Raw genomic sequence first — 51,948 nt, forward strand, 5'->3', positions numbered from 1 at the left:
GCACAACCGGATGATCCTGACCCCACCCCCATCCCCCACGAAACGGAAACAACAATAAAAACCATAGAATGACGTCACAACCAAACATATTCGTGTTTGTGGCAACCTAACACCGTTACGTTAACAGGTAAATTTTTTTTAATTATGGAGACAAAAGACATGTTCATTTCTTCGGACGCAAAGGTTATATCATCCAGAAATGTGTCTGTTTGCGTCTGGTTGACAACGTTTCATAATCATTGTGTGATTGATTAAAAATTGATTTACCGTTTATTTATAAACTGTCTACCGCCCCCTGCGAGAACAAAAAGAAGGATGCTCTCTCACCCCGTGTCTGTCAATACTGAAGAAGATACAAGAAGGAAGAGTGAGGCTTTATTCCTTTCCTGCTTATTGTAAGACACGAACTCGAGAGTGAATTGTCAGGTACGTATAGACTCATCATTAAATCTTGATTAATAGTATTTTTCTATATTTATTAGGTATATTTACCTCAATTTTTGTTTTTTATTTATTTGTTTAACATATTAAGTGTATTTTCTTTCATTTCTGTTTACTAATATTTTCCACTAAGTATTAGGTATATTAATTCCTATTTTCGATAAAGTTCCCTCTGTTCATGAAGTACCGTCGTTCCTGTAACGTCTTTGTATCAATTTATACGGTATACTTACATTAATTCCTGTGCACTCACTATTTTTCGATATTTTTTATCAGATGTACTAGTCTCACATTAATTCCTGTTCAATATATATTGTTCTCTATTTATTAGGTATAATTTCATTAGTTCCTGTTTAGTATTTAGTTTCCTATACAAAAGATGATGAACTGAGACATACATTAACGATCTGAAGTTCAATCAATGGTGAGTTAGTTGAAAGTACTGCCGTTGGGGAGAAATCGAAAGGAAGACCTGGAGTTACTTCATGAAAGGATACCGTGTTTTCCATACATTTAACCAAATTACAAATATATTAGTTTCGTGCCAAATAGTTTCTATAAACTATGACAAAGTTGTGTCTTGAAATAAAAAACCCATAAACATTACATTAAATTAATCCAGTCACAAAAACCCGTTGGGTTCCCGAGTAAGAATATTGTTGCCCAGCAACCTACATATATACTTGTGGGTGGAAGCTATTTGATGTATTGGGTGGTCAGGCACCAACGCCTTGGTTGATTTCAAATCATCGTATCCCAACCTCGAGGATTGTCTGGTCGAGTATTGCCCACACGGGTACAATGTCTGAAGACCATTTCTGGTTGTCCCACGTCGTGATGTTGCTGAAATATTGCTAAAAGCGGCGTAAAACCCAACTCAATCACTCACTCACTGAGGTTCACGTGCATCTTAAAACAAAGTCCCATTCAAAATGCGGAAGACAGTGAAATATATTGTCACCAAATATGCATAGATACTGGAGGGTGTTTGCTTAACGAGCCATGCGGGGATGTGGTGATTTGATCATACGCATTTAAAATTTCATCTCAAGTAAAATGTGTACATCGTAGTGTCTTTTCGATAGGCGAAAATTTGCATTTCTGCGAAAGACTATCATCTGTCTTTTCAACTATCAGTTGAGACTTCAGTTGAACTTTTGCTAAAAACTATAGGAGTGTGAATTTTAGCTGAATACTGCTTGAGAGTGGCGATTAGCTGAAAACTATTAGAGGTTGAACCTTAGCTGAAAACCATTGGAAGGTGAACTTCAGATGAACACTATACGAGTGTGGACTTTAGATGAACACTATACGAGGGTGAACTTTAGATGAATACTATACGAGGGTGAACTTTAGATGAACACTAAACGAGGGTGAACTTTAGATGAACACTAAACGAGGGTGAACTTTAGATGAACACTATACGAGGGTGAACTTCAGATGAAAATTGTTGAAGGGCGGACCTTAGCTGAAGAATATCAGAAGGTGAACCTTAAGTATAAACTGTTTGAGGGTGAACTTTAGATGAACATTTTACGAGTGTGAACTTTAGATGAACACTATACGAGTGTGAACCTTAGATGAACACTATACGAGGGTGAACTTAAGATGAACACTATACGAGGGTGAACTTTAGATGAACACTAAACGAGGGTGAACTTAAGATGAACACTATACGAGGGTGAACTTTAGATGAATACTATACGAGGGTGAACTTTAGATGAAAATTGTTGAAGGGCGGACCTTAGCTGAAGAATATCAGAAGGTGAACCTTAAGTATAAACTGTTTGAGGGTGAACTTTAGATGAACACTATACGAGGGTGAACTTTAGATGAACACTATACGAGGGTGAACTTTAGATGAACACTATACGAGGGTGAACTTTAGATGAACACTATACGAGGGTGAACTTTAGATGAACACTAAACGAGGGTGAACTTTAGATGAACACTATACGAGGGTGAACTTTAGATGAACACTATACGAGGGCGAACCTCAGATAAACACTATGAACTTTAGATGAACACTATACGAGGGCGAACTTCAGATGAAACTTTGAAGGGCGGACTTTAGATGACACTATACGAAGGTGGGTATAAACACTGTTTGAGGGTGAACTTTAGATGAACACTATACGAGGGTGAACTTTAGATGAACACTATACGAGGGTGAACCTTTAGATGAACACTATACGAGGGTGAAATTTAGATGAACAGTATACGAGGGTGAACTTAAGATGAACACTATACGAGGGTGAACTTTAGATGAACACTATACGAGGGTGAACTTTAGATGAACACTATACGAGGGTAAACTTAGGATGAATACTATACGAGGGTGAACATCAGATGAAAATTGTTGATGGGCGGACCTTAGCTGAAGAATATCAGAAGGTGAACCTTAAGTATAAACTGTTTGAGGGTGAACTTTAGATGAACACTATACGAGGGTGAACTTTAGATGAACACCACACGAGGGTGAACTTTAGATGAACACTAAACGAGGTTGAACTTAAGATGAACACTATACGAGGGTGAACCTCAGATAAACACTATACGAGGGTGAACTTCAGATGAAAATTGTTGAAGGGCGGACCTTAGCTGAAGAATATCAGAAGGTGAACCTTAAGTATAAACTGTTTGAGGGTGAACTTTAGCTGAAAACTATACGAGTACGAACTTTAACTAAACATTTGGGCTACCATTGAAGGGCTACAATTTAATTATCAGGTTATTGGAGGATTCCATAATGAACGCGTTTGACCAATCGTCAAGTAACAAATCTTCTGACTGTATTTAAAGCTGGAATATCGCTGATTCCGATGCTTTACAAAACACAAACGTCTACTTCCATCCCACCGAGAGCACCCTGTTAAATATAACTCATATATAAGTACCTTTTGAAATACATATAAAGTAATCTAAATTTATCAGTTCTTTTAAAAGAAAAACGAATATGAGATCAATCGTGATAAATTCAGTTTATCAGGGCATAGATAACAAACTAAATATCGATGCTGGTGTCTAAGTATAACTCAAACTAATCGATAATTCATTATGTGTTCCTTGGTTTTGTAAAGTCAGCAGGTAAATGAAATGGGTCAATAATTTGAAGAATAATCGATGCAATGAGCCCGTTTTGGGGGGATGATCTTGAAGATGAATATCATACCTTATAAATTTGGTCCGGGTTAGAATGAACCTTTAGTAACCCATGCTTGTCATAAGAGGCGACTAACAGGATCGGGTGGTCAGGCTCGCTGGCTTGGTTGACATATGTCATCGGTTCCCATTGCGCAGGTCGATGCTCATGCTGTTGATCACTGGATTGTCTGGTTCAGACTCGATTATTTACAGACCGCTGCCATATAGCTGCCATATTGCTGAGTGCGGCGTAAAACTAAACTCACTCACTCACTCACTAATTAATTTGCCCATTATACACCCGCCTAAGAGGTAGATATATACACTCTTTATCATAAGTATCCATCTAAACAAAAAATCATTCAATTTCTGTACAGCCATGATATTACCATTTTAAAAAATCTAGCAATTTATGTAACTAAAATGTTTAGTGTCCGTAATGTAAGTCATGCGCTTGTATAACCAACCACAATGTTTGATTTATTTATGTATTTATCTTATCTTCATGTAAAATACTTTAATTTCATTGGTCAATGCCGCTTTAATAAGTTTCAGTGTCACCCCCCTCCCGGGAGGGTGACAACTGGAAAAAAATATTACGTGCTGACACAGTAACCGCCAAACTCTCCGCCGAGAAGCTGCGCAAGACGGCATAATATGACGCAGGTAGTGCACGGAGTTCGAAAACCGTTCGATTAGCTGTTTTTGAGTTCACCATGTACACATTTATTTTACCGACTTTCACTGCTTTATTTAAACTATTATATACATTGCATCGTGTAATGTAACATCATGATGTAAGTTGTTCAAGCGAGCCCGAGGGATGAATACAGGTTCAGAAGACATTAACTGAGGTTGTTTGAAGAGGATCCCAGGTATATCACGAGATGTCAGCTTAATGTGAGATTAAATTACATTTGTGACGTCATTCCATTGTCTGCTCGCTTCATTACTTTTCAGGAATGGAGCGATGTGTACAAGTTTCAAATTAAAGCCTTCATTTTGTCATTTTGACATTTCATTTTGATAACAGAAATATTCCCAATACTTTGAATGTAATTTAAGTAAGGTAATATCCTCGTAACTCTCCATTCCTTAAAAATAATGTGCCTCGGCTCCATTATTTTTAAGGAATGGAGAGTTACTCGGACATTACCCTCTACGGAATGTTCAATGATGATATAGAGATTTTATGTGCGCTTCCCACCTTGATAAGCCTTTATTTTGGATGGATGGACAATCTGAACTGATGCAGATCTTTTATACTGTGCTAAAACAGAAATGCTAAATTGTTTTGTTTTTTAGATGTATACTTTATGTATAACATAAACAGTAAGCAGATCGGAAGAAATTGTTGGAAGTCATTGGCATTCATAGAACACTTGCGTTAAAGTCGCTCGTTACACCGAAGACTAGGGTTTGAACATCCGCATTAGTACATTATGTGAAATACATTCCTGGTTCCCCTGCTGTGATATTGCTGGAATATTGCTACAAACGGCGTAATGTTATACTCTCTCACTCACTCATCATGGCATGTGTGGAGATAAACATGTCTAAGAGTCCAGAACTGCCTGGCCCAGGGAATGTCCACCCACTCTCCCTGCAGTGTACCTGTGAAGGTCCGGGTTAGAATATTGATCTTCAGTAACTCATGCTTGTAGTAAGAGGCGGCTAACGGGATCGGGTGGTCAGGCTCGCTGACTTGGTTGACACATGTCATCGGTTCCCAATTGCGCAGATCGATGATCATGCTGTTGATCACTGGATTGTCTTGATTATTTACGGACCGCCGCCATATAGCTTGAATATTGCTGAGTGCGGCGTAAAACTAAACTCACTCGATCACTCTCCCTGCAGTGTCTGTGTCGACTGTTGGACTGACTGACTGAGTATGGTTTTACGCCGTTTTTAGCAATATTCCAACAATTTCACGGCGGGGGACACCAGAAATGGGCTTCGCAAATTGTACCCATGTGAGGAATCGAACCCGGGCCTTCGGCGTGAGGAGCGAACGCTTTGACCACTAGGCTACCCCACCGCCCCCGACTGTTGGAGGCTCTGTGGTTGCTGCTGTTGCTGTAACTGTAGTAAAGGTAAAAGGGAACAAACATCAGATCATGTATGCCCAAAATACTCAAGTCTCAAAGGATCCGGAAGGGCCTGAACTTTATTGCCGACATATGGTACAGGATCATATTGATCATAATTTGTTTATCTGAGATTGTTGATTATGATCCATGTAAGATTTCTCATTCTGGTCTCATGGTTCGCGGGTGTATTTTTGTCACTATCTATACTTTTTTAAAAAGTACGGGAACTTCGTTTTTAATTCACGATTGAAAAACATTGGAGATATATCGGAGTCAGTTAATGTTAATAATGAATGTCGTGAGAGTACATCACCACTTACACTTCCTTATGACCGTAGTTGTGTGTACAGTAATCGCTCTTGAAAGATGATTGGTGTATGACGTGAAATGTCCATGTGTATGATTTTTATTTTAAAACAAAAAAGCAACAAAACAACAAAAACACTAACAACTGTGTGATGCCAGATGATTGTCAAAATTAATGGTCTACAGTGTTTTATCGACCTTCTTGAAAACCGTCAAAATCAAGAATGACACACCATGCCCGTGTATTTGGCTACTGCGTTGTGCGTGTGCATCCAATGCGTTGTGTGTAGGGGTGACGATCAAGGAAAATGGCGGTACGTTCATAACATATCTGTCTTTGTTTACGCTTATACTTCCTATCCAACTGAAAGTTCAGGTTTCCCATTTTTTGTAAGAGTGTATATGGTTGTAGTAATGCTATGATTATCTCTTTCAACGTCAAGCAATATTCTTCAGATACAACAAGAGGAAGACCCCAGCTGGCCGACGCACCTGATATTTCCCCGCAACGTGCAATTCAAGGATGCCTACATTAAAGGAGATATCGATCTTCGTTCTGGCTGCGTTCATTGGTAAGCTTCAGATAAAGCGAGGTAATCGGATGCCCTGAGTATCAGGTATGATTGTTACATGGGTGTTTGGCAAGACTCCTCGATTACACTCTGTATTAAAATCTGTATTTTGTTTGAAAAACACATTGGACAATGTTCCACAAAGCGATCGTATCACTTCGACTGCCGCAATTCTATGTTAAAGATTGGGTAGTCACGATCACCCCAGCGCTACCATACCAAGCGGATGTTCATAAACATAGCAGTATGTAAGAGGTAACGAAATGTCTAGAATAACAGCACCATATTCTTACCCATCCTCCACTACAAGTACATCACTGCCACTATGGTCACACGGGCTTGTAACGCCAAAAATTAGCATCAGCAGATTTCGGTTTCAAATGTAAAATCCCTCAATTCGTTTTCAAAAGAGACATTATAATTGCTTGTTTATTTACTGTTTGTGCTCAGGGATTTGTTTTCGCTTTAAGTTAGTGATGGGCGAGGTTGAGTTGGTGATGTCACATTACATATTGCGAATCAATGTTTATAATCATTAACTGTTGAAAGATAAACTATTTAAATATGTCTTGTATTAGTTGCTTTTTGTGATAAATTCATAAGACCGCAAACATAAATGCATTTGTCAGAAAAAAAGGTTAATCTCCACACACGTCCATGATATATTTGTAGCCAAGACTTGGTCTTGGGTGAAAAGTCGTTCTGAGCAAAGTAGCGAAATCTAAATGGGGCCAGGTATATTGCATGATCTTTGGCTTTCATTGGTTGAAGAAATGAAATATATTGACTGGATATTGAAATTAGGTGCATAAGGAAGGTGAAGTTTGTCCACTTGCTGCCTTTCTCCTAACCTGGCATGGTGGTTTGAAGGTCATGACTGGAAGGTGTTGAATTGGTGCAATACAAGCCAGCTACATCTGTTTTCATATAAAAGGAATAAATTACAATATGTTTAAGTATCGAACGGTTATTTGCATTTTGTGGGAGTATTATTTTATATAGCATGTATTTTATTTTATAATCACACGCACACACACACACACACGCGCGCACGCACACACACACACTAATATATATATATATATACATATACACACACAAAAGATTTCAGTTCTTAAAATGTAAAACATTGACCTGTTGTTTTTTTTGTCTTGAGTTGGCGACATAGAAACTAACAAGCTATTGACTCCTTGATATGTTTAAGGGACAATATCACACATTTTAGACAATATTTTGGCCAACATTATATATATTGGGGCATTGGCACTCATTTTAACTTCCTCTTGATGCAACAAATGACTTATTATCCCTTACGACTTGCTTGAAATCGATAATTGAAACTTCGAGGCAAACAGCTTCCAAACGGAGAACATTTGTCATATATGGAATGGAAAAAAGTGCTCCGTACACAGAAAACTGTCGCACGCGTTGTTGCCGGTGTTTGCCGAACTAGTTTCAATCACGAGTTGTGCGTAGCGTAGGATATCAGTAAAGTGCGCTCCGAGGGAGATAGCTCTATAGGGTTCGCTTGAAATAATGTTCGACTGGTAGAAGGCACGAGAGTCGATTTGATGCAACGTTGCATAATTCATTCGAACCTTTTAATTTAATATTGTAATCTAAATACGTAGTGTTTTTTTGTTTTTGTTTTTTTGTGTTTAATTGAGAGAAATGCATCATTTATTTTTAGAGAAGTGTGGTATGATATAGTTAGTGCCTTTAAAGTTGAAAAGTTGATTGGAAGTTCACAAGATGTTTCAGATCTTGCATCAACGACCCCGACAGCTGCCGTAAATTATACTCTTTACGGCATAATGAAAACCTGGAACGAGGCCCGTGCTGTTTGTGAGTCCCATGGGCAACAGATGCTGAAGCTGGATACGGAGGCCAAGCTTCTCAACTTCGTGGTGTGGAAAAACATCTGGATTGGCAATGGATTGATGTACGTAAAACAATTACTGAAACAAATCATGAATCTATATAGAATCGCACGTGTGAGTGAGTGAGTTAAGTTTTACGCCGCACTCAGCAATATTCCAGCTGTATGGCGGCGGTCTGTAAATAATCGAGTCTGGATCAGACAATCCAGTGATCAACATCATGAGCATCGATCTGCGCAATGGAAACCGATGACATGTGTCAACCGAGCCACCCGATCCCGTTAGTCGCCTCTTATGACAAGCGTGGGTTACTGAAGGTTCATCCTAACCCGGACCTTCACGGGTAGAATCGCACGGAGAACTACCAGTTGATGTTATCAAATTATGTTTTGTGCATGCTAGCTCACTTTCAACCCTTTGATTTAAAATCCACATAAGGAGATTCTCTTCTCCGTTAGGTTTGTGTGTTGATGTAGGGGTAAAAAGTGAGAAAGAAAATTCGCAAAAGGTTTTCACAAAAATACTCGTTCTCTAGAGAGGCTGAGTAAACATTACCAAAGCAGCTTTCGCTGAAACAAATGTGTGTGTGAACATCAAGGAAACCTTCCAAAGAGCCACCTTACCACTAAACAAATGCAACTCCTCTTCTTCAACCAAATTACGACAGGTTTGGGCATAAATAGGGGAGAACTAGCCCAGCCTGATCCTTTTAAATAAGATTGATATTGTCATGACACGTTGACATACAAATGGAAATCAAGAAAGCGTTATGTTTTTAGAGTGAAAATTACGATCAATGACATGGATATTACAGAACCGTCGATATGTGGACTGGATTACACCAACATGTACTCGCAGACCCTAATGTGTTCAACTTGGAGTGGCATGACTGTGAGCCACTTGGAGCCTGGGTGCCTTGGTATCCGTTTGAACCGAACAGGCCAAACAGTGAGAAGTGCGTACGGATACCTTATGATTCGAACCAGTACCGCACAACAGCATGTCATCTTAACCGTCACGTGGTTTGTCAAGAACCCGCAGGTATTGAAATACGTGAGCAGGTTCCAGGTCTAATGGTAATTTTGAAGCTCCTCACAACTCAATGCAGCCCTAACGGTAAAGTGGCTTTGTCAAGAGCTAGCAGGTATGGGGATGCGCAACTCCACGCAGCCCTAACGGTAAAGTGGTTTTGTCCAGAGCTCGCAGGTATCTGGATGCGCAACTCCATGCAGCGCTAACGGTAAAGTGGTTTGTCAAGAGCTTGCAGGTATGGGGATGCGCAACTCCATGCAGTGCTAACGGTTAAGTGGTATGTCAGGTAGGGGGTTGAGATCCAGGCCAAATGATACTTGTAAATCTCTGCACAACTACATGTATTGACAACCATCATGTGGGTTGCCAAGAGCCAGCAGGTATCGGTGATAACACAATGGCTTATACTGGAGCAAAGGCAGCACTTATATAAAACCGGAATAAAGTAACTGTGCTTTACATTACAGCATGTTTAACATAAACCGTTAAAATTACGTAATACATTTTCATTTTTGGAGGACAGAATCGAAACAAAGGCAGTAGAAGGATATTTTAACAGATAATTATTTTGGGATATATTGTTTTCTTAAACCAGCATAATGTGGGCATACAAAAGCGAAGTGAATTTCGTCTTCTATAGCCGAGTTACATAATGGACATACCCTTAAACTTCTCTCTATTGAAAATCGTCTGCCTATATTTACTGATAAGTCTAAAAAGCCCAATCGAAAATTGAAAAAATATCTCTGGATGTCAATACATATATGTTGATATATGATGCGTATATGAAACGGGATCCTGGGTCTGAAGGAAATCCTCCTCTCGATGCCATATTGTATGACTCACCCGATATCGCCAACTAAATAATGATGTGTGTCTTGGATGTGTTTTATGTGTTCACCAGATGAATGTACCTTTGAAAGATTTGATGATCAGGACGTTGTTCTCCTTACCTCTGCCGCCTCCATTAATGTGTGTATTGATGACTGCCAGCGCGCATGTCTCACACATACCGGAAGTGGACAGTGCGTTGCCATAGTCTACGACAGCGACATCACATCGGGCGACCCCTGCAGGATCTACACTAGGCAGCAGGTGTACATAAACGAAAAACCGGAAATGACGTCATCGTCTGGCAGAACAGTTCTCGTGAAGCGGTGTGTTCAAGGTACATATACACGAGAAGGTCCAGATCTGCCAAAAGACTTCCGTCATTTCGCGGGAATACAACAACGTTTAGCAAGAAACAAACGCTCAAATAATTATGACATTTCACTGACACTCCGAACCATATGTAATCCAATTTTGATATTATTTCAGAATGATCAAAATATGTCCCAACTTCTAAACCAATTAATTATTTTAGCGTGGAGTATGCAATCATGAGCCTTACCGAGATTTGCTATTAAGGAAAAAACCCACCTTTTGTTTTATGTCATGATAAAATTTATTTCAGGTGATTACATGTCCACTGCTGTATCGGTTCCAACAAACACAGAAATTGACCCAATAACCGCGTGCCCTGTCACAACTGAGACGTCATCAACATCTACTATGACGTCAGAACCGATCTCCGGATCATCTACATGTCCAGGTGCAACTGTGGATATTCAACTATCTATTTTAACCAACACTCAATCAAAGACCATATATTCAGCATATGCAAGTATCAGTGAGGGTGATCCTGTGTACCCAAGTGTATTTACATCCGCAAATATCTTTCCTGAGACGAACTCATTGACGTCCCGTTCAGTGAATTCTCCTGAGACATCCGTCATAGAGACTGAAGGTTCTTCCAAATCACATTCTACATCCACAAGTCGCATGTACTCAGTCGCTGTTTCAATGATTTCCAGTTCTGTGAAGACATCCGTCATTGAGACCGAATCTATCGAATCACATCTGACATCCACAGTGACATCAAATAAGCTTACTCCTATCAGCCTGTATCCATCCACCTCGTCTGGGGGTTTCAGAGACAGTACATCACACAATTTGTATTTGAGTATCGATCATCTGACGTTAATCGCTGACGGCACAACGACCAAAACAGCTTCTGTGTCGGAAGTTGTACACTCGGAAACTTTAACGATGACCATGTATGTATCGTCTCAAATCACCACGTTGCCTGATGTTGTTGGTACGGCATCATCTGAGGACACAAGACCTACATCAACTATTGTCAGCGATCCTCTGGAGCCGGAGTCAAGCACACAGGTTTCCAACCTTGATCTGGATCCATCTAGCGTGGCACCAAGTACTGGTAAGAATCTTAACAATTGCCAGTTGATGTTAATAAAGAAGATGTGCGTAATAAAATGGAAATCGACTTGAAGTTTGCTTTTTAAAACAGGAATTATTGAAAATAGGGCAAAAAATATCATATTTGAGTTTTGTCAATATATTAATCACTACTAGTAAACTTAAAGCTGATACAAATATCCTCTTAGAAAATATACATTGATTGCGCTTCTTCTGTTGGCGAAAAGGATAACACATAAGGCAACAGTTAAATACTTTGAAAATAGATGTGTTTGTTTCTGAAGATATCAATTTACCCAGGTCCACCTTCCCCGAAAGAGCGCCACCGTGTTTGCGTATGCATGCACCCTCTGACGTCGATGACAGTCGACGTCGGTGGCAATATCTTGGACCGAAAGAAAATATCCTCCTACAGAAGGTCCAAGACTTCGGCCAGAGATGATCGTGTTTCGGCCAGAACTATCGGCGCTTCAGGACTTGCCATCATCCTAATCGTCACAGTGCCCATCGTTTGTGTAGATGTGGACATGATGATACGAGCGACGGGGCGATGCAGAAAACGTCAAGCGCTTTGAATGTTTAGTTGTATGTGTTGTAGAAGCGGAATAAGCTTTGAGTGTATTCCATACTACTTAGCACACAGTCAAAACACCGTTGTATCGAAGTTGAGGTAACTGCATCGAGTCATCCGAAGTTCGGCTGAACCACCAGGTGAGCTTGGCATACGTTAACTGATTCACACTGAGAAGCACAAATGCAAACGAGAAAATGAAACTAATGCCTATTGATTTAATGGAAAAATGACTTAAGCGACCACCGTAACCACCTCAGAGATCAAAGTAACGAAGTAATGCGCAGGTACCAAGTATTTACTTTGAGACAAGCGGCATTTCAAAGGTCGACACAAAGGTGCATATATTTATCGGGTATATTTTGGAAAGGGAAATCCGATTTCGTATAACTACAACAAGAATACTGCCACATAAGTGACAGATTTAAAAAGTTGATGATGGGAATATACAGCATTGCTTCTAATACACATTGCCTCTACGAGGTACTCTTTTAAATGAAATTTATAAACTATGTTTTGTTTGGTTAGCTCAGTCTTCAAAAGCTTTTACGACTCAGTGTATAATCTTCTTTCTGTTTTCTGCTTCGTTAATTTGATTACAAAGATCCGGGTTAGAATTTTCTTCAGTAACCCATTTTGTCATAATAGACGAATAACAGGATTGGGTGGTCAGGCTCGCTGACTTGGTTGCCAAATGTGATCGTATTACAATTGCGCAGATCGTTGCTCATGCTGTTGATCACTGGATGGTCTGTTCCACATTGGATTATTTACAGACCGCCGCCACATAGCTGGAATATTGCTGAGTGAGGCGTAAAACTAAACTCACTCACTCACTATAATCACGTCTTTACCGGACAATCCAGTGAGCGTTGATGAACATAAGCCTGATACAATGATATGAATTCAGCCAGGCTTTCAAGTATATTAGTCGTCTCTGTAAGACAAACGTGGTTTCATCGGGATCAATATTCTCATCCTTGATCATGCTGTTGATCACTCGATTGTCTGTTCCACACTCGATTATTTACAGACCGCTGGAATATAGCTGAATGTGGCGTTAACGAACAACCCAACCAACCAACTAATATGATTATAAACGAATGTTATCGCAATTCGCAATTTTGAAGAGCTTGATGGTTATTCATTCTTAAGTGGCACTTCTGGCCAACAGCTAGGTGACGAGGTATGCCCATTTGTTAAATAACCACACTTTTTGCTAAACGTCCACTACAGTGACGCCACTGACACAATGTTCAAAACAAAACCCCTCACCATTTCAAAGATATTTAATGAGATATTTTCATGTTCAGCTGTGTATTAAAACGCTGCTTGCCAGTATGGGTAAACAAAACGACAATCGAATATTATAATATCTTTTGTTTGTGTTCAGCAACTTGTGAATTTTGTCCCAATGTAGAAAATATATGTATATATGTTCACATCTATGCCAGCTGTATGTATTGTTTGTAATTCTGTTTGATTAAAAACAAGTGTTTCTTCTTAACCGTATACTTATCTCATAGAACAACAGACTATATCTGTCTTGCATGTGTCACACGTAACCAATGATTTCAAAGATAATCTTATTTAAACACTTGTAAAATATATATTATAAGATGTCATATATGCCATTAGTAACCCTAATTTCTTGATGTTATGTGTTTAACTGTAAATATGCAACTAATTCCTGAAATAGATAATTGTTCGGAATGAAAATATTTATCTTTTATCATGAAACGGGAGATCTCGAGAGCCTTTTGTGTCAACATTGAAGGCTAGCATCGCGCTTTTGTTTTATTTCTGGAAAGAGAATGCTTTGTGCCCATTATCTTAAACCTGTTTTACATGTGGACACCAAAGGCTTGAGCTGCCGGAATACTGTTTCACATAAAGGGAAAGTTTCACTAGGTTTTCATTCCTAGTTTAAGTGCTTAATTATCAAGAGGGAATTGGCTAATGAATGTGGAAAAGATTTTGTTTTATTTACAAAGGTACCGTTTGAAAGGTGCCAGATTTTCGATATATATGACGCTCAAGTCTTTGCCAAATATAACCAAACATAAACTGCTGTACTTAAAGGCCCACTGAGGATTCAGATTTAGAACAGATCCTCATAAACCGATGTTAGTCGTACGAAGCGACTGAGTTCATCGGATTATCAGACTCGGTGTTTTAGTCTGTACTATCAGTCACTGGACTGACTTGTCCAGAATAAATATTTACCGACAGTTGTCAAACAGGTGGGATATTCTTGAATATTTTTGTGACAACGTGTACTCAATAAGGTTTATTTGACAAGTTAAACGAAACACAAACAAATGGATCATGTCACAAGGGTTGCCTCTGTTGCTTTGGATAACAACAAATGTTTTCAATCCAACATGTATTTCAATATTTATCTGAGCTGTAGTAAAAAAGCAGTGTGAATGGCGCCCAATACATTGATTTAAGTTATGAACGTTATCCGATCAAAGGCCAGCATCATATGCAATGACTCTAAGCAAATATCAGGTTTCAGTAAACTATTCTTACAGTTCGGTAAATTGGAAAATCAATTGTTGTTGATAGACAAATATGGGAGCTCTTCAACTGTAAATAATCGAGTCTGGATCAGACAATCCAGTGATTGCCATCATGACCATCGACCTACGCAATGAGTATATGATGACATACATCAGCCAGGTCATTGATATCGGCCACCTTATCGCTTTAGTCGCCGCTTACGCTAAGCGGGAGTTGCTGAAGATCAGATTTAACCAGGGTTCATCACATCACTAACATAATATCGTCATTCTATTAAACTCGCCTTAAAGACAATTATCACAGAAGGAAAATTAGCAGGCTTTGAGAATTCGTTGACACTGAATAGCAGATGTCCGCCTTGTGAAACAATGCATGTTTATTGTTCAAGCCGTTCTGCATATAATCGCGTCGACCCCTGAAAGTCCGGGGTAGAATGATCCTTCAGTAACCCATGCTTGTCGTTAGAGGCGACTAACAGGATCGTGTGGTCAGGCTCGCTGAATTGGTTGCAACATGTTCTCGGTTCCCAATTGCGCAGATCGGTGCTCATGCTGTTGATCACTGGATTGTCTGGTCCAGACTCGATTATTTACAGACCGCCGCCACATAGCTGGAATATTGCTGAGTGAGGCGTAAAACTTAACTCACTCACTCACTATAATCACGTCTTTACCGGACAATCCAGTGAGCGTTGATGAACATTAGCCTGATACAATGATGTGAATTCAGCCAGGCTTTCGAGTATATTAGTCGTCTCTGTAAGACAAACATGGTTTCATCGGGATCAATACTCTCATTCTTGATCCCTGCATATGAATGATGTCCAATCTGTTAATAATAATATCACTAAAACACATGAATGTTAAAATGTCTTGCTGGATCCAAAATGTTAATAAAGCAAGATTCCCTCGAGATAACACATCTCAGTTCCACACACACACACACACAATTACTACCCGTCAGAATCGAACATGCAATCGATCAACCAATATATACTGTCAACCTATTGCTGTATGAACAACATGTGAGATACTGTCTCATCCCGGCTCGGTCAATGCTGAGTGTAGCACTGAAACCCCAGTCCTTCCGTTTACTGCTATCACAGTGGATCAACAATTCTTGGGTTCACTGTCAGGTAGGTGTATTGTCTTCAAAAAACATGTTTACTACAGTCGAACCTCGCTTATCCGGACGCTATCTTTTCTCATATTTTGTCAGGACATACAGATTTTCGTACATCTGAATCTCGACAGATATTGCTTTCTTTTCTTAATATATTGTCAACAATTCTTTTCCTTTGTGAAAGATGACTACTTTTCGTTAAAGTAATAAACTTAGACATACACAATCTGAAGTTCGATGAATAAATCTAAATTTTTTGCCATCCATGAAAATTATTCAAGAATCAATCCGTTTTCTAACATAGCACACACTCTGATCTGGATGGCTTTTATGACGTCCGACGGCAGATGCGTCATTATTTCTCCTTCAGTGTGGAAACATAAAATTTCAATGTACTTTACATGTACAATATGATGTACAATAAATGTTACAATAAGATGATGCTAATCGATAAAAATGGACACACAAATTGGGTTTCTTCTGTTAGAAATTTGTTTTTGTTTTTGTATGGAACGAACAGTATGTTGATTCTGAGAGTAAGTTTATTTTAGAACTAACACGAAGATTAAAAGATATCTATTTGCAAGAATGGTTTGAAAAGTTATCACTTTCCAGTAAATGTTTGTATTATAAGTTGTTTAAATGTACTTTTGACGCCGAAATTTATCTTTCATGTCTAAACGTAAAAAAAGTATAGGATAGCGTTAAGCAGATTGAGATGTTCTTCACATAATTTATTTATCGAAAGTGGAAGATTCAAGAATGTCAAAAAAGAAAATAGAACTTGCAAACTATGTGATCTTAACCAAATTGAAGATGAATATCATTTTCTTTTAATTTGCCCTGTTTATAATTCCCTGAGAAAGTTGCATATTAAGAAATATTATTGTGCCCGTCCAAACCTTTATAAATTTCCAGCATTGTTAAATAACAAAAAAACATATCACACTTCAAAACTTGTCCATGTTTGTAAACTATGCTCTGTTGTTTAGGACAGAATATATCTCAGAACTCAATGTAACCTACAGTTGACTATTTTCTCTTCTTCATGTATATTACATGTGCGTGTAAATATTGATTTATAAATGTGTTGTACTACAGGCCCGTAGCCTTTCAGTACCAGAAATATATGATTAGAATGTACGTGTGCATAGGTCGCGATAAGGGATGTTGCAACCGTTTGTCTGCTTTTATTACGTTCAAAAGGCAGGTAAGTCATTGTTTCTCCTTCAGTTTGAGAACATAAAGTTTCAATGTACGTTACTTGTGCAATAGGTCTCGATAACCGTTTGTTTGATGTTGTATGTCTTGTATCATTCATTGTCTTGTAAGAGAAGAAGTGTTGTAACGTTTTCTAGCAAACAAAATTATATAATAAGCATTTCCGCTGGTTGTAATAACAACTATAGTTTTCGTCCGCAGTCAGTAGAATAAGAACGTGTTTAATAATAATAACATAATTTAGTGTCCAAGCTTATGAACGTTCCGATACGATAGAATTGGGAAATTCTTGAAACCTGTGATACATTCCACATGCTTCCAAACATAGTTTCCTAAAATTACCAGTTTTTGTCCATTTGGTGGAACATCCTCAACTCCCTGTGCAAGCCATGCATATCCAAGACCCAGTTGAAACAGTGGATTTTTTATACTGAGTCAAAAAAGAAACTTCACAAAATGTAATTTGAAAAATAATGAATAATTTTTCTCTGATGATACATCTATGTATCCGAAATGGGATCCCTATCTTTCGACTCTAGAAAAACGATAGCAAAACCCACTCAAACCCATCCATTCGTCGTGCAAATGACGTTGGTGCCAAATCAGGTTTTGCACGTGCAGTCGATCACGTGATCTTCGCATGGAAGTTTTCTTCATATGCACGTGTTTGCATTGGCCTCAAGAATTGATAAAACACTTTTAAACCACAGTTCTAACGGTACTTGAAATGCCACGATTGTCAAATGTGCAACGTGAACGTGCCGTTGGCATGTTGCAAGCGGGAAGATCAGTTATTGACGTCGCAAGAGCAATGGGATGCAGCCGTCGTACTGTGTATGACTTGCGAGGTCGTCTACAACAAACTGGCACCACTTCTGATCGCCCAAGGTCGGGTCGTCCACGTGTGACGTCACGAGCAGAAGACCGTCAAATCGTCCTACGTCACCTACGTGACAGATTTCTGCCGGCTACACGAACCAGGGCTGAGATGTTTAGAGATCGACTGTCCTCACAGACCATTCGAAATCGGTTGCGGGCTGCCAATCGACATTCTCGACGTCCATATCTGTGGGCCCAACGTCACCTCCGATGGACCCAGTGAGACTGGAATCGAGTCGTCTTTAGCGATGAATCCAGGTTTACCCTCAGATTCGCGGACGGCAGGCATAGAGTCTAGAGAGGACGTCGTGAACGGTATGACCAATGTTGTGTACAGGAAGTCGACAGATTCGGGGGCGGAAGTTGCATGGTGTGGGGGTGCTTTCTGTGGGAACAACCGTTCCCGACTTCTGGTCATCCGTGGAAACCTCACAGCTGCTGCTTACCGCGACCAGGTGCTCACCCCTGAACTCGTTCCTTTCATGGCGGTTCATGGCCCAGGTCTACAGTTCCAGCATGATAATGCTCGGCCGCATACCGCGATGTTGACACGAAATTTCCTTCAAAACGCTGGAATCAACGTCATGGACTGGTCATCGAGGTCCCCTGACCTTAATCCAATAGAGCACCTTTGGGATGCACTTTGGAGAAGGCTTCGTGGTCTTAGGAACCAACCTCAGAATATGCAGGAACTTGGCGCTGCCTTGCAAGAGCAATGGCGCAGAATCCCCAACCACGTGTTCACAAGCATCAGGCAGTCGATGAGGAGACGGTGTTTGGCAGTGGTGAATGCGCGGGGCGGCCATACACGATATTGAACTGAGAAATTTCGCATTTTTATTCTTGTGACTTGACATTCTGTATACCCATGTTTTTGAACGGTGGTGTAGCCTAATGGAACTGATTATGGCACTGTCAGTGTATCGAGTACATCACACAGATCTCAGAAATGAAATAATAACAATTTAACCATCTTACCATCTCTTGTTCTTTTATAGTGCCCTGAAGAAAGAATGTGAAGTTTCTTTTTTGACTCAGTATATTAACACATCCCAGTTGTGTTTATTTCTAGCTTCACTCGCATTTTCATCAAAATATAATAACATCTTTGATGTTTAGCGGCGGTATTTAATAAATACCAAAACTTTTGTCTGTTGACAGAATCGAACAGAATCAAACATATCACTTGGTGTTGGCAAGTCACACTGATTAAACATGATGTAATCATCGAACGATAGATCGTTGATGGAGTTATTCAGGTTTTCAGCAAACAGGTCCCTAAAATAGCATCATTCAAATCAAGTAGCTGCTTATCGTCATGATTGCGCATGCCTGTCTTACAAGCTCATTTGTATGCATTTTCACTTGTTACATAAGCTACTAGAGACTCCTCATCTTTGCCTTTTCGATTTTTAAAAGAAAAAACAGCGCTGCTGCTTTAAAGATTGACATTTATTGTTTAACCAATTATGGGCATTGCAATTATGTAACAACCCGCTTCATACAATCAGCTGATATCAAATAGTACGTTTATTTAATTTGGTTTACATTAGTGTTTTTCTCAGCAGTTTATACGAAACTTTTTACGTTCTTATAGTAAAATGTTTAGTGATAAATACGCCCGGATTAACGATAGTTGACACAAGTATTAGAGTCAAGAGACATTTATTACAAAAGGCATATAAAACCCACCCTGCTAGCACATGCTCCTGTTATCGATACTTTGATCAATATCGATCTTGCAAGATATCTTGTATTGCTTGCTCGTGTTGTGATTGGAGCAGTTCTCATAGCCCTTGGCGTTATTCATTACATCAATGTACCAGTTTATGACAGATAGTCAGATGCATTTCTGTAATTGTAAGCCGTAGTCCCATAATACAAAATGCAGGCACATTGGTAACATCATATTGTACATGCTTAAGTATTAGTGCTGTGAATATAATGAATAAAACATTGTAATATCAGATTTGCTTTCTTACTTTCTTTATATGACAGAGGAGACGGCCAAGACAAATTCATGTGTATTTGTTGTTGCAAGAAATTAGGCTAATAAAGTTATCAAAACCTGTGGTTAACAGTGTTTTGTACAAGTGTACATGGACGGAGGCATTCTTGTCTAATATCTTCACATATTTACAGAACATGAAATTTATCCTCGACCAAATGTAACCCATTATTATAACAATAAGAACAAATCCTGTCAGCATAACTGATGTTTTTATGCCTACACAACTCCCGCTAAACGGAAATTACTACACCTAAATTGAGAAATAACATGATTGTAATAATATGGAATATCTGCACTTAAGTGTCTTTCTACATTCAGCAATGACTTAAATTTACAATAAACATAACATTTTGATGAATTAGATACTATGGAATGCCAATCTTGACATAAACTAACAAACAACCTTTGTTTGAAAGTGATCATTAATAAATTTACATTACCTACGTCTTGGGATAACCATACAATACCAAAACCAAACTGATACAAAATTTGTTTAACAGATGTAACCCAATTATTTCTACCAGCTTCATCCAATAACATAAGCATTTGATAACAGTGATACGGCAACCTATGAGTATTTAACTGAAGCAATCTACACCAATATTTAGCACATCTAGACATATACTGATATTGCAATGGAACTCTGCCACATTCACCTAGCGCCATAACATTGCTTGTATGTTTACTAACTTTCAAAAAACCTTTTACAGAAGTATATTTGCAAACTTTTGATCTGTTTACAATACGAAGTACCTCAAATCTCTGTCACATAAGAAAGGATAGGACAAATAGCTGCATCAAAAATTTTAAATATATCTAGACACGAAATTTCTCCAAATTTATTTTGATAATTATACAATGCCATACAAGCTTTCTGTGCTTGAGCAGAAAGACAACACTGAGCCTAATCCCATGTGAGAGAGATGGTGTAAACACACCACCTAAGTATCTTTATACATTTACTACCTCTATTTTCTCGCCCTTAAACAAACACTCGATATAGTGGCAAAGAGGACAACCTTTACGAAAAAACCATATTTTTTAATTTAAATTAATACTCATGCCTCAAGCACATTTATCTTTCTCTAACTGCACTGCTGTGTCAGATAAAAATGACACATCATCTGCAAACAAGAGGGCTGCAACACTGGGGAATTCGTTTTGAAATAAAGAGACCATTACCACAATTACTATCAAACATTTGGGATAACTGATTTATGAAGATTACGAAAGGCAGCGGACTTAAGATACAACCCTGACGGTGTCCGATATTACATTTAAAACACCTGGATATATAGACCCTGATCTGTCCTAACACAAGCAGATAAATTGGAATACATAGAGACAATTAAATTAAGAAATTTCCCTTTAAATGTTAATTAATGTTAATTTAATGTTAATTAGTCTTTTAAATAATACTGCATGGTCAACACTATCAAAGGCTTTTTAAAGTCTACAAATATACAATACACTCTACCACCCTTTTTTAAAACATCGCTTGTGAAGAAAATAGTCTGGCCGAAAACCAGCCTGGGTTTTGAATAGGAGAGAGTATATATCACTCCAAGTTTGAAGTTTTTACTTTAGAATAGCACAGAGCACTTACAGAGATTCTTCTATAATTATCAGCATGTATGAACATGCGCTTCAGACCCGCAATAGTACCCCTCAACCTTTACAGTTACGTGAGCACCGTTAAGATTACTGTCAATGGATTAGACGTGACAACCCGTTAAATAGATAATGGATGGGGTCTTTTATCTTTTCGGATGCGATAATTAAATTTGACAACAGTCTGATACTATTGAACAATAAACGCGGCAAAACCATATTCTCAACCTTAAGAAATATCTGCTGTTGGTCGTTACGGCTTCAAGCACAGATCAATTTTGGTCGTCATGCTATTGACGTTATTAAAGTACAAAATGATAAATATCAAACTTCTACTTCAATCCGATCGAGAGCACCCTTTCAGATATTTCATTACCACGTCATGAAAAACGTCCAAATATCTATCAAAGTTTTTTAATCAATTCATTTTCATGAAAAAACAAATGGGAGATCGATTGTGATTGCAAAATCAACGCATGTACAACGAACGAACATGTTACGACCGGTGGATGTTTTTATTGAGTAGAAGCGACCAAACCCCTTCCACATTCACGTTGTATAATTGCAATGAAATTACATGTTTCTTTAAAACAAACTTATCGATATTTCATTATTCAGAACGTCAATGAAATGGGTCGATACTTTGAAGGATCAGTATGAACAGTACGCCATATAGAAGGGGATTTTGAAGATCTGGGGTAGACTTGGTCTTCAGCAACCCATGCTTGTCGTAAGATGCAACTGACGGGATCGGATGGTCAGGCTCACTGACGTGGTTGACACATGTCATCGTATCCTAATTGCATAGATCGATGCTCATGTTGTCAATCACTGGATTGTTTGTTTCAGATTCAATTTTTTCATATAAATGGAAAATTGTTGACTCTTTTACATTCAGAAACTTTCAAAAAATGTTACATAATCATTGTGTATTTTGTACCCGATGTTATCACTGCTCTCAGATTTGATATTCTCAGCTGAAGAATATTCGTCACAAGTAGTTTTGAACGAGTTATCAATACATCACTGTGAATAACACTAGGGTGGGTATTGCAGAGAATTTTCACATTGCCATATATTGCGATGCGAAAGCATGTATTGCAATATGTATTGCAATATAATGCATGAAGTATTTTTAAACAAAAAAATACTTATAATCGAGGTAAAGCTTGATTTATAGAGCAAATACACAGCAAAATCCCTATGCTTCATTAAGCTTTAATAATAAATTTTATTCATGATTAAAAATAAAAATGTGAATAATATTTGGCACAAATGAAAAAAGAAAATATCCGAAGATTTCCGAGTGTTACGAAGTTTTCCGAATGCAAGTCAAAATACCGGTTTTCGATCAGCGTATCGCAATACTTAACGTTTTCATGTCTGAACCGGTAAATACCGGTAAACCGGTTATATTGCGCAGCCCTAAATAACACTCTGACAGAATTCAGTGTCGTGTTAAAATGGTCATCTTAAACTCAAAAATACACATGTTCGAAGGTATACTTGTTAGTGTAATTGTAAACAGAACAGGGGACGAACCAGTTATTAATCACGAACTTCTCCGCTCCAGCATTTGTACACGTTTAGTGGATTGTTGGTATTTTGAAGACTCATAAATATTAAAAGTGCAAAATAAGACCTGGGGCTACACATTTTGAAGATGAGCTATAAATTGGGTAACCCACCTTCTGCCAACAAGATAAATTCCATAAATGACGACTTGAGCGAAATGTTTAGAAACTGGTAAGGAAATTATGACAAGAGGTTACATATGAACGAGAACTTAACTTCGTTCATTTTAACCATGTACGCAGTTACGCAGTGCACAATCTATTCGGTTAACAAAGACTGGAGCTGCTAAAAGATCAAACAGTTTATTGAACTAGCGTGAATATATGAAGAGCATGCTTACACCTCGAAAAGTGGCAACGGTTAACACCAAAGGCTGGAAATGCTGGATAATTGCTTGACATAAAGGTTAAGTTGACAATTGGAAAGATAAAGTCATCTTTTTTTTCACTTTTTGTTCCAATGATTCTAAAAAAATATCTAAGAAATATGCATAAATGAAACAGATGAGGTGGTCTTATTGGTCTCCTTTGTTCGGATTTGTATGCGTGAAGAAACGGCATGAAGGAGTACGCAGCTGGTGGCCATAGGGATGCATAATGTCATTTCCAAAGTCTTACACAGAAACCTCTAATTAAAGGTTGATATTTAACTGCTTCTATGGTTAAAGAGGAATATCTATGTACAAAATGAATAGAACACGTGGATTGTGTACTGGCGGGAAACACGTGATACAAATATTTCTTAAGCGGATGCCTACTGTGTTGTTCATGTCCGCTGTAAATTCAGCGGTAACTGTGCCACATTCTGCAGCCGATGCCCATACACCACGACATTCTTACACGTCTGTTGAATGCCAAGCAGACATCTGCGTTAAGACCGTGAAATGTTCTAGATTTTCCCCAAACAGGCTCACTATATATCCCGATCATGATCTTGTTGTCCCTCGTATACCGTCGTAAATGCCACCTAGACATATTCCAGAACCAATGGACCACATAGAGAATACTACGCGAAGTCTCATTACATACGAATGATACGATACGAGTGTCCTTCCCATTTTATCTGACCGAACGAAAGCGAGGTCAGAAACCATGGGAAGGTCACGAGTTTCGTAATGAGACCGAGCGTGGTATTTTATTTATTACACACTTGCATACATTAAATTGACAAAATAGCGTATTTTTGTTATTTTTATGGTTTAAACCCGAAACCGGTTTCATAAAGAGGTTGCGGCAGAATTTTGTTCTGTAGTACACTTTTAGCATGACGTCACACTGTATTGACGTCACTACGCCATTCTCGTCTGCCCCCATGGTAACCGACGTCACGATGCATGTCAGTTGTCATCGCCTCGTACAGCCTCTTACATTAAACTACTCCCTAGCACCCCGTTCCTTGGTTTGCAGTTGCTTCACTCGCCTAACATCACTGGTGGAAACTTTATGTTTTTCGACGTTTATGGTTTTTCGACGGATATAACGTCGCAGTTAGATTAACAATTAAACAGCGATTCGGCAACGATCGCAATATTTCCATTCCCACAATGAATACAAGTTGTAGAATGAATGAATTCACGTGTTTGTTATGAATGGACAAGTAGTTCCGTCACAACGGGACCTAATTTAGAGTTCATCGATTATCCAATCTAATCGTTAGAATCTCAGGTCAAGTCGTCACGACACAGGTCAACGCGATACGACGCTCGTGTGACGTACGAGATTAGTATGCAACTACCCATACGTTTACCACGTGGATAATAAAAAATCTTACAACACTTTTAAGATCAATTTGAAAGTCTTGGATACAATGAATGTCGCAGTTGATCATCTCCGTGCGTCATTCGCTGTGGGCTATGAACAGTTCCCATGGAGTGCCTTCCCATGTAACACTAGTTATCCACCAAACTTTGTCAGCAACCATGTCATCTGCTGCAGTCGATACCAATACACATAGAATTTCTCACAAACACCCTATCTGACGTTCTACCTTCATTCAGCTGTTTCAAAGGCCAGCTGCTCTCAATTCACATCAGTGTGTGCTCACAAACTACAACTTAAGCTGTTCCGGTATACTGGTGAACCAATTCAGCTGTTTTCACATCCACATTCATCAGCAAATTCACACATCCATAAGCTTTCATTGTTTGAAAGTGATAGCAAACAGGCCAGAAACGTTGCAAAGAAGGTAGAGAGGTATTTCGGCCCAAATCCTGTTTATTTGATTCAAATAACGTCACAAGACACGACATACTTTCAAACAGATTTATCGTCATTCATGGGGTAGTTATGTTTGCAATATCAATTTCTGTGCACCTTCAACAAAGGTGTCAAACATGATCCAAAGAATTGGCACCGAAGGCTCAAGCACTAGTTTGCATCATCTAATGGCAGATGATCATTTCATAGAATATAATTCAGAATCTTTAGCGGAACATTCGTCTTCCTGAATTTAAGAAAGATCAGTCTTAAAGACGACGATTTATTTATTTGTCTCTGAAATGGTGGTCCTTGGCCACCCCAATGACACGATAGCTAGAGCTGATAATATTCACTTCAGCCCTTGATGCATTTGCCTGAATACTGTTTTTGCAATACTTTAAGAAATAACTGACAAAAGGTGTCAAATTTCCCCTTTTTTTGTATGGTGCCAGTCAATTACCTGCAAGGATAATTCAGACCCATCCAGTTATAGGCCTGGCTCATTAACTGGCTATATTTGCACATAGGACGAGCCGTCCCCAATCGATTGGTGTGGTGTTTGGAAGCTTGTTATCTGACTGTCTGATGCCTTTTCCGCAGAAATAGACGTGGTATGGACCATATGCTTCATTGTACACGTTTATATAAACTTATTTTGTTAAGAAACATCATCCTAGAACTAACAAAATTTCTGGATTTTAACTTCTTTATTGCTGTGAAGTTGTCATTCCATAAATCATTTGATTCCCACCGTTGATCCAAAGGTGAAGACGACGTTTTAAGTGCCATTGCCAATGGATAAACACTACTGGAATCCTAGATAGTAGCACCACTTTCTTTGCTGTGGCTGAAGCTATTTTATGAGCCTTGGACTTTATTCAGAACAGTATGACTTTTTCAAATCACATTTATGCTTTCAAGCCCATAACAGCGTTACCTTAAATCATCCATATATACTTGACATAAACCATCATCTTTTGTTGTTTATGAAACCTTATCGACACAGTTAGTAATACGAAAGCAGACGTTGCTGCTGTTTCTAAAATTCAAATTTCATAATGTGTTTCAAGGTAGGTTTTAACAAATTTTGTTAACTTAATTTTCTCTATTCTCTTAATATTCTTAAATCATTAGTGGTTATCTTTACTGTGAATGAAGCACCAGTTACGTTTTATATCTAGCTTCGGCTTTTTGTCTTTAAATGGACTGGTATAAAAATAAGCTAATCAGTCAGATTGTTTTCAACATGTGAAATCAGCGTACAACGCTTTCACAGAATGAATGTTTAAAATACAACTTAACCTGGAGGAAATTTGTTAAAATAGTGAGAATTTCTTGACATTGTTGAAGACATATGTTGCAGCTTTAGGTTGACAGGAGACTGTTTTTTATCATTTGGAGAATTGGGAAGCTTTCATAGTTCGCTGCTCTACTAATATCACTGACTTATCTATATAGTTAAAATAGCCAGAAGACGACATTAAATTAAACCCACTCACAACATTTTTAGTTTTGGGAGAGTAAGATTATCTTTATTTTAACTGATAACCGATTTATCCACCAGGTACAGCAAACGTCAGACGTCAACTAGCCGACACATCTTATATTTTATTCAAGTATGCCAACATTAAAGGCGATAACGATCTTCTCCCTGGCAGCGTTCATTGGTAAGTTTGAGACTAACCGTTGAAATTGGGTGTCGTAAGTATCATGTCTAATTGATGCATGGTGTTTGGCCAGGATCATCCACGATTACCAGCTGTGTTAAATCTGAATTCTATTTGATGAACACCTTTGAACCTGTTCCACAAAGCGATGCTAACGTATTGGGATCACCCTAGCGATATAACGGACCAGGACCCATTCGACACAATACCTCCGTTTTGGAAATACGTATTTTTAAATGACTCGCAAAGTAGGAACGATGGCCTCTGGTGGAACCTGCAATGTCCGCCGTGAATTGGGACTTCCCAGTTCCCAGTGAAACCTTGAAAAACATAAATTCATTGGCCGACAGTGACAATCCTGCCGCCTATATCAAACTGTGATGATAGAAGTAAGATGGCATATCCTTCCGGATTTGTTAAAACGAAAGTCCGATTGAGACTGAAAGAGCACCTGATGTTTCAGATTTTGCAACAACGACACCAACACTGTCAATAAAGTATACGCTTTACGGCACAACGAAAACCTGGAACGAGGCCCGTGCAGTTTGTGTCGAATGGTCAGCAGATGCTGAAGTTGGATACTGAGGCCCGGTTTGATAACTTCATGGCGTGGAAAAAACACCTGGGAGGCCAATGGACAACTGTACGTAATATATATATATATCTATTTTAAACATATACTGAAGCCCGGTTGATGAGTAATCAGGGACTCTTTCCAAAAGGGATCTTAGCATTAAGACAAATACAAATATATGTCCTATTCATGAACACTTATGACGAGAGTCGTAACACTAAAGTTGCTTTGTGGGACCGTTCCGAAAATTGTCGGATGCTTAAATCAATATTTCTTATTATAAATGCCTTTGTGAAGTTTTAAGTATATTACGATCAATAACATGGCCATGCAGGACCGAAGATATATGGACTGGATTACACCAACATGTCATCACAGACCCTACTGTGTTCAACTTGGAGTGGCATGACTGTGAGCCACTTGGAGCCTGGATGTCTTGGTCTAGGACCGAACCAAACAAACCAGAAACAGAAAAGTGCATACGACTTCATTTTACTTCTAACAAGTTCCGCACAACTGAATGCAGTACCAACCGTCATGTGGTTTGTCAAGAGTCTACAGGTAGGAAGCATCGTTAATTGGTGTCGAGTTCGAGGTAATTGTATTTTTCATTCTTGGACAATATAACGTGTTGTGTGGTATAAATCAAAGTGTGAACATGTAGAATAGTGTTATTTTGTCACAGAGACTATCCGTTTTCTGATTTTAGAATTCTTCATGTTGGTAGATAAATTCTTACAGCTTACGTTCTTACCACATACAAAATTCAGAAAACGAAGCGGTACTAGATTTACTGAAAGGTGTTTCTTATTCCAAGTGGGAAGATCAGCACAAGAAATAAAGATGGGTTTGGCAGCGCCAATAAACATCTAATGGTACGGGCACATTATCACATGTAGAGAATTCAAATCATCTTCACTGATGAATGTTCCAAAAGGCTGTTGTAGTGCAGGTCGTAACTCTGTGCTGATATTCGATTGGTATATGATCTCTTTGAACCGGGATCGTGGAACAAATCCATATCATGTTGACTCACAATGATCCGGGTAAGAATTGGTCTTAAGCAACCCACGTTTGTCGTAAAGGGGTCGGGTGTTCAGCCAAGCTGACTTGGTTGACACGTCATCATTTCCCAATCGCTAAGATCAATGTTCATACAGTTGATCACTGGATTGTCCAATCCAGACACGATTAAATGCAGACCGCCGCCATGTAGCTAGAATATTGGTGAGTGCGACGTTACACAACAAATATAGCTTGTCATAGTCTAAACAATTAATGTCTTTTTATTCACCAGATGAATGTACCTTTGAAAGATTTGATGGTCAGGACGTTGTTATTCTTACGTCTGCCTCCTCCATTAATGTGAGCATTGATGACTGCAAACGCGCATGTCTCACACATACCGGAAGTGCACAGTGTGTTTCTATAGTCTACGACAGCGAAACCACATCCGGCGACCCCTGCAGGATCTACACCAGGCTAAAGGTGTACATAAAGGACAATCCGGAAATGACGTCATCGTCTGGAAGAACAGTTCTCGTGAAGCGGTGTGTTCAAGGTACATATGCATGAGAAAGTTCAGATTTGCTTTATGATGCCGGAATAGGATTGATTTTGGTTGAAGCAACTTGACGCGACTTGTGTTAGCCATAAGGGACCACTTCATTGATCGGGTGGCCAGACTAGATGACTTGGTTGATGTCATGTCATCGTCCCAAAACAGTGTGATCGTTGCTCATGATATCAGTCACTGGATTGTCTGGTTCAAATTGTCACATACAGACGTCCGTCCTATAGAGTAAATACAATATGTTAAACAATAAACAAACGCTCAAATAATTATGATTTTTCACTGACACTCCGAACCTTATGTAATCCACATCTTGATATTATTTCAGAATTATTGAAATACTGGACATTTTAAGCGATTAATTATTTTAGTGTCGAACTTTACCGAGTTGTGCTATTAAGAAAAAAAACCTGTTACTTTTTGTTTTATGTGTCATAATAAAATAACTTTCAGGTGATTACATGTCGACTGCCGTATCGGTTCCAACAAACACAGACAACGACCCAATAACAGCGTGTCTTGTGACCACGTCATTGACATCTATTAAGATCTCATCATCACCTACATATCCAGGCACAACTATGGATATTCAACTGTCTGTTTTAACCGACACTCAATCACAGATGATACATTCTTCATATGTAAGTTTCAGTAACGGTGGTTCTGTGTACGAAAGTGCATTTACATCCGCAAATATCTTTCCTGAGACGAACTCAATGACGTCCAGTTCAGTGAATTCTCCTGAGACATCCGTCATAGAGACCGAACCTTCTTCCGAATCACATTCTACATCCACAAGTCGCATGTACTCAGTGGCTATTTCAATGATTTCCAGTTCTGTGAAGGCATCCGTCATTGAGACCGAATCTATCGAATCACATCTGACATCCACAATGACATCAAATAAGCTTACTCCTATCAGCCTGTATTCATCAACCTCGTCCGGTGGCTTCAGAGACAGTACATCACACAATTTGTATTGGAGTAATGCTTATTTGACGTCCTTCTCCGACAGCACAACGATCAAAACAGCTTCTGCGTCAAACGTTGCACCCTCGGAAACTTTAACGATGACCATGTCTGAATCGTCACAAATCACCACGTTGCCTGATGTTATTGACACGGCATCATCTGAGGACACAAGACCTACATCAACTATTGTCAGCGATCCTCTGGAAACGGAGTCAAGCACACAGGTTTCCAACCTGGATCTGGATCCATCAAGCGTAGTGTCAAGTACTGGTAAGAATCCATTATTTTAACAATAGCCAGTTGATGTTTATTTTCAGGACGTTGTCTAACAATCCAAATCGACCATGCAAGTTTAAGCAGAAATTATTGATAAGAGTGACACAACACAAGTGAAACTCCAACTCAATTATCATATGTCAGTTTTGTCATTATATAAAAAACTATTCTGTCAAACAATAAACACTGATTGTGCATCTTCTGATAATCTTCCTATGATCGAACACCCCTTCTCAGCAATTGACACGACAGGAAACAATGTTAACCAGAGCAGGCTAAGACGGGAGAGGAACTTCATCAGGGTTCTATTTTGTTCCAATCCAAAGTCCTGACATCAAATAATGCATATATAACTCCACTTCAGTTCGAATAAGTCCAGTGAAAACAGATTTAAAAATATTGACTTCCACTGACATCATTTGTTCCTGTGGGCGAAGGACTCGTGAAGATCGGCTTTAGAAATGATTTTCAGCAACCAATGTTTATCATCGGAGGCGTAAAATGGGATCGGGTGGTAAGGGATTATAGGGCAAATTGCGTAGATCGATGTCAGTCACTGGTTTATCTGGTCCAGACTTGATTATTTACAGAAAGCCGCCATATAGTTGGAATATTGCTGAGTGCGGCGTTAAACATCCAAACAACCAAGAACCCGTGGGCGAAGGGGGATCAAACATATTGCCACAGTTAAATAATCAGAAAATAGATGTGTTTATGTCTGCCGATTTCAGTTTCCCCAGGTTCACGCACGCCAAGCGAGCACCACTGTGTTTGCGGATGCATGCACCCTCTGATGTCGATGGTATTCGACGTCAATGGCTATCTGTTGGACCGAAAAAATCTCTCCTCCTACAGAAGGTCCAAGACATCGGCCAATGATGATCGTGTTTCGGCCAGAGCTATCGGCGGTTCAGGACTTGCCATCATCCTACTCGTCACTGCGCTCATCGTGTGTGTTGATGTGGACAGGATGATACGAGCGACGGGACATTGTAGAAAACGTCAAGCTCTTTCAATGTTTAGTTCCATATGTTGTAAAAGAGGAGATAAGCTATAATCGTATTCCATACTACTTAGAATCCAGCCAACCACCGCTGTTTCGAAGTTAACGAGAAGTTCACGAGAGATAAGCTTTGAGTGTATTCCATACTATGTATTGAACAGCAAAATTATGTCTAATCAATTATTCTATAGAAAATACTATCAATTTAACAGCTGAAAGTTGCTGTTGACATTGAACTGCAATAAGCACAAATTGATCACAGTCCGTCAAATGTAGATACCCCTGAACGCGAAAAATGGCAGTCTCTTTAGTAGCGCATATAGCCACCTTGTGCTTGCGCACAGGCCCTGCAACGTCGCCTCATTGACTTCACTAGAGTAAGAAAGAATGCCTGAGGCAAGTGGTTCCCGATCCACTCAAACACCAATCCCTGTTCCAACTGTGCAAGTGTGAGTGGCTGTCTACCTGCAGCAATCCTACGTCCAATTTTGTCCAAGAATGTTCAATGGGAGCCATATTCGGGGAACGAGACGGCTATGGAAGAACGTTAATGTTGTTCTGAGCCAGATAATCCATTGACGCCCTTGCTGTGTGAAGGCTGTAAACGTCGCTGGCGTTGTTGACGTGTCAAACTTGGCCCCACATATGGCTGCCGGTGTAAGATTGAAAACATACCCGCGTTGAAAAGGTACCCGGCGGGTACTTTTTCAACATTGAATTATTACCCGGACTCACTTTTCAACGCCGGGGTCTTTTTTCAACATTGAATAATTACCCGGCTGCTATTGAAAAATAACCCGGGTCACGTATTGAAAAGATACCCTCGTTGAATAATGACCCTGCTGTTTCTAACGCTGTGAACGTACGTAGCCAATTGAAACATCGTGGATTAGCTTTTTACCCATGTACATATTTATGTATATTTCTAGCAATACAACTTAATTATAGATTCGTGTTTGTGTTTTAATTTGGTCTCTCGCAATTCCGTGTGGAATGGCTTGCGTACACATATTTATGGTTTTATCAAAATGTTTTGTTCAAAATGCTGTACATACGGTGAGACCGAAATAAATCTTTTGTTGGACGACTGGTCCTGTCTTTGATAGACGCCGCAGATCCAGACGGAAACATCCAAATCTTTGATATCGTGCCGATGCACGTCCGTATAAAAATGTTACACATCTCAAAAGAATATAACACTGATAAAGTCATTGCATTTCAACACTTTTAATCAACGTGGAAGAACAGGAAATCAAGGATATCTAAGATTTCAAAAGCAGTAGGAACTACCCAAAGTGGGCGTCTAAAAATCAAACTTTCAAACTTTCGCCGAAAATGTGAAAAATTCAATCTGGATAACGACAACCTGTTTATTAAATCCAAATCCGGACCGCTAAGAGTCCCTCACAAGGCAGATGTGCCAGTGTCAGTGTCCCGATTTCTCGAAACAAACTTAAGTTTTAACTCAAATTTCAAACTGAGTTTGACAATTTGAAACAGCTGATTTTTTTTAACTCAACTGCATTTTTAAAATAAAAAAACCCAAACAACTTAAGTTATCTATCCACCAAACTCAAATTCTCTACTACGTTTGAGTTTTATATCGATTTCAGTTCATTCTGGGAAATACATTTTCTCAAATTTGAGTAAAAACTCTAACTTAAGTCAAAACTCAGACTTAAGCTTGTTTCGAGAAATTGGGCCTGAAGAGCGTCCATCAGGAAATGGGGGCACACCTTGGTGTAAATAAAACGTAAGTATACCCGCTTTTTTTAAATGCAATATCTACTGATATTCTAATGTAGCTGCGGTTTTATTTTATTTGACCTTTCACGCGTTGAAGTATATATATGAATCCGCTATTACCTGTCCACTAAGGCGTATATAGAACATCAAACTTGATAGCAACGTTAGTTTTCGTACAACATAAATTTCCTTTGAGTTATACCGAGAACAAAAAGTTAAACGACACTAGCACTACCAAGAAGGTGAAAAACCGTGATTGATGAACGTGGATTTTATGCGTCATTGACAGAACTATGGCTACATTCCTTCTCTCCTGTGAGATTGTTCTGTAGTGATCCGATATCCTATAGGTGACTGACGGTGATAGCGTTTTTGGTGTTGTCATGGGTATAAAAACATACACATCTCAATATTCAGTGTTATCCTAATGAAACTGCAATAATTTTATTTTATTGCTTTTGTGTGCCGTAAATAATCATCTCTAAGCAATTATGTTGTTTTCTTTCACAAAGCTCTCTTCACTTTGTTCCTTCACCACAACCAGACATCTCATCCCACAACATTACACCCCACCCCTATAACCATATATCCCCCCACCCCAAGAAGACACATAACGCCTGGACATCCACACCACTACAAGCATAGACCCCCCTACCCTACATCGCACGTCCGCATATCAACACACACACAACCATACCCCCCTCCCCAACAATCATACATCCTCATCCCCACAACCACTTGTCCCCACCCCAATAACCAGACATCCCACCCCTGCACATTGGAGCAAGCCCATTAATGGACATGTAAACCAACACAAGAAGTTTAAATACAACGCTGTCTCTTACAGGGAGCCAGTGTAAAACCTTCAGGACTGGTGTTATGTGCACATACATATGTGTGCGTGTTACGAGTCTGGCAGCTGTGTTTTGAACGCGCTGTAACGTGTCCATGCACTGCTGTTGTGTTCCATAGAGTACACTGTTGCAGTAGTCTAGGCGTGATGTCTCAAATGCATGGATTGGGCATTTTACTGATGGTGTGTCCATGTACCTGCTTATCTGTCTGATGTTCCTTAGGTGGAAATTTGCAGATTTGCAGATGTTACTAACGTGATTTTCCGTGTTTAATGTTGAGTCAAAGATGACACCTAGATTTCGAGCATGGCTTTCTGGTTGAACAAACGTGTCTCCAATTTGAACTCCAGGGTCCTTGAACTTTAATTTTATCTGTTTGGAGCTGATGATGAGAATCTCCGTTTTGTCATCGTTCAGTTTCCGAAAATTACCCTTCATCCAACATTTGATCTCAGCTATGCAATATGTTATTGTCTGCAGGGTATTCTGTACAGAAGATGCAGTTTGTGGCTTGAATCCGATATATAACTGAGTGTCATCAGCATAGAGATGATAACTGAGATTGTGGGCTCGGGCAATATCACCAACGGGTATGGTATATACAGTGAACAGCATTGGGCCCAGGACTGAGCCTTGTGGCACTTCATACCTTAATTCTCTGCTCTCAGACCTTACCCCATCGATGATAACTGATTGCTTGCGCCCTGTGAGAACAAACACACATTCCCACACCTACAACAATACATCCCGCCGCACATTCCCATTCCCGCAACCATACCCCGGCCAAAACCACCATACAAACCCACCACTATTATCACACATCCCCACCCCAGCAACCTACATCCCCACACTCATAAGAAAACATCCCACGTTCTCACATTCCCATCCCAACAACCAAACATCACCACCCCCAAAACAACAAATCCAACCCCCCAAAACCTACATCCCCACAACCATATATCCCAATTCTGCACATTCCCATCCCCACAACCAAAGATATCCACCCTAAGGACCACAAATCCCAAATCCCCCCAACCACGTGTGGTTGATATATGTTTGTGGAGGTCGGAGTGTATGTTGGGGGGCGGGGGCGGGGAGTAGTTATCTGAATGTTGTCACATTAAGTGTCTGAATAGGTTTGCAAAACAACATGACAAAGGTATACCAATATTATTCAGAAATGTGTATGATTGCAATAAACATGGAGAATCAAATTCTCTGTACACAAAAATACACACAGATATACTGCTCGATACAAGGAATTTGACAAAACTAAACTGAATATATAAAAATACACAGTATGATCTGTATGTTAATAGATTACCCTAAACATGCATACCTTGCCATAAAGGTACATATATTTGTAGATGAACTTTTTAGACAGATACATTCCACTATTTGTTATTTTTACTTATGGCACCTGTCCTGAGCACTGCAGTTTTTATGGCTTGAAGCCAGTATGTGAGTATACATTTGCCATATATTGATCATTTTGAGCATGATAACCATGGTGATATTAGAATAGATCTGATACATGTCAATAATCACATAATTTGATATCAACAATTATTCAGCCAGATAGCAGGTAACACGTTTGATTAAATGCAGCAATGGACTCTTTTTGCTTTACTTTTTTATATTTTATAGCAGTGCATACATACCTATATTTCAACACACAATCAGTGATTTTGCTTGGAGAATGTTCTCTGAAATTGTTCACTATTGTGATTTGTTTTAAAAATTAAAATTTATATGGTGTGTCTCGAAATTGTGTCTTTTTATGATATTTGGATATTGTGTTACCACCTAAACTTATTTGGACTAAAGCACAAACTACTCATGGTACACAGAGTAAAGAGGCAAATATGACATTGTACATGTATTAAAAGAAAGTTGGAAATAAACAATGCCAAGTTATATTTAAGATAGTTGATGCTATGATTGTCTCTATAGTGTGTTATGGTGCAGAAGTGTAGGGCACCCCATATTGTAAAATTATTGAAGATGTACAGCATAAAATGTGTAAAACAACAAACAATGCTATGGTTTGGGAGACTGTGTCAGAGCCCCTCTCAGACTTGAGTACACCAAGGGTTAAATATTTAGTATTGGTGCAAGCTACTGTATTTGGATGAACACTTACTCCCTCGCAAATTCTATCTAATGGACGACACTGGCTGTACAATATGGGCTACTCATATAAAACATATTCTGTTTAGACTTGGATTTGAATATGTCTAGTTAAAACAAGATGTGAGAAATGTGAAGATATTTTTTCACCTTTTCAAACCATGATTATTTCACAACCTACTGCAATCATGGTGCAGTTCTGTGAACAGTTTATCGGATTCATTCTGTTAACATTTCATAATGTGTCCGTTTTCCGATGACATTAAAAACTGCAGCAGCCACTGCTGTATCTGGGGTTGGAGGGGTACATTCAGTTTTATAGTGATGTGATTTTCCATATCCAGTAGATAACACGCCAGTGGTCCGATGTGTAATCAACTTCTCGGTAGCATCACTCAGATGTTGCCCTACAATGACTATTGTTATACTTTAAGATCAATGCCTATATTGTGTCACCATGATCAACCCCATGCAAAATGGAAGAAAAGATATAGATGTTACATGTATATTGAAATGATGTATGAAAAATAATAAATATATTCTTCTTTATTTATATTTTTTTCAAAATTACACTTTTGCATAAATAAAATTTCGAATTAATCAGTTATGTGTTTCAAATGTGTTAGATCTATTTATCATTAATTATATAATGTGGTAACAAATATTTTCTAGTTAGTATTACTAGGCGTTCAGTTTATTTCCAGCAAACAACAGGAAGAAATGGGACCAAATCATCGAATTATACCTAACCAAACTACATTAATACTAACTATATTCAAGCAATTTAGTCGTTAAGATCCATGTTTTGTGTGTACTATTTCGAGACAACAGCGCGCTGACACGAAATATCAACGCACATGTCGGTGTTGGAAATGGCATATGCGTTATTGTTTACAAATGGCATATGTGTTTTTGTCTCGAAACGGCTTAAATAGCAATCAAGATGTACGGAAACTGAATCCATGTGATACAACATATGAAAAATGGTACATCTCCAGGTATTGATAACGTCCTTATAGAAATGATTAAAACAAGTGAATCTAAAATAATGAGTGAGTGAGTGAGTGAGTTAGGATTTTAAGTCACATCGGCAATATTTCAGCCATATCGTGACTAAAGCAAGCTTTTAATATATCAACAATTTAAGTGAAATTATAAAATTCTGCCAACGAAGGACAGTAAAATAACTAGATTATCACAGATATAGATATAAAACTAGTAACTAAATCTAAAACATTTGAACTATACAAGACGATACAATATAAAAACAGGCTATTGATCGCCAACAACTGAAGGTAGATCACCATACTAGGGACCATGGGGACTTACAGTACATTTGCTTCCTGCATGGACCCTAGCTGGATTTACACCATCCCTTCAGCCATTGGCGACAGAAGAGAAACCTAGCCATAAATTAAAAGTACACATATTCTACGATTAAAAACCTGGTACACTTAAATTGACTAAATGTTTTGGGACTTACGTACCCTCTCAGGAGGACAATAATTTTACGCTACTTCAACCCCCTTTGAGGGTACAGCCACTAACAATATCAGTTACTAATTTAAACTACCAATAATAAAATATATATCTATTTACAAATCAGTTAGCAAGTCTATTTTTTTTAAAAAGGCAATAATTAAATGAGAACTTATATGACTATAAAGATCCTTCATAGTTCGTGATTGGAAATAGATATCCCTTGTGATGGAATATTCAACACAGTCAAGCAAGACATGCTTGACCGTGATTCGTTCATCACAAGGGATACAAAACGGAGGATCCTCACCTTTTAACAGGTATTCATGAGTATATCTGGTGTGACCAATACGACATCGTCGTATGATGACCTCTTCAAATCTGGACTGACAACCCAAGTAGGTGTAACCGATAGTTGGTTTTATTGCATGTAATCTATTAATACCTGCTTGGGTGTCCCACTTCTTCTGCATCAGATCACGGATGTAAGTTCTAATGCAAGCTTTGCAATCAGAGTAAGGGATCAGAAGTGGTGTCACAGATTTGTTGAGTGCTGTCTTAGCAGCAAGATCAGCCATTGTGTTCCCAGAAATGCCAACGTGGCTGGGTAACCAACAAAAGACGATGTCGCATTGGCTAGTAGCAAGCTCATTATATAATTCGATTATTTCAATTAAAAGTGGATGTTTGCAAGAGATATTTTTAATAGCCTGAAGGCAAGAAAGAGAGTCAGAAAATATTATATATTGTTTATGTTTGGGATGTCTTTGAATATATTTAAGAGCTGTTAATATGGCGTTTGCTTCTGCTGTGAAAATAGAGCTGTTATTGGGTAATCGAGAAGAGATTGTTCTGGATCCAATGACGGTGGCACAAGCAACCGCACCACCATCCTTGGACCCATCTGTAAATAAGGATGTGTATGTAGTATATTTAGTTTTTAATTGATTAAATTCTTGTTTATATTGTAATTCATTAGTTTCTGATTTTTTAAATGTTGTCAGTGTAAGGTCAACCTGTGGCCTAACCAATTGCCAAGGAGGAGAAGAAATAAGACGGGAAGGAGCTATATGTTCTAGCTCAATGCCAGCAGCAGAAAGGAAAGGTTTCACTCTTATACCAAGAGGTGGAACAAGAGAAGGCTTCTTGTTATACAGATCCTCATATATTGGATTAAAGACACAGTCATATGCAGGGTTTGACTTATTGGAATAAAGTTTTGTTATATACTGTAAAATTAATTTTATACGGCGTTGTGTAAGAGATGGCTTATCAGCCTCGACGTAGAGGCTGTCAACAGGTGAAGTTCTAAAGGAACCAAGACATAGTCTTAGACCTTGGTGGTGGACAGAATCTAAAAGTTTTAGGTTGCTTTTGCAGGCTCCACCATATACGATGGAGCCATAATCAAGTTTGGAACGAACCAATGATCGATATAATTGTAGTAGGGTAGCTTGATCCCCTCCCCACTTAGAATTGGAAACGACTTTCAACAAGTCAAGTGCTTTCATGCATTTAGTTTTAAGGGCCTTGATATGTGGAAGAAAAGTTAGATGCGAGTCAAAAATTAAACCCAAGAACTTTGCTTCCTTAACAACTTTGATGGGAGAGCCATTTAGAAACAGTTCCGGGTCTTTATGCGGTTTATATTTTCTACAAAAATGGATACAACTAGTTTTGGATTTAGAAAATTTAAATCCATTCTCAAGACACCATTTATCTATTTTGTTTAAACACAACTGCAGTTGCCGTTCAATAGTATGCATATTTTTACCACGACAAGAAATATTAAAATCATCCACGAATAGTGACCCATCGATGGAATCACTTAAGACCTTTGATAAACTATTGATCTTAATACTAAACAATGTGACAGACAAAATACTACCTTGTGGGACACCCTGATCCTGCTTATAATGGTCAGACAGGGTAGAACCCACGCGGACTTGAAATTGCCTATCAGTTAAAAAATCGGATATAAACTGAGGCAAACGGCCTCTCAAACCAAAATCATGTAAATCTTGTAAAATGCCGTGCTTCCATGTCGTGTCATAGGCTTTGTCTAAATCGAAAAATATTGACACTGCATGCTGCTTGTTAAGAATGGCATTTTTAACGAATGACTCCAATCGAACTAAATGGTCAATGGTACTGCGATTTTTACGAAAACCACATTGAATATTTGTGATTAAATTATTGGACTCTAAGTACCAAGTTAATCTGTTATTGGCCATGCGTTCCATGGTTTTGCAAACGCAACTAGTCAAGGAAATGGGCCTATAATTTGAGGGATCGGTATGATCACGTCCAGGTTTAGGTATGGGTACAACAATGGCATCACGCCAAGATGAAGGAAAGTTACGAGATGTCCAAATGTCATCAAAAATATTTGATAGTGTTTCTAAAGAAGATTCTGGTAAGTGTTGCAGGAGTTGATAATGAATGTTATCAGCTCCTGTTGCAGTATTGTGAGCTTGTTCAAGAGCAGTATGAAGCTCGTGGATAGAAAAGATTTCATTATAGTCTTCCCCATTATCGGAATGAAAATTGACTTGTTTCTTTTCTTGCAATTTTTGGAATTTTTGAAATTCGGGAACATAGTTTGACGAGGAAGAATGTTTTGCAAGTGTCTCACCCAGTTTATTTGCGATGTCAGATTTATCTGTTAACAATTGGTCCCCAATGTTGAGATGATTAATGCTTGATTTGGTACCCTTACCTTTAATTCTCTGGATCATGTTCCATACCTTGGACATCGGCGTCCGTGAATTTATTTTCGAAACGTAATTTTGCTACGACTGGCGCTTATTAAGCTTAAATGTTCGACGTGCTCTAGCGTTTAAAATTTTAGATTTATCTAAATTATGCACCATTGGGTGGCGCCGAAAATAGTGTTCAGCTTTTTTCCGTGCCTTTCTAGCTTGTTTGCAGTCATTATTAAACCATGGTTTACGTATATGTGGATTTGTAGAGGAACTAGGAATACACTCATCAGCTATTTTGTGTAGTTCATCAGAGAATAATTGCACTGAATCAAGAGCATCAATAAAACGAGCAGGAGTTAGTTTGTCAATACAGAGTAATTCAAACAAAGGCCAGTTTGCTTTGTTGAAGTTCCATCTTGATGATGGAGCAACATCAGCAGGAGTTATTGTTTTAAGAATGGTTGGACAATGGTCGCTGCCACACAGGTCGTTATGGACTGACCATTCAAATTCATTTAACAGATCTGTGTGAGTGAGTGATAAATCAAGAGAAGAATATGTGCCTGTGCCAGGATGTAGGTATGTCTTCGAATTATCATTAAATATACACAGATCGTTGTTTGAAATAAAATCTTCTAGTACTGTCCCATTTCTGTTTGTATGAGAACTACCCCAAAGAGGATTATGACCGTTCAAGTCACCCATAATGATACACGGTTTGGGGAGCTGGTCATAAAGAGCCTGAAGATCAGTTTGGTGAAGAGTGGAAGATGGCGGCACATAAAGGGAGCATAATGTAAAGGCAGTGTGTAAAGTCAACCTGACGGCAACAGCCTGAAGTGTTGTATTTAGGGGAACAGGGCTATGTATAACACCCTGTCGCACCAAAATTGAAGAGCCTCCAGTAGCTCGGAGTCCCGGAGGAGAAAAGAAGTTATATGAAGTATACTGCCGGATATCAAATTGATCTGTGGTTTTTAGGTACGTCTCCTGTAAACAAAATGCTGATGGTGTGAAATCTTGTATTAGTAATTGTAAATCATTAAAATTATTTCTCAGTCCTCTACAATTCCACTGAACAATGTTATTTGAGCCACTCATGGAGGATCAATTGGAGAACGCGGATTGGAGTGAGGTCTACTCCCATGGACTTGGACAGAGGGATTGACCTCCATCTCCAAAGGTTCAAATTGATTTTGAACCTGTACAGGGGGCGACTGAGAGGAAGGCACCTCCAAATGTTGAAGGGCCCTGGTCCTTCCTCTCGATTTTTTCTTTTCCTTTTTTTCATTTTTGGATGGTTTAATTTGCTGTGATGCATTTGAGGCACATTCAGGTTCAGAAGCAGGATCTGCTGATGGCAGCGATGTGACAGTCTCCGTCTGAGAGGCCGATGTCGAAATACAAGAGATACCAATTTGAGAGGTCTGGATTTTATCATCTATTGTAAATTGTTTGTTCACCCAGGATATGGATGTCTGGCACGACGTTGATGTCATGGGAGGTCTGGAGGTATTGCCATGAGAGGAAACTACAGTTGAATATGAAATAGTAGAATTGGATGATACAGTTACCTGCTTTTTAGCTTCAGCATAAGAAATGTTGCTGGTGTGTTTTATCTTTTGAATTTTAGTCTCACGTTCGAAGACCGGGCATGATTTTGATGAGGCCAAGTGTTCATCGCAGTTAGCACACTTAATGCTATTAGAGCACTCAGAGAGTTCATGTGCACCACCACAACGGGAACATACAGTGGTGTTACGGCAGAACCTGGCCCCATGACCAAACTTTTGGCATTTGAAACATCGGAGCGGAGTTGGTACATATACCTCAACTCCGATGTTAAAGTACCCAGCTTTTATACTTTTTGGAAGCGTGGAAAGTGAGAACGTAAACAAGTACGTATTCAACTTGACAATTGTGCCATCATCTTTCTTTTTAGAAAAACGCTTTACTCCTGTTACGCCCTGGTTTTCTAGTTCATATATAAATGCCCTTGGAGATTGCGAAGGGGTTCAGTTGTAAAGGAGTGTCTTCTATAGAGGAGATAACAATGAACCTCGGCCACGAGTCAACAGTGTCAGAAGATCCTTCATCCGACGATGTAGATTCTACAAATCTACGTTTATGCTTCGATGAACCAGAAGGAAGAGGAAAAGCCATGGTGAAGGAAAAGTGTTCAACATCCCTGCTCCCCACCCACCATGGAGTGTCAACAAGGACGGTGTTACAGCGGAATCCAGCATGCTCCACCAGGGTTACAGAGATGTTATACTCCAGCACATAAACACTTGAATAGCTGTCGAATCTAACAGAACAAATGGCAGGCTGGTTCGCCCTTGACACCTTTCTGAAGAAGAACAGAATTCAGAGGTCTCTATTGCCAGATTGGCCCATGAGCCACCGCCTTCTGGCATAGGACTCTAGGCAATTCAACATGAGAATAATTTGTAAATGGAAGACCAAAATATCAAAAGCCCCAAAATAAGTATGTGTGCAAATAATATATGTACCATGCACAGGGCTTGGCGTGACCAGCCGATTGATAGAACCGGGCCAGTTCTACCACCCGGTGAAGGTGAAGTAAGGGCCGAAGTGGTGTGTTGGGCAAAGGAACACTGTTCCTGGAACCAGTGCCCTCAACCACCAGAATCCCGTCCTCCACCGACACAGGGGCGCAACCCACGGCAAACAGGTTGGTGGACCAAATATCCCCCCGGGTCCACAACGGGGGGTTGAAGGGCGCTTAGCGTGACCCAGCACCCACCACGAGGAGGTGGCCCTTCATGGGGGCCCTAAAATATTGCCCTTTGAGTAGCAATGTTCAATAAAATATATTAAATGGTTGTTTCCACAAATGTGGAGTAGAGCAATTATAGATAGTTCCTTTACTCAGCTCACACGGGAAAATATATACTTGTGTTTTAAATGAAAGACTAACAAAATGGGCAAATGTTATGGATAAAGCTTCTGAAACTCAAGCTCGTTTTCGGAAGGGCTATTCAGTTGTTTACCATATCTTCACATTGTATGCTATCATCGAGAAAAATCTGTGTAGAAGAAGGTTTGATAAAAGCTTTTGGTTTTGTAAATACAGATAAACTCTGGAAATTGCTTTCATGAGTATATATAGAACAGTGAAATCGTGTGTCAGAGTTCAATCCGAGTTGACGGTACATTTGGTTTACGGCAGGGTTGTATGTTGAGTCCAGTGTTATCCTCATTGTTTATAAATGAACTTCCTATATAAATCACAAATTATGGTAAACATGGAGACAAATTGTTTCCAGATGTACTTGCAATTCTAATGTTGTTATTTTCGGATGATGTAATTCTTGTGTCAGATACTATTGGTGGTCTTCAGAGCCAGTTAGACACTTTAAAATCGTATGCAGATAACTGGGGATTAATTGTAAATTTAGATAAAACTAAAAATCTTGTTTTTAGGAGAGGTGGGGAATAACTCGCTTTATGATAAGAGAAACATTGAAGCGGTAAACTGCTACAAATATCTATGTTTTCGCTTGTAATTGTAGTCTTAGACAAGTTATCTCAGAGCTTGCAGCTCGTAGTAAGAAGCCTTAAATGGAATTAGCTATAAACTTAAAGGTCACATGCAACCAAAAAATTTAACATAATTAAAACACAATTATCACTTATTCATCACATATAATATACATTGCTGATTATGAAAAAAAAATATAAACAAAATTATAAGCGTACAATCGCAAATCAAAAGTGCAATATTTTGTATTTGGGTTTACTTCCAAAGAAACGAAGGAGCCGGGATACCGAACCCAGTCAGAGCGGGTGGGTGTGCACTCAAGTGTAACGGCTGGTTCAACATTTGCAGATGCCCTCACGGCTCATTGTGGGTGTATATATAGAGATGTTGGGTTTTGTAAAGACATGCTCATTTTTTGTGCATAACATTTTGCAATCAACAGACATCACAACATGGCATGTGTTCAAGTATCACACCTTTCTGTTTGTGTAATTACATAATGTGACAACGACCGAACTCCGGCCATAAATCAATGCGTCTTGTTTATGGTGTATAGCCTGATAGGTGTTCAAATTGCATGTGGTCAGTGATCGAAGTTGTGTATTGAATATTGTCATTAGCAGACACCCAGGCAGACACATAGGTGTCAGTAAAACAGACATTGAGTTTCGTCTGTGACAACGACATATCCATATCACAGTTAGAAAGAACGTGAGATCAACATTTTTAACAAAATTGGACATCTACTCTTGAAAATAGTTCATGCTATAAGTTATAATTCTACTACAATCTACGAGATTTGACACACACGGTATACAACATTCAAGGAACGCTGACAAAGTTACTTCTGTCATACGTTATAAAACGTGCAACATACTACTGGTCCAATTTCAACAGTACAAAAGTACTCTCGCCATGATACAATTAATCAAAGAGACATAGACCTACAATAACACAACTATATCAGAAACAATTGTGCCATGGCACTGTAGTTTACGGAAACGTGCTTAGCGCAACGAAAGAGGTCAAAACAAAACACACAGCCAAATCCGTAACATGATATGCATGTGTTACGCATTGCTATCTAACAAATTCCATCTGAATCGGTGCAAAAATGAGCCACTAATGAGACAAGATGGCAATTTTATAATGAAGGTAAAATGCGATGCACAGCAAAACCCGCACTATATTTGTTGATTCTTACTATTCAGTATCTACATAGTAAATTTCAGCTGAATTGCTGCAGAAATGAGTCACAAATCAGTCAAAATGGCATTTTCAATATGGACATATACATATTGCAAGAAGATATATGAAAATGTTCAGCTTCATCACTCAAGCAGATGTTTTAAAGATATAACTGAAATTAAAGGCCGTGCCGAATAACAGGTCAAACAGGTAAAATGGTGAAGTAAAGCAAATCTGTTGAGTTTGCTATCTGGCACAGATATATCAACTTTCAGCTGATTCACTGCAGAAATTGGGGACTAAAGAGCGAAAATGTCATTTTCAGTATATGGCCGCTGTAGTCGCCATATCTGAAATTGGATCGGAATGCCTCTAACAACCTTTGGTGTCCTCTTGGTTTGGATCATAAATGTCAAGTTTCAGTCTCATCGGCTAAGTAGTTTCGGAAATGATGTTTACAGATGTCGCACGACGACGGACATATAGCCAACGACATAAGCTCATCTGAAGTTTGTCCAGGTGAGCTAAAATGTGTCTATTTTCACCATCCAACCAGTGTGCGAAATAGTTTCCAAATTGTACTTACCAGTCGGGCAAGCTATGCCTGAAAGTTTCTAGCCCACAAAATATATCACTAGCACGAAATTTGAATGTAGAGACACGGGTTTCATCATTAAGCTGCCAATATGATGAACATTTTTATCAGGCCATAATCTTGCATGATGTCGGAGAGAATTATATGTTTTCAAAATCACCCCATGAAAGTTCACTTGCCAGTCGGCCCAGTGACTGTGGAGATTTACTGGCCCGACTGGAATTTTACTAGCCACGGACTAGCGGACCAGTGGCTATTTCGCACATTGCATCAAACCAAACATGTCCGGTACGTTGCATACGTGTATATATCTTAACATATGTATCTTACTTGACAGTGTAGAAACAGCGAGGGTCATTATTCAACGAGGGTATCTTTTCAATACGTGACCCGGGTTATTTTTCAATAGCAGCCGGGTAAATATTCAATGTTGAAAAAAGACCCCGGGCGTTGAAAAGGGAGTCCGGGTAATAATTCAATGTTGAAAAAGTACCCGCCGGGTACCTTTTCAACGCGGGTATGTTTTCAATCTTACACCGGCAGTGAATTTCAGCAGCCCGAAGACGACGACTATTCATATCGATTGACACTGCTCCCCTTGACCTATGAACTAAGGCTGCAGTTACTGTTGCTGCTTGAGTTCGGTTCCTTAGATAAGTGACCCGGAAGAACCGATCTTGTGCATGAGTTGTCACTCGTGGCCGTCCGGTACGGGGGTGATCAGCAGTAACCCCGTTTTGCTGATGACGTTGAGCAAGTCGTATAATGGTGTTAAGATGACAGCCCAACTGTCTAGCTACAGCGGTTCGCAGAGCTACCTCCGTGCAACTTTCAATGGCCATTGCCCTCTGCTCAGTCGTTAGTCTAGGCATCGTTTGTGTGGCGTGTACACCTCCTAGCATCATTCCTGAACAGTTTTTAAACTTTTATAAAGGATACTTCAGAGTGCAATGCGTGCTTTCCATCCAGAACCGTCGCTGCACGTGCTAAAAGTATGGTTTTGCGGCACCGTGAGTGTGTTTGTCCGAATGTTTCGTATGGACATCAATTGCATGACATCATCTCACCTGGGATCATTACGTCACTTTACCAGGAACGCTCCATAAACATGAACGCTTACTTTGATGAGATTTCATTTTTCGAAACTTGCGTTTCTGTTGCTGTTTAGTACTTAGCATACAGCCAAACACTACTGTGTCGACGATAAGGTCGTGACCTACACTGAGATATCCGAAGTTCGGGTGAACCGACCAATCAAATGAATTTAATGTCTCAACATTTTATAGGAGAATGATTTCGAGGCCACCGTAACATAGCATGTCAGAGATCAATAAACGAAGTAATACGCAGTTGCCTAGTCTTTACTTTGGGTAAGCGCCATTTTAAAGGTGAATGTATTTATCAGGGCCTCCTTTCACAACGCACTAAGGTGATCGTAAGTCACTTAGGTAACCCGAGTGCAATGTTAAAGAATGGGAGTTAAGGTTAACCTTAGTAAAGGTTGCTTCGTGAAAGGAACCCCAGGTATATTTTTTGGAGGGGAGATTCAATTTCAAATATACTATCCAAAAAAGAAACACATAGGCATTTTGTATATTTAAAAATCTATTAATTACCTATTGTGTTCAAACAGTCGTCACAATATGTAACAAAAGTGTTGATAACATGATTTGACACAATGGCTCAAGTAAAAATTCGACTTTACCTGTAAATGTTGATTTTGATGAGATTTCTTTCAAGGATTAAAAAGGCATCGCCACAACGCAACAGAAATCACCTTCCAGATGAAATTGCACAGAAAAGAGCAGGCACTGTCTGGATATAAAAATCCAGGTTACTTTCGTTTCAAGGTCAAATCACTACGCCACGTCTTGACGCTGCGACACCGAGCATCGCCATTGAAAGCATGCATGCTTGAGATTACCAATCTTCTGTTACCAGGCGTCTGAATGTTGGTCTAAGCGCGATATCACGGCTTACAGCTCGTTAAAACCAAACAGGCATAACAAATGACCGTCCCCGTACATGCAGACCTCGAGTCACCACTGTAGCCTAAGATCGGTACATCAGGGTACTACATTTGCGTGATCGCACTGCCACGGGTGAGAGCACAACAGCCAGGGTGTCTGGACTTCGGAGGATATCCGGTCAAACTGTACGGAACAGGTTGAGATAGATTGGACTGGGAGCCAGGAGATCCGATGTCTCCGGTATCTAAATTATCCACTTGGTTGTATAGACAATTCCTTCTTCTAAACTGATGCAAAAATGCATGTACTAAAGTCTATTTGTGGACGAGTTATACATGTTTGAAAATACAACATTTTCGCAACGGATTTCTGGGTTATGCGTTTCTTTTTTTTAATAGTATATCTATATACTGTCACGTGAGTGATTGATTTGAAACGTTTTTGATGGGAATATATAGCATTGTCCTTATAGCTTACTGTCTCGAGATTAAAGGTTTTAGTTCAACTAAAGTTATGTCACATTTTATATTACTGTTAGCTGGTCATAAAGTACTTGTAGACATTCTGTGACTCTCATTTGGAATTTTATCATTTATTCAGGACTTTTGAATTCACTTCTAAACGGAAGTCTCGATTTAATCGTTTGTACATGAAGATATTGCGTTTATGCGTTTAATAATTTGACTGCTTTGTCATGTTGTAAATATTGAGTGAGTGAGTGAGTTAAAATTTAACGTCACATCGGCAATATTTCAGCCATATCGTGACGAGAACAATTAATTTTATGCATAATAAGCAATGACAAACTATAAAAACCTGTCAACGAAGGACAGTAAAACAACTAGAATATCACAGATTCGAATTTAAAACTAGCAATCAAATCTAAAACAGTTTAACTATAGGACAATAAAAGGTAAAAACCGGCTATATATTGCCAACAACTGAAGGTAGATCACCATACTAGGGACCATGGGGACTTACAGTTAATTGGCTTCCTGCATGGACCCTAGTTGGATTTACACCATCCCCTCAGCTATTAGCAATGTTAGATAATCTAGCCATAAATTAAACGAACATATATTCTACGATTAAAAGAGTAGTAGACTTAAATTTACTTTGAATGTTTTGGGACTTACGTACCCTCTCAGGAGGACAATAATTTTACGCTACTTCAACCCCCTTTGAGGGCACTGCCACTCACAATCTAAGTTACTAATCAAATCTACCAATAATTAAAATGCATATATGTACAGAACATATTAATCAAAATTCATTCATTAAATCAATTTCTTTTAAAAAGCCAATAATTAAATGAAAATTAACAGTGTTAAAAAGATCCTTAACTGTTTTCACATTGAAGTATTTACCCCTTATGATGGAGAATTCAACACAGTCAAGCAGGAGATGCTTGACTGTGGTTCTCTCATCACAAGGGATACAAAACGGAGGATCCTCACCTTTCAATAGGTACTCATGAGTATATCGTGTGTGGCCAATACGACATCTGGACTGACAACCCAAGTAGGTGTAACCGATAGTTGGTTTGATTGCATGTAATTTATTGATACCTACTTGGGCGTCCCACTTCTTCTGCATCAGATCACGAATGTAGGTTCTAATGCCAGCTTTGTAATCAGAGTAAGGAATAAGAAGTGGTGTCACAGATTTGTTGAGTGCTGCCTTGGCAGCAAGATCGGCCATCGTGTTCCCAGAAATGCCAACGTGGCTGGGTAACCAACAAAAAGACGATGTCGCATTGGCCAGTGGCAAGTTGATTGTACAATTCAATAATTTCTAATAAAAGTGGATGTTTACAAGAAATATTTTTAATAGCCTGAAGACACGAAAGAGAATCGGAAAAGATTATGTACTGTCTATGTTTAGGATGTCGTTGAATATATTTAAGAGCCGTTAATATGGCGTTGGCTTCTGCTGTAAAAATGGAGCTGTTATCTGGTATTCTAGAAGATATTGTTCTGGATCCCAATGACAGTGGCACATGACACTGCGCCACCGTCCTTGGACCCATCTGTAAATAAGGATTTGTAAGTATTATATTTAGTCTTTAGTTGATTATATTCTTGTTAATATTGCAATTCATTAGTTTCAGATTTCTTAAACTTTGTCAGAGTTAGGTCAACTTCAGGCCTAACCAGTTGCCAAGGAGGAGAAGAAAGAAGACGGGAAGGAGCTATATTTTCTAGCTCAATGCCGGCAGCAGAAATGAATGGTTTAATTCTTAAACCAAGAGGTGGAACAAGAGAAGGCTTTTTGTTGTACAAATCCTCATAAAGAGGAGTAAAGACACATTTGAATGCAGGGTTGGACTCGTTAGAATAAAGTTTTGTGATATACTGCAAGGACAATTTTATACGGCGTTGTGTAAGAGATGGTTCATCTGCCTCGACGTAGAGACTGTCAACAGGTGATGTTCTAAAGGAACCAAGACAAAGTCTTAGACCTTGGTGATGGACAGAATCTAATAGTTTTAAGTTGCTTTTACAGGCTCCACCATATACGATGGAGCCATAATCAAGTTTCGAGCGGACCAGTGATCGATATAGATGTAGGAGAGTGGCTTGATCCCCTCCCCACTTAGAATGTGAAACGACTTTCAACAAGTCAAGTGCCTTCAGGCATTTAGTTTTAAGGGATTTAATATGCGGCAGAAACGTTAAATGGGAGTCGAAAATTAAACCCAAGAACTTGGCCTCCTTAACAACTTTGATGGAGTGCCATTGAGAAACAGTTCCGGGTCTTTATGCGGTTTATATTTTCTACAAAATGTATACAATTAGTTTTGGATTTAGAAAATTTAAAGCCGTTTTCAAGACACCATTTATGTATTTTATTTTAAACACAGCTGCATTTGCCGTTCAATAGTATGCATATTCTTACCGCGACAAGAAATATTAAAATCATCCACAAAAAAGTGATCCATCAATTGAATCATTTAAAACCTTTGATAAACTGTTAATCTTGATACTAAACAATGTTACAGACAAAATACTGCCTTGCGGGACTCCCTGATCCTGATTGTAATGGTCAGACAGGGTTGAACCCACTCGGACTTGAAATTGCCTGTCATTTAAAAAGTTGGATATAAAGTGCGGCAAACGGCCTCGTAATCCAAAAATCATGTAAATCTTTTAAAATCCCATGCTTCCATGTTGTGTCGTATGCTTTTTCTAAATCGAAAAGATCGACACTGCATGCTGTTTATTAATTAATGCACTTTTCACAAAAGATTCTAAGCGCACTAAATGATCGACGGTACTACGGTTTTACGGAAACCGCATTGTATATTAGTTATTAAGTTATTGGTTTCCAAGTACCAAACAAGTCGATTATTTGTCATGCGTTCCATGGTCTTGCAAACACAGCTAGTTAGTGAAATTGGCCGATAATTGGAAGGATCAGTATGATCACGTCCAGGTTTAGGGATTGGCACAATCATAGCATCACGCCATGATGAAGGAAATTGTCCGGATGTCCAAATGTCATCAAAAATAGATAAGAGCGTCGCTAAACATGATTTAGGTAAGTGTTTCAGGAGTTGATAATGTATACCATCAGCTCCTGAAGCAGTATCGTGAGCTTGGTCAAGAGCAGTATGAAGCTCATGTATCGAAAAGGTTTCGTTGTAGTCTTCCCCATTGTCTGAATTGAAATTAATAGATTTCTTTTCCTGTTGTCTTTGATATTTCTGGAATTCAGGTACATAGTTAGATGAGGAAGAATGTTTGGCCAAAGTTTCTCCAAGTTTATTTTGCTATGTCAGATTTATCAGTTAATAATTCATCTCCACTTTTAGATGCCTAATGCTTGATTTAGAGCCCTTACCTTTTATTTTCTGAATCATGTTCCACACCTTTGATATCGGCGTGCGCGAATTGATGTTTGAGACATAATTTCGCCAAGATTGGCGTTTATTTTGTTTAAAAGTACGCAGTGCTTTGGCGTTTAAAATTCTAAATTTGTTTAAATTGTGGACCATAGGATGACAACGGAAATAGTGCTCGGCTTTCTTCCGTGCCTTCCTAGCTTGTTTGCAATCATTGTTAAACCATGATTTTCGTATGTGTGGGTTTGTAGAGGACTTAGGAATACATTCATCGGCAATTTTATTCAGTTCATCAGAGAATAGTTGGACAGGGTCAGCAACATCTATAAACAGTTCAGGTTTTAAGTTGGTTGATGCAAGTATTTCAAATAAAGGCCAGTTGGCCAAATATTGAGTGTAAGTGGAACACCCAAGTAGGTATAC

The 51,948-nt window shown here is 39.0% G+C and overlaps 2 protein-coding genes and 1 long non-coding RNA gene across 3 annotated transcripts; 2 read left to right on the forward strand and 1 right to left on the reverse strand.

Moving 5' to 3' along the window:
• Window positions 1–10,935: 10,935 nt before the first annotated feature.
• Window positions 10,936–12,917, forward strand: LOC124271096 (pheromone-regulated protein PRM7-like). The gene is made up of 2 exons (XM_046706170.1): window positions 10,936–11,731; window positions 12,031–12,917. The coding sequence occupies exons 1-2, from the start codon at window positions 11,023–11,025 to the stop codon at window positions 12,303–12,305; spliced, it is 984 nt and encodes a 327-aa protein (XP_046562126.1). The 5' UTR covers window positions 10,936–11,022; the 3' UTR covers window positions 12,306–12,917.
• Window positions 12,918–16,937: 4,020 nt separating this feature from the next.
• On the forward strand, window positions 16,938–31,731 carry LOC124271108 (probable GPI-anchored adhesin-like protein PGA55). The gene is made up of 7 exons (XM_046706179.1): window positions 16,938–17,159; window positions 27,009–27,111; window positions 27,575–27,754; window positions 28,020–28,246; window positions 28,983–29,246; window positions 29,712–30,500; window positions 31,238–31,731. The coding sequence occupies exons 4-7, from the start codon at window positions 28,117–28,119 to the stop codon at window positions 31,561–31,563; spliced, it is 1,509 nt and encodes a 502-aa protein (XP_046562135.1). The 5' UTR covers window positions 16,938–17,159; window positions 27,009–27,111; window positions 27,575–27,754; window positions 28,020–28,116; the 3' UTR covers window positions 31,564–31,731.
• Window positions 24,707–34,723, reverse strand: LOC124271119. Its single transcript, XR_006896950.1, has 4 exons — window positions 34,713–34,723; window positions 33,864–33,872; window positions 30,259–30,264; window positions 24,707–25,020 (listed from the first exon to the last, which is right to left on the reverse strand). It is a non-coding gene; the product is annotated as an uncharacterized LOC124271119 (long non-coding RNA).
• Window positions 34,724–51,948: the final 17,225 nt, after the last annotated feature.

The sequence above is a fragment of the Haliotis rubra genome, unplaced genomic scaffold (genome assembly GCF_003918875.1).
Source record: "Haliotis rubra isolate DU_JTF1 unplaced genomic scaffold, ASM391887v1 Scf1022, whole genome shotgun sequence".
NCBI classification, from domain to species: Eukaryota; Metazoa; Mollusca; class Gastropoda; order Lepetellida; family Haliotidae; genus Haliotis; species Haliotis rubra.

Excerpts from the sequence above, each read along its gene's own strand:
- LOC124271096 (XM_046706170.1), top strand. The coding sequence starts at position 11,023 with ATGACGTCAGAACCGATCTCCGGATCATCTACATGTCCAGGTGCAACT. Across the intron at positions 11,732-12,030 it reads TAGCGTGGCACCAAGTACTG|GTCCACCTTCCCCGAAAGAG; the intron begins GTAAGAATCTTA and ends CAATTTACCCAG.
- LOC124271108 (XM_046706179.1), top strand. The coding sequence starts at position 28,117 with ATGTCTTGGTCTAGGACCGAACCAAACAAACCAGAAACAGAAAAGTGC. Across the intron at positions 28,247-28,982 it reads GGTTTGTCAAGAGTCTACAG|ATGAATGTACCTTTGAAAGA; the intron begins GTAGGAAGCATC and ends TTTATTCACCAG. Across the intron at positions 29,247-29,711 it reads CGTGAAGCGGTGTGTTCAAG|GTGATTACATGTCGACTGCC; the intron begins GTACATATGCAT and ends AATAACTTTCAG.